Source organism: Petromyzon marinus, unplaced genomic scaffold (genome assembly GCF_048934315.1).
Source record: "Petromyzon marinus isolate PM22_M1 ecotype Great Lakes invasive population unplaced genomic scaffold, UKy_Petmar_22M1.pri1.0 PM_G_Scaffold_103, whole genome shotgun sequence".
In the NCBI taxonomy this organism is placed as follows: domain Eukaryota; kingdom Metazoa; phylum Chordata; class Hyperoartia; order Petromyzontiformes; family Petromyzontidae; genus Petromyzon; species Petromyzon marinus.
In genome coordinates, this window is record NW_027422655.1 from 1 (window position 1) to 71,884 (window position 71,884).

The following is a 71,884-nucleotide window of genomic DNA, read 5'->3' on the forward strand; positions in this document are numbered from 1 at the left end:
ACAAATGCGGCCGGGCGTGGTGTTTGGCCACCCACCCCATCGTGTGCTGGGCCGGCCTTCATAGGTGTTGGCTCCCAGCCATTGCCCCGAGTCTGTTAAGGCTATACGGGGGTCTTTGTGTGTATGAGATGCATGTGAGTGTGTGTGTATGAGATGCATGTGTGTATGTGATGTGTGTGTGTATGTGATGTGTGTGTGTGTATGAGATGTGTGTGTGTGTATGAGATGTGTGTGTATGAGATGTGTGTGTGTGTATGAGATGCGTGTGTGTGTGTATGAGATGTGTGTGTGTATGAGATGTGTGTGTGTATGAGATGCGTGTGTGTGTATATGAGATGCGTGTGTGTATGAGATGCGTGTGTGTGTGTATGAGATGCACTGCTGTATAATAATGTACTACTCACTACTGAGTACACAGACAGTCCCCACTGTGTTCACAGCTACCACCCCAACGCACGCATAAACTCAACTCAGTCATTAAAAATGTTAAGTTATGTTTAGCAAACAATAGTCATTGCAACGTTATACTTGAATCTAATAACAAGTTTAAGGCACTGCTGTATAATAATGTACTTGTCACTACTAACCACAGTCCCCACTGTGTTCACAGCTACCACCCCAACGCACACATAAACTCAACACACACACAGTGCGCTAACCACTGCACCACCGCTCCCCACACACACACAGTGCGCTAACCACTGCACCACCGCTCCCCACACACACACAGTGCGCTAACCACTGCACCACCGCTCCCCACGTCCACCACAACCTGGCACCCGATGATGTATCGATCGGCTCGGCTTACCGTGGCTGCTGCGCCAAGTCACCTGCAGAGAAAATCGATTTAAATTTCGATTAACTATACTCGCGCCGATTCCTAATGGGATAACATTAGGAATCGATTATAATAGAGTTACGGATGTATGAGTCGATTTCAATTGGGATAACATGGGAACCGATTTATTTGTGGCTTAGGCTAATAAAATCGATTTGCATTGGGATAACATGGGAATCAACAGTGGTCTAAAATGAACCTTCATTAATCGATTCCTCCTGTGTAGATGTGGGAATCGACCACGTTAGACGATCACGTGTGTGGGCGTGGTCTCTCAACGTCAATCAACCAGGTAGGGCGTTGACTGGTGGAGAGTTTGGGATCTGATTGATTGATTGATTGCTTCTGTGGACAGGTGTCTTTTATACAGGTAACGAGCTGAGATTAGGAGCACACTCTTAGAGGGAGTGCTCCTAATCTCAGCTCGTTACCTGTATAAAAGACACCTGGGAGCCAGAAATCTTTCTGATTGAGAGGGGGTCAAATACTTATTTCCCTCATTAAAATGCAAATCAATTTATAGCATTTTTGACATGCATTTTTCTGGATTTTGTTGTTGTTATTCTATCTCTCACTGTTCAAATAAACCTACCATTAAAATTATATTTCTTAAAATTATATTTCTTTGTCAGTGGGCAAACGTACAAAATCAGCAGGGGATCAAATACTTTTTTCCCTCACTGTAAACCCCAATGATCCGATCGAAATGAGGGATTTTGATTGGATCATTGGGGGGCCACGTGTCACTACCACCCCCCCCCCCCCAAACAGTCATGAGCAGCACCTCCCCACACGCCCTGCCACCGAGAAAAATGTTTCACGTACGAGAGTGAAACTGATATTTTCATTCTCAGCTGGAATTTAGCCAAATGCAATACGCTTGAGAAACCTGGTTTAAAATCACAAGCAAGTTGCCTGAATTTCAAACCCATGGTCTCAGCGGTACAGCTCGGTGCTCTTGGCAGGCTGAGCTAACCGGTCACTTCATCGCAAGCAACAGAAAGCATCAAGGTTGTCAATGCCGTGCGCGTCGTCCTAATGGGGAGCGGCAGTGTGGTGGCTTGCAACGCTGTGTTGCGAACCCAGTGAACAGAGTTCAATTCCTCCCCACTCACGACCAATAACGGTGTCGAATATTTAAACCGCTTTCCATGGGTCGGCATGGCTTTAAATGAGTACCTGGTGCAGTGTGATCGTGGTGGTGGTTGTGATGGTGGTGATGATCATGGTTGTGATGAAGGTGGTGGTGATGGTGTCTCTATGGGTCTCTGTGAGTCCCTGAGCCTCTATGGGTGTCTACGAGTCTCAGTCACTCTGGGTCTATATGGGTCTCTATGAGTCTCTACGGGTCTCTACGGGTCTCTGTGTGTCCCTGTGGGTCTCTGTGAGTCTCTGTGTGTCTGTTGGTCTCTGTGTGTCTCTGTGTGTCTCTGTGGGTGTCTCTGGGTCTCTGTGTGTCTCTGTCGGTCTCTGTGAGTCTCTGTGGGTCTCTGTGTGTCTCTGTCGGTCTCTGTGTGTCCCTGTGGGTCTCTGTGGGTCTCTGGTGGCCGGGCCTGCTGTTGGCCACCCACTGCTCGTGTGCTGTGCCAGCCTTCATAGACGCTGCTACTCGCCAACAGCAATTGCCTCAACAGTCTGTTATTTCAAGTTTCATTTCAAGTTTTCATGTATTAGGTATAGCCCTGTGACATGGGAATCAATAGTGGTCACCCACCTAAGTTCATTATAAACGTGGGAGCGTTATACGCATTAGTTCGCTATCACGACATACAGTACCCTGGCGTCTACAAACTAAGTTGCCTCTGTGGTAGTAGTTACATTGGAGAAACCAAACGCCATGTCTCGGACCGCATTCGTGAACACAAAGCAGACCTTAAACACGGTAGGACCAACACCTCGGCCATGGCAGATCACTGTTATAATTCAGTAGGCTCACATGACATTGACTTCTCCAAGACAGAGGTTCTTTGCAATCCATCTGGCTACCATGAGAGATTTGTTCATGAGGCTATCCACATATACAAACACAGAGACAATTTCAACCGAGAAGATGGACTTTGGCTTAGCAATCATTGGAAGGATTTGATAAACCATTTCAGGTCTTAATTGATTGTTCATGCTTACGGTGGCTTTCAGACAGCATAAATTAATTTTTGGTCTCCCCACTCCTCTTTTTAGAACATAGATGGACTCTTGAATTAAAGCTTTCGTGACTGCACTAATTCATATTCTTAGCTCTTTCGGTAAAGTCACGTTGAAGGGAAACAATAAAACAATAAAATATATATAAAGCACAATATATTTTATTATTTTATTGTTTCCCTTCAACGTGACTTTACCGAAAGAGCTAAGAATATGAATTACTGCAGTAACGAAAGCTTTAAATCAAAACATCAACAGGCTGATGTGCCACATCTCCTCCTTCAAGAAGTCTCACAGCCCTGCGATGTTGTGTCCACACAACCCAAACTACGGAGTGCCTGGTGGTAAACCGCTGTGCTGTAGCCTGCGCCCCTCCAGTGGAGGAGGAACAGTAAAACCTCGCTGATGCTCTCCTGAAGCACTCCTGTTGCGCAACAATCATTGAGACTAGTTGCACGTGCATCGATTGTAAAACCCCGTTCCGTTTCAGGAAGTGGGGACAGTTGGTGCCGTGTGCTCGTTTCACGTCGGGGTGCCACTAAAGGCGCAGGTCCCACTCCTGAGTGATCGGTTACGCGACTCTCTTTTGCACGCGACACAATCTCTTGTGGTTTATTTAATTATTTAAATCTTCCGTGACTGCAGCGATTCATATTCTTTGTTCTTTCGGTAAAGTCACCACGTAGAAGGGAAACAATAAAATAATAAAAAATCTAAAACAATAAAATTCTTACGACGTTTCGACCGCAACACAAGCAATCATCGTCAGGTGTGAAAACCACAGCAAGAACATTTAACTCGTAATCTCGTAGTCACTTACATGTTAATATCGCCTGATGATGTCACTTACATGTTAATATCGCCTGATGATGTCACTTCCCTTTTAATGTCGCCTGATGATGTCACTTCCTGCTTAATGTCACCTGATGATGTCACTTCCCTCTTAATGTCACCTGATGATGTCACTTCCCTCGCATTCAATGCAAACATGTCCAGGGCCCCGAGCCCCCCACCTCCGTCTGAAATGTCCAATGCGCCCATCGCAGAAAGCTGGTGCTACACACAGGTAACTTGTTCCCCTGTGGCCAATCACATTCAACGGGTCTCCATCTTGTGCCGGTCAAAGTATGCGCATGGCTAATGCATTTAACTTTTACACGGTTTTTGTTCGTCGCAAAGCCATCCAAAATGGTTTCATAATTATGTGTAAGTGCAATTATGGATTATCATTGTACAGGCTATTTTTGTACATCAGATTGCAAAGTTCATAGAATTGCACTAACAACATTATACTAGATAATTGTCTCTGATTTTGACTGGTCGTGTGTTTTTACAAAAGGGGCAGCAGTTTTTATCAAATAAAAAAAATAAAAAGGCCTTTTATTGCACACTCTAATCTATGACATGTTGAGACTTGTTGTGTCAACGCTGTGCAGTAATGAACATGCAAGGTAATCCCAGAACACTAATAAGACCCTTTCATTTACAGTAATGTTTCTTTCCTTATAGACAGTTTGTGTTTTTTGAGCACAATATTCAGATGTGTGGGTGAAATACTTGAGGGTTTGTCAATGGTCATGTATTTATGGTAATGAATGAGCTTTATAGCTGTTATGTGCTCGTGTATTTCAGGTTAAGGTCGTGAAGTTCTCTTATATGTGGACCATCAACAATTTCAGCTTCTGTCGTGAAGAAATGGGCCAAGTTCTCAAGAGTTCTACATTTTCAGCAGGCACCAATGATACATTGAAATGGTACAGTAAATTCTGGCTATTTTATGACATTAAAAAAAAATCACAATGCTCACGGAGGTGCTTTACTAGAACAATTTTGCATAGTGCATGTTTTAGTTCATACTATATTGTTTTAGTAATATAGTCTGCGCGTACATACACACCTAATATTAACGACCATGTCTTGTTCATATGTTCAATCAGGTGCCTACGCATAAACCCCGAGGGTTTTGACGGAGAGAGCAAAGATTACCTCTCGTTGTACTTGTTATTGGTCAGCTGTCCCAAGAGTGAAGTCTACGCCAAGTTCAAGATTTCTATTCTTAATGCCAAGGGAGAGGAAACCAAGGCTATGGGTGAAACTACTTGTATTTAAGTATCAATTCACGTCATATGTGTATTTGGTAACAGGATTATATCATAATCAGCCATTATTTATCGACTGCTGGAAACATTTTATAAACCTTACGAACACCATCCCTCATCCTTCACATGAGCTGATCTAATATCTCCTTGTCTACGTTTGACATCGTCTTGGGCATGTACTCTACTTTTCTTCCTATTCGACCACTAGTCTCATCCATCAACCATCCCATTTAGCGATGTGTCCTGTCCAAGCCCAATCTATATTTACAACAGTGAATATGATGTCTCTAATTTGCCGTTTTGATTTGACCAACGTGTTCCTCTTTCAGTTTCTCACTGTAATTCTCAACATACTTCTCTCCACGCTTTGTGTACTTTTTAGTTTTGTTCCATTTGTCAGTGTTTCTATTTGTAATCAGTGTTTCATAGTAGGTAATATGCACTAGATTGGAATCTTTCATCCTGTAGCACATTGCAACTTTTCATTATCAAATTCATTTTCCAAAAGTGCTCTTGATCCTGTTCCACGTTCAGAAGTTGCCATTATACATATTTTTTGTGTTTTCCATGATATTGACCCTCCAATAATAATTTTATTTTGCTTAGTGTACCTGGACATTGTCATTCACGGACATTTCTTTTCCTAGTTTTACAATCTTCACCATGTGTTATTCCATTGTAATTTATCAAGTGACGGCTTTATTTTTTCTGCTTGCACTCACTATTTATTACAACTTCATTATTTTTGTTTGTATTCTCATCCATTTTTTTTATTCATTTCTGGTGGTTTTACAAAGGTTGGCATTTTCATCCCATTTCACACTTCTCCTTTACCTTGCTTTAGTGGTTCATATTGTTTGTTTTATAATTGCCTTATTACTTTCAGGATACTCTTTAAATGCGCGATAACTATTTTAAGTGATGACATCCATACATTTACTGTGCTTTGCTAAGGCTATTAACATGTTTCTGAGAGTCTAAATCTATCTTTTTGTTTTAAACTTTCATGTTTTTTTCTTATTATTTGCTTTGGTGTTGTCTTTGGTAATGTTAACATGTAACTCACGTCACACAACCATGTTTACAAAGACAAGCATTATTAATACACAAACACATTCAACTAATCCATATGAACTATATCTTCATACACTTAAATCCAGGTCTGATTTTCATCTACCTTGAAGTTAAAAGCTAAACTGAACTATTTTTATTTTACCAGGCAAGGCCCACTGAGCTACAGTGTGGGAAAAAAGTATTTGATGCCCTGCTGATTTTGTACGTTTGCCCACTAACAAAGAAATGATCAGTCTATAATTTTAATGGTAGGTTTATTTCAACAGTGAGAGACAGAATAACAACAACAACATCCAGAAAAACGCATGTCAAAAATTGTATAAATTGATTGGCATTTTAATGAGGGAAATAAGTATTTGACTCCCTCTCAATCAGAAAGATTTCTGGCTCCCAGGTGTCGTTTATACAGGTAACGAGCTGAGATTAGGAGCACACTCTTAAAGGGAGTGCTCCTAATCTCAGCTTACCTGTATAACAGACACCTTTCCACAGAAGCAATCAATCAGATTCCAAACTCTCCACCATGGCCAAGACCAAAGAGCTCTCCAAGGATGTCAGGGACAAGATTGTAGACCTACACAAGGCTGGAATGGGCTACAAGACCATTGCCAAGCAGCTTGGTGAGAAGGTGACAACAGTTGGTGCGATTATTCGCAAATGGAAGAAACACAAAAGAACTGTCAATCTCCCTCGGTCTGGGGCCCCATGCAAGATCTCACCTCGTGGGGTTGCAATGATCATGAGAACGGTGAGGAATCAGCCCAGAACTACACGGGAGGATCTTGTCAATGATCTCAAGGCAGCTGGGACCATAGTCACCAAGAAAAAAATTGGTAACACTACGCCGTGAAGGACTGAAATCCTGCAGCGCCCACAAGGTCCCCCTGCTCAACAAAGTACATATACATGCCTGTCTGAAGCTTGCCAATGAACATCTGAGTGATTCAGAGGACAACTGGGTGAAAGTGTTGTGGTCAGATGAGACCAAAATGGACCTCTTTGGCATCAACTCAACTCGCCGTGTTTGGAGGAGGAGGAATGCTGCCTATGACCCCAAGAACACCATCCCCACTGTCAAACATGGAGGTGTAATCATTATGCTTTGGGGGTGTTTTTCTGCTAAGGGGACGGGACAACTTCACCGCATCAAAGGGAAAATGGACGGGGCCATGTACCGTCAAATCTTGGGTGAGAACCTCCTTCCCTCAGCCAGGGCATTGAAAATGGGTCCTGTATGGGTATTCCAGCATGACAATAACCCAAAACACACGGCCAAGGCAACAAAGGAGTGGCTCAAGAAAAAGCACATTAAGGTCCTGGAGTGGCCTAGCCAGTCTCCAGACCTTAATCCCATAGATAATATGTGGAGGGAGCTGAAGGTTCGAGTTGCCAAACGTCAGCCTCGAAACCTTAATGACTTGGAGAAGATCTGCAAAGAGGAGTGGGACAAAATCCCTCCTGAGATGTGTGCAAACCAGGTGGCCAACTACAAGAAACGTCTGGCCTCTGCCAACAAGGGTTTTGCCACCAAGTACTAGGTCATGTTTTGCAGAGGGGTCAAATACTTATTTCCCTCATTACAATGCAAATCAATTTAGAACATTTTTGACATGCGTTTTTCTGAATTTTGTTGTTTTTCTGTCTCTCACTGTTCAAATAAACCTACCATTAAAATGATAGACTGATCATTTCTTTGTCAGTGGGCAAACGTACAAAATCAGCAGGGAATCAAATACTTTTTTCCCTCACTGTACATAGCTCTTTTTCAGAAGTGCCCCGGCCACAAACGATAGCTTAACGAGATGGCTTATTGTGAGGAAATGTATAGCCAAATACTCTGGATTTTTATAAATATGGAGGGAAAAACCGGAAGACCTGGATAAAAATACATGCAACCACAAGGAGAACATGCAGATTCCAAATATACAGGCATCAGGGTTGAGATCGAACCCATGACCTATATACCAGGCGAGGTAGTTGACTGCCACCGTGGCGCAGGGCTTTAGAATACATTGCTGTCTTTACACTTTGAAAATAGAATTAAGTTTTTTTTTTTCCCATTACATGAAATTACCACCGTTTATTGTAAGAACTGGTGAGTATTGTTTGAAATCTATTTTTTTACAGAGAGCCCGCGAGCATACCGCTTTTTCCAAGGAAAAGACTGGGGATTTAAAAAATTCATTCGAAGAGATTTTTTGCTTGATGAATCTAATAGCTTGCTTCCAGATAACAAACTGACACTCTTTGGTGAAGTAAGTATGACATGCTGCAGCTAATGTGTAATTTTCTATTTTAGTCATTACAATTGCACAGTTGGAGTCAATATTCTACTTAATTGAAGATTGTAATAATTACTTTCCCTGTTCCATACAAGGAAATTGTTAACATGAGTTTTACAAGCACGTTTTTCCTCCACTGGTGCTAGAGTTAACATAGCACAACAATTAAATAATCAAGCGTATTTTTTTTTTGGTTTTCTCCCTCTGGATAGTGTTTATATTTAAACCTTGACATTTTTATAAACTAGAATGTCAGGTATTACATAAAGTGTTTTGTTTAAATGTCGCCACATGAATTCCTTTTCCTATTCTCGGACATCAGCCAGTTTGATGTAAATGTTACTTGTCCTTAGGGGGGTCCTTTTAATCAGCCAGATTTATATTTTTTACCTTTAAAATACTTTACAAAATACAAGCATTTTTGATAATGAAAGGAAGCACATCAAGAAGAGCTGTTCACTTCCTCTGTTGTTGTGCAAAACCCATAATTAGGGGCCTCACTACCTGTTTAAACTGTTTATACAGTGTAAAATAACTTGACAAAAATATAGAATGAAAATTGATTCATATGAAAAACATTTCACGGACCTCTATTTTGGCATTATTCACAACACTTGTTCTGATATAGGATGTCTGCAGATTTGTTTGCTTGATTGAACCAAAGCCTACATCTTCATGCAAAATGTGTAGTTAAGTGAGGATTTGTAAAAAAAAATCATCAAATGCCTTCTCAAAGCTGGTTGATGTCTATGCAGGTTAGTGTGGTGCAGGATTCCGTGAACATTTCTGGTCAATCCAGCATGAGTACATTCAAAGTACCAGATTGCCGGCTGGCAGTTGACTTCGGGGAGATCTGGGACAATTCCCGCTTCACTGACTGCCTGCTTCGTGTTGGTGGCCAGGAGTTTAAAGCCCACAAGGCCGTATTGGCAGGTCTGTGCCACAACAAGCAACACATGCGTCGTTTAGTGTACAATAGAACCATATAATTAATGATACTGTAATTAGTTTGGGGTAATCAACTACAGCCATTTCCTGTTTTACATTGAATTTTATTAACTAACACTGGCAAATGCTTACGTCAATTTGTAATGCTTTTTGTTAAAGGATACATCAGTAAATATGTGTAGTGAATTCAACTGAGTCACAGACGCACTTCTTCAACCGACACACGGGGTACTACCCCTTAACACATGAACAACCTATGGTGGTGGACCACCAGGCTATCTACACTAATTACACGGGAATTAGCTACGACGGACCGGACCCTGGCCGGGGTCCGGGTCCACGTGTTGGTGACTCTTGTAGGACGTATATTCTTCAGGATGAACAACAGCAGCCGGTCCCTCTCAGGGACCCGGCTTTTATCCTCTGTGGCGAGGGTGGCTCCGCCCTTGGCCACGGCCACCTTCTGGAATCCTCTAGCGGGTTCCCGGCCCTGACACGTGACCACCCCTAGCCCCCACCTGGGGGCCCTGTGTACACTTTACCGGTCACGTGTCCTTCGTGGTCAAGTGCCATGGCCCTTGGTAACCCCATTCCCATGGCCAGCACTCTCACACCCTATCCTGTAGGGGTCGGCACCGCACGCAGAGCGTGGTGCCACTCAGCACTGTCAGACAGCGCTCACCATGCCCCTCTCGGGCCGGTACTGCACCCACATCCACGTGGTGCCCGCGATGTTAATTCATCGCACGCCGTGCCTCTCTATAGCCGGCATTACACAGTGACATTCGCGATGTCACTACATATATAAATGTAATATTGTATTGTGTGAGAGATAAACATATTTAATTAGCCTGTTGCTAAAGTTTTTATTCCGTTTTTATTTACTTCACTATATCGTTGTTGTGCAGGAATTAATTTTTCACAATGCAGTTATGGTGTAGGTTTTGAGCCTCTAATTTGGACATTTATTTGCGTCCATGTTTGCCAAATCTGTAATGGATATGCCATATGAAATAAAATATGGATCTGGATTTTACCTCTTTTGTATCTAGATTAATTGATCTCTAGATATAACATCTAAATGTGTCTGTACCACATTCCGGTGTTTTTCCAATTCACTGTACAGTAAAACCTTGAATTGCGAGTAACTTGGTCTGCAAGTGTTCTGCAAGACGAGCAAATTTTTTTAATAAATATTAATTTGATAAACGAGTGAGGTTTTGCAATACGAGTAGTACGTATACGCTTTGTCTGCCTAGCGTCACGTGATCACAACTGATATACGAGTGCTTTGATATACGAGTGCTTTGGATTACAAACACGTTTCCGGAACAAATTATTCTCGCAATCCAAGGTTTTACTGTATTTGTTAACAGTTGCTTTACCTTTTTCAGGTCGGTCACTTGTTTTTAATGCTATGTTTGAACATGAAATGGAAGAGAGCAAAAAGGTATCTTTAAATGCAATCTTAATACAGCACATTAATACTGTGATCATACATTTCCAAGGTGCATTTGTCACAATGGATCGGTTGATAAGTATCTCTTGAGAGTGCTGTCAAATGTTGAACTATTACCCTAGTAACTCTTTTGGCGCATTGCCTATTTATTATCAAAAAGTATTCATTACGAGGGAATGTTAGATTGTATTTTATAGCTATTTTTTATTCAACATTTCACAGAAGGCCATTGCATGTGTGTCAAGAATGGATTTATTACGCGCAATAAATAGTCATCGGCAAGTTGAATACAACTTTAATGGAGCCACTTTACATGTGTTGTGTAGATATAACGGATGTTTATTTTATTTAATTGAATGCTATATTTTCGTCTCCCAATATATGCCGAAGTTAATTTGAATATATTGTGTTGCTACCTTGCAGAATCGAGTGGAGATTAATGATGTGGAGCCTGACGTGTTCAAGGAAATGATGAGTTTTGTCTATACGGGAAGGGCTCCAAACCTGGAGAAGATGGCTGATGAGCTGCTGGCCGCTGCTGACAAGGTTACACGCTTAAAATATTAACATGAGATCGCACCACCTTGTGATGTATCGGTATGCAGTTGTAGGTCGCAAGTGAAATTAAAACAGCATTTAGGTATTTTCTAAAGCCCGTGTCACAAATAATATGAATAGCAAATGTATTTGATGTAGATGTTCACATTAGTGCTTTCAGGTTTTGGAATTGATGTCCTGGGAGATGATTGAATTTTCAACAAAAAATATAAATTGTCATGCAATTTCACAATTGAATTGAATGTCAAACTGGTATTAGTCCATGCTAGAGGCTAGTACGTGTGCATTGAAGTGCATTCACATGCAGCATTTTTATCCTAAGTGCAACCATTTGGCTGTGTGTTCTTGTATTGAGGGGTTTTTGTTAATCACATTAACAATTGATACAATTAGTAATAAAATAAAGGGACGTGTTTTAATAGATTGTTTGATGTGGCATGGCTGTATAGAAATAAATTGGAACAAATATACTTTTATTAAGGAAACGGATATCCTGCTGTTCCTGAAGATCTGCCAGATAATCAGTTAAGAGTCATTACTCTCCCTTCTGGAACATCATATTCAATAGTTCCTAAAGCGATTGTAATGAAATAAGAATACAAATCGTATAAAGTCGCATGTTCAAGCTTTGTTCATTAAAGTTTAATATTCTGCTAGAGTTGAAATATGGTGGCTTGCAGTTGCATTGTTTATCAGCTTAACAACCAAACTCTTTAAGCTCTTGGAAAACAACATCTCACCTCCTTTGTAATTTGCATGACTTTGTAACCAATATAATAAAGTTTAGGACAAGGACCCCTAATTATAGTAGAGATCAATAAATACATGACTTAAAACATAAATATGCTGAAAGGTTGATGCCATGTTTTAAGAAAATTCTCAAACATTTGACTGCTGTATACTGCGTTTATAAAGTAGTTCATGGGGTGAGGGAATGTTATACAAGCGAAATAGGTAGAGAAAATAGTGTTCTTAATGCTGAAATTGCACTTTGTTTTTACTTTTCTCAAGTATGCATTAGAGAGGTTGAAGGTGATGTGCGAGGAGGCACTATGCACAAACTTGTCGGTGGAAAATGTTGCAGAGACTTTGATCTTGGCCGATTTGCACAGTGCAGAGCAGTTGAAGGCCCGGGCCATTGACTTCATAATAAACAGGCAAGTCTAGTGAGAGTGTGACTGTCACTGAGCTGCGTAACATTGATGATGCTTACATGGCAATTTGCATTACAGTCCCTTTTAATGGAGACTAACCGTTTGCCCCAATCCTTATAGACACTGCTTATTAGGAGCTCGCTTAACCCTGACTTGTACTTGCAGTCATGCGATGGACGTAATGGAGACGGCGGGCTGGAAGTCCATGGTTCTGTCTCGCCCTCACCTGGTTGTGGATGCTTTCCGTGCCTTGGCCACGGCCCAGTCTCCACAGCTGGGACCTCCATGCAAGCGTCTCAAACAGACTTAACGGTGGCAGGCAAAGAACATCTATGACCAGGAAAACTTGGGCTGCACGGTGCGGTTATTTACCTGTGGCCTCCATGCAAACAACCGTGAAGACTTTGCATCAGACTACCAACTTTCCTCTGCTTTGAAAATAATGTTAATTTAAGCAAATATGTTTACTTTCACAAAAAGGTGGCCAAATTAACTTTACCATGTAATATAGTGCTACATCTATACATCTACAACTCTATAAACAAGTACATATGTAGAAAAAGTGGAAAACTACAACCTAATAAACACCACGACATATCCCAATTGAGAGAGTGTAAAATAAAACGTTCGATGTGATTGTCCCTAGGTGGCAGGACAATTTGGTTCAATTGTTTAGTTAAGTAAAAACAGAATGGTCTAAAACCCTGCAATGTCTACCTTAACATGAAGGATGAGTATTCGTCCAGTGTCTGTGTACTCAAGGTTACAGATAGTGGTATAGAGAACAATCAGTTCTGAAAGATAAGAATGTGCCAAGCCATATAAGGCCTTAATTCAAGAGGTAAACTTTTCAGATTGATTTTTCATTGCACAGACAGCTTATGCATTGACTAGAACAGGAGTACTATGATTGCGCGAGTTTGAAGACTGACAAAGATAATATTGCAGTCGTGTATCCTGCGTATAACAAAGCATGGATGGAGTGCTCGGTGTAAGAAAAGAATACACAAGGACCATGGCTTATACCATAGCACCGGTGATAAATAAGAATTATCAAACAAGAACATGGAACAAAAGCTGAAAAGTATTTAGGAAAAAAGCGTGGAGCGGTGCATGCTGAGAGTTACTCTGGGATGGAAAGAGGAATGCAGATGTACTGACGTCGCAGACGTCGCTGTGTAATGCCGGCACTAGAGGGGCACGGTGTGCGATGTACTCACATCGTGGACACCACTTGTATGCGGGTGTCGTGCTGGCCCTAGAGGGGCTCTGTGAGCGCTGAGTCATAGCGCTGAGTGACACCACGCTCAGGTGTGCATTGCCGACCCCTACAGGATGGGGTGTGAGAGTGTCAGCCATGGAATCGGGTTACTTTAGGCCATGGCACTCGGGTTGACCCCGGAGAACACGTGACTGGTAAAGTCTACACAGGGTCCCCAAGTGGGGGGGCTAGGGGTGGTCACGTGTCGGGGCGAGATCCTGCTCGAGGATTCTAGAAGGTGGTCGTGGCCAAGGGTGGGGCCAGCCACGGCCACGGAGGATATAAGCTGGGTTCCCCAGAGTTGCTGTTGTCATCCTGAAGATCTACATTCGACGTCCGTGAAGAGTCACCAACACGTGGACTTGGACCCAAGCTGGGGTCCTGTCCGTTGTAGCTACTCCCAGTGTAGTTAGTGTAGTTAGCCTGGTGGTCACGTAGCTAGTTACGGTGTAATTAGTGTAGTTAGCCTGGTGGTTACGTAGCTAGTTACGGTGTAATTAGTGTAGTTAGCCTGGTGGTTACGTAGCTAGTTACGGTGTAATTAGTGTAGTTAGCCTGGTGGTGACATAGCTAGTTATGGTGTAATTAGTGTAGTTAGCCTGGGGGTTACGTAGCTGGTTACGGTGTAATTAGTGTAGTTAGCCTGGTGGTTACGTAGCTAGTTACGGTGTAATTCGTGTAGTTAGCCTGGTGGTTACGGAGCTAGTTACGGTGTAATTAGTGTAGTTAGCCTGGTGGTGACGTAGCTAGTTACGGTGTAATTAGTGTAGTTAGCCTGGTGGTGACGTAGCTAGTTAGGGTGTAATTAGTGTAGTTAGCCTGGTGGTTACGTAGCTAGTTACGGTGTAATTTGTGTAGTTAGCCTGTTGGTTACGGAGCTAGTTACGGTGTAATTAGTGTAGTTAGCCTGGTGGTGACGTAGCTAGTTACGGTGTAATTAGTGTAGTTAGCCTGGTGGTGACATAGCTAGTTATGGTGTAATTAGTGTAGTTAGCCTGGGGGTTACGTAGCTGGTTACGGTGTAATTAGTGTAGTTAGCCTGGTGGTTACGTAGCTGGTTACGGTGTAATTAGTGTAGTTAGCCTGGTGGTTACGGAGCTAGTTACGGTGTAATTCGTGTAGTTAGCCTGGTGGTTACGGAGCTAGTTACGGTGTAATTAGTGTAGTTAGCCTGGTGGTGACGTAGCTAGTTACGGTGTAATTAGTGTAGTTAGCCTGGTGGTGACGTAGCTAGTTAGGGTGTAATTAGTGTAGTTAGCCTGGTGGTTACGTAGCTAGTTACGGTGTAATTTGTGTAGTTAGCCTGTTGGTTACGGAGCTAGTTACGGTGTAATTAGTGTAGTTAGCCTGGTGGTGACGTAGCTAGTTATGGTGTAATTAGTGTAGTTAGCCTGGTGGTCACGTAGCTAGTTACGGTGTAATTAGTGTAGTTAGCCTGGCGGTCACGTAGCTAGTTACGGTGTAATTAGCGTAGTTAGCCTGGTGGTTACGTAGCTAGTTACGGTGTAGTTAGTGTAGTTAGCCTGGTGGTCACGTAGCTAGTTACGGTGTAATTAGTGTAGTTAGCCTGGTGGTTATGTAGCTAGTTATGGTGTAATTAGTGTCATTAGCCTGGTGGTCACGTAGCTAGTTACGGTGTAATTAGTGTAGTTAGCCTGGTGGTTACATAGCTAGTTACGGTGTAATTAGTGTAGTTAGCCTGGTGGTCACGTAGCTAGTTACGGTGTAATTATTGTAGTTAGCCTGGTGGTTCCGTAGCTAGGTACGGTGTAATTAGTGTAGTTAGCCTGGTGGTTATGTAGCTAATTACGGTGTAATTAGTGTAGTTAGCCTGGTGGACACGTAGCTAGTTATGGTGTAATTAGTGTCGTGATTCATAATAAAGGTTTTTGGGTTAGATCGCGTTATTTATAAATGTGTCGTAACCCTCCACCACCCGACACGGCCAATCAGCAAAAAAAGTGTCACGTTGACAAAAGACAAAAGAGTTCACTACATCAGCCCACCGCTGTGTTGAAGGGTGAATCAACAACATTTACAGTTTGAATACGACGTTTCGCTGGTAATTACATACAGCATCATCGGGCAATTCGCCAGAATGGTAAAGCCCTCACTTGCTCCCGGTCTTAAATAGAGCAGCAGCAGGGTGACGTCTTCATTTAACTCATTCAGGTGCAGTAATTATATAATCGATTGGTGATCAGTGACAGCGCCGTGACTACACGGGATGTCGCGCTTGGCCTGAGCAAAAGGCAGACGGCACAAAGAATGAAGACGCACAATGTGACACTGTGAACTTGCGAGACGATTTCGTTTTGCGCGTGCGATAATCACCGCCATTCTGCTGGGTAAAATGTGTAGTACTCTTTGGTTCTATTGGGTAAAGTCACGTAGGTGAAAATAACATAACAAAAACTCACTACGTTTCGGCCACAACACAAGCGGCCTTCATCAGGTGAAGGGACAAGACTGTCTGGAGGACAGCGCTGACTTTACCCAATAGAACCAAAGAGTATGGATCCTAGCAGTCACGAAAGCTTTAAATCTAGAATTAAAATGTGTAGTCCAATCGCTTGGCACTAAACATTTTATTTAAATGTGAAGACCTTTGTCGATCCACTGCTGGATAAATTCCTCCACCACGATGTTTCTGCCATGGGGGTTGTTTGACCATCATTCACCACATTGGTCAGTGTGGATTGGTGAAGGACAGGTAGGTGCCCAGAATTAGTTCAGATATCACTCGCTACTGATGTCATCCGTGATCAGTAATCAAACTTGAGTCGCTGCTGGGTTCATAGTGCATTGCGCTAACAATTGCACCGCTACTACACCTTAAACATTGAATGTCATCATTGACCACGATCAATCCACAGCTGGATGAAGACCTCCCGGTGCTATCCGTGTACCTGCTTGAGTCCCGAGTGGTTGGGGTCATCTGAGTGCAAGTGGTGTGTGGTTATCCACGTCGGGTGAGTTTCCTCACCAACCTGCATTGACCAGGGTATAATGACTAACGGTCACATATCTTCCCCACAATTTTAACGCATCTTGATACATTAACCTGAATCTGAAAATTTGAAATATTCATCATTACGAGGAAATAAAACAGGAAGGAGACAGACTTCTAAACATGGATTTCTCTGTTAGATGCAGTCATTTGATGCCACTATTTGTGATATCTCAGGGAACACGATGTGACAAATCAAGCATACCAGCTTATATGGAAGAATGTCTCGATTCCAGCTCTCAAATCAACAGATAGACACGATGCTTATATAAATAACCACATTGTACAGCTTACCGACCTACCAAGGAGTTGACCCGTTCTTTCGATGTCCTCTAGTACACAGGTAACTATAGGCTACAACAGGTGTTTCGTAAAGCCAGTAGATACACCTTTCTGCGGCCCACTTTTCACTTCCCACAAAATCAGCAGCCTGCAATACAATGCAGCGATACGGTCCAATTTACACTTCAATGGCGACTAATGGGAGATGCGAATGGACCGTGGAAGACTGGCCCACAAACTTCAGTTTGAGAATGCAGAGGACTGGATGGAAAAATGCCAAGGAAATCCCGATCGGATACCCCCCCCCCCCCCCAATCTCTCTACGAAGAGTTGACGGCGGGGATTTGAGAGGCGGCAGCAGCAGCAGCAGATGGTGGCCGTACGCTTGTGGCAACGAAGCCCCGAGTAGCCGTCCCTGCAGGTGCACACGCCAGGGAGCCGCGCAGCGCCCGCCGTTGACGCAGCCATCTCGGCACAGCGCTGTTCGGGGGGCATCGCCAGAGGCGCACGGGAGGAGGAGCCTTTAGCCGTCGGCAGAATCCTTGCATCGGGTAGAGCGGCCCCAGACATCGTCGTCGTCGTCGTTGTCGTCGGCCGCTAAATGATCGGAGTGGCGATGATGACGCATTGGCGAATGTTCGTGCGTGTGTATGTGGTCACAACGGTGACTTCCTGGGCCTCAATTATGTCGGCTCAGACTTAAATGAGTACCTGGTGTGCTGTGGATTACGTCAGCATTGGGGCGACAAAAGCGGCTTTGGGGCCGTCCATAAATGACGTCACGCGATTTTGGACGATTTTTGACCCCCCCTCGTCATTGTCACAAATGTCTGACCCCCCCCCAAAAAAAAAGATAAAACATGCTTCAAATCGCTTTAAACTATTGTCATTGTAGTGCGTATTTATTGTGCCGCTGCACTCTGATGTTGTAGGAGAAAACATTTATTAACAAGTCTATTTAATTAAGTGGAGCGTGTTGTCTATATTTATTTAAAGTTGCGCATTTTGATGTGACGTCACATTTCTCACCCCCCCCCCCCTCGTCACGCATCGTCACAAATGTCTGACCCCCCCCCCCCCCAGGTGCGTGACGTCATTTATGGACGACCCCTTTGGCGTGGTGTTGGCCACACCACCTACTCGATACAAGACGTACACAAGCTGAAGAATCAGACTGGCGAACGAGAGGCACAATTGAAATAAATACATCGTGACATGGTTGGCATAGATGAGGTGAGAAGGAAAGGAGAGCACCCCATACCTCTGAAGAGTGGCATAACCTTTCCTATCATAGGGGCACAGCTGACAGTAATTCTAGAGGAATGGGATTATATTATTGCTGTCTCTGAGAATCGCACATTGTGTTTGATCGCTCTCATCGGATAGGGCGACCTGAAAAACTGACGGTGTACTTTCTCACTCTCGCTTGTGTACAATTACGGGTTACCAGAGCACAGAATGCAAGCTCACATTCACTCGGGTAAGATGGGCTGCAAGCACAGTGGCCAGATGTTAACTACCTCGCCTGGTATACAGGAGGTCGTTGGTTCGATCTCGACTGATGCCTGCTGCTGTATATTTGGATGTTCTCCCCTTGATCGTGTGGCTTTTTCTCCGAGTCCTCCGGTTTTTCCCTCCCAATTCAGAAGCATGTGTTTGGAGTATTTGGCTGCTAGAAATTTTCACACGATAAGCCACTTCGTTGAGCTATCATTTGTGGCCAGGTCGCTTCTAAAAAAAAGAGCTTTACAGCTCAGTGGGCCCTGGTAAAATAAAAAAGTTTTAATTTAGTATGAGAGGGCAACATTCTCGTCGGTAATGGCATAAGACAGGAGGCGGCAGTGTATACGTGGTGCATCTGCGTTCGAGGCTTAGCCAATTTTCACAGCCTCAGATCAATCCACTGCTGGATGATGCCTTTCCCCATATTATATGGGTTACTTGACCATACTGCACCACACTGGTCAATGCGGTTTGTTTGAAGGGGTCCAGATATCGCTTTCAATTCATGTTATAGTCATTCCCTGTAATCGAACTTACAGTGAGGGAAAAAAGTATTTGATCCCCTGCTGATTTTGTACGTTTGCCCACTGACAAAGAAATGATCAGTCTATAATTTTCATGGTAGGTTTATTTGAACAGTGAGAGACAGAATAACAACAACAAAAATCCAGAAAAACGCATGTCAAAAATTTCATAAATTGATTTGCATTTTAATGAGGGAAATAAGTATTTGACCCCTCTGCAAAACATGACTTAGTACTTGGTGGCAAAACCCAGGAGTGTCCCACTTTTGTAGAGGAAACCTTTACAGCAAAATCATCAAACACCCACCACCCCCACCCCACTACCGTTCCCAAAGTCCGCCGAGTGGAAGGTCATGGCAACGCAAGAAAGTCGACTGATCTTTCACGAGGCCAGGACTCCCCACGCCCATGTCTGAGGGTTCTAAGGTCAACTGTAGTTTAGATAAAAAAAATATCTGAATGCAACTGCAACTCACAAAATAACAAAATTAACCCAGAATGCACCAAATCTCGTCAGATCTTTGAAGCTCAACCGGGGAAGAGCCTGGGTTGAGTGCTTAATTTGAAGACTGTCTGGGAAAAGCAGACGTTTTAGGCCTTGCGCTGCAAGTTGGCCAACAGATGTCGGTGTACGGTAACGCTTTTTATATTCTTGGTTCTTTCGGTAAAGTCACGTAGCAGGGAAACAATAAAATAATAAAAATATAAAACATCTATGCAGTTGTCGAGTGTTACCCCCCCCCCCCCACCACCTTTCGTATGCACAGGTAATCTCCGAGTTACTCCGGTTTCCTCTCACGAGCCAAACAAGCTACAAAGGAATTGGTCGAACATCTGAACGCTGGAACTTCATGAATACAAAATCTCAGAAACAGTCAGGATTTCCTGAGTAAATGAACGGGAAACAAATATTCTGACAGTACTATTTTATTATTATCACCCACGGATGCGCATGTGAACGCCGTTTTGTCAACAGCGCTGGATGCAGCAACAATACGTTCCTAACCTGAAGCCACGAAAAACCTCCCCTATGCATTAAGTGCCTGGCATGAGCAATTCACATTTTTCAGATTCCGTATTCAAAGATCGCACGTGTCCAAAACCAACGGCGCCACGTTCAAGTTGAAACCGGTTCCTTGCGAAGCCTCGGGAGGTACCGGTGGGGCGAGTGGGAGGACGTGTCTCACGGTGGGCCCCCCCCCACCCCAAACTCCCCCTTCTCTCTCCTCGCCGTCCGTCTTGATCTCCACCGCGGTTCTAGTTTCTGTACCGTGCCGCAACATCGGACCACAGCCTCTGCATGTCCTCCAGGCCCCTGGTCCAGAGCTCGCGTAGCTTCACCCAGCCGGTGCGTGCCGTTATCAGCAGGTAGTCGGCGTTCTGCGGGTATCGCAGGATCGTGTAGCGGGCCATGACCAGCGACTGGCAGAACCTGCGGGGAAAAGTAGACCATGTTGTTGTTGTCGCCGTTGCTGTCGTGACGGTTAATATCGTTTGTTATTCAAGAGGGTTTTTGCTGCCGACTTGTTGATCGGCTGGGATTTTAGCGTCCAGGAATCGCAGCCATAGTTGGATCAAGTCTCGTGGTCAGCAGCAGAAGTGCCAGCAGAAGGAAAGTCGCCGTCTTCATCTTCCTCGTCTCCAGCAGCAGCAGCAGCAGCGTGATCAGCAACATGATCGTAAACAACATTGCTATGAGTGTCTTTTCTATAATCATCATCACCATCAGCAGCATCCGTAGAAGTGCTGTTAGCAACATCATGGTAATCAGCATTATTATGTCTAAACTGTTACTGATCCCCCCCGTTCACCAATACACATTAACCAGCATGGTGAAGTATGGTCAACCACCGCGACGATCGACATGGCATTGGCAAGACCTTCATTCATCATTGGTCTGATGAAGAGCTTTAAATAAATAATAAAGCACGTGTGTTTTTTTTGCCGCACAATCATCGAGTTTATCGGATTCTCGCCAGACCTGGATTAATTCTCGTTACGCAACCGCCACAGGTTTTTGAAGCCAACGTTTCCCGATGCGGCCAACGGCGATCCGGGCAGACCCGACCCGACCTGCCCCGGCCCCCCTCCCCACCTCCGCTCTCACCTGCACGCCACCAGGAAGTAAACGGCCCTCCTCTCGTCCTCGGTGAGGGCCTGCACGCTCTCGTAGCCGGCCAGGACGTGACCCCCGGCTTCCATCGCCTCTCCGCTCTCCACCATCATGTACATGATGGCCATGGCCAGGTCGTACACGTGGTAGCCGAACATCATCGAGTTGAGGTCCACAATGCCGGAGACGCGGTGCCGCGGCGCTCCCTCCGCCGACTTGGGCCCCTGCTGCTGCTGCTGCTGCTGCTCGCTTCCCGCGGCCACCTCCTGCACCAGGATGTTGTCGTCATTGAAGTCACCGTGGATTATGCCTGCGGCGAGGGGGAAACGTCGAATTTGATTTCGTCCGTTGTCTTTTATTGTTGACCGTCCTCCCCTCGTCGCCGTCGTCATCGTTCGTGCCCGTGCCGTTTTTATTCCGGCCGCACGATTGGTGTTGCGTAAGCCGCGTGTGCGAGTCTAAGAACGGCCCCCGCAGAGTCTCAGTGAATCACCGACTTCTTCTCCTGCCTTCAAAGGCACAGAATTACAATAACCCACCAGCGTCGTACAACCCTGCACGGGGGCAAGATATGGAGCGGTGTGTAGTGGTATGCACACCGCATCACGAGCCCTTGATTCCCGGCCATGGAGAACATCACTGATATCTGAACCAGTCCTGGGATCCTACCTACCTCCTCACCGACCAGCATGGTGAAGGAGGCAAAACAACCCCCATGACCCTACACAGCCTGGGAATGCCTTCGTCCAGATAGTGCATTGACAAAGGGCTGTACATTATTATTATGAGGATATGTGTAACAAAAACTGTTGAACACAATTTAGCATCCATTGAAAAATGATTTGGTAGAAATTACAATTATGATTTATATACAGTAGCGTCTGAATGTAATAACCCTGTCATTTGATTTCACCTGTGATCAGTGTCTGTGCGAGTGTCCCCCATTACATGCATGCCTTGTAATGCATCTGTGTATGCTGGGTAAAAGTAATCACGTAAAGCACATTGCAAAGAAAATGCTTGCCACAAATGAATCACAATACCTTGCTGATCTCGTCAAGCAGCATAAACCATCACGCGAATTCGGGTGATCCTCGCAGCGGCTTTTGGCTAACCATCGAACAAACAAAGACGGTCACCGCATCGCGCGCTTTCAGATGCACTTCTGCGGCCGTCTGAAAAGCTCTTCTTTCCGATATTAGGAAGGCACTGGAGCTATGCACTTTTAAACCTAGATTGAACACTAATTTATTTTTGAACTGATTTTTTGTGTTTAGTTTGTTGTCCTTCCCCCGCACCTCCGATTAGCACGGTTGGCTATGTACGGTGCGAAAGAAGTTCAACGTACACACGTACGCGGCACCCGTCGTGGCTTCAAGGCCTCGTCGGTGGCCTGAAGCGCCCCTCGCCCCCTGAGGCATGGAGCTACGTCCCGGGTGAAGCTGCGAGGCGAGCGTACATCTGGTAAACTTGTGCAGGTTGGGTTGGATCTCCTCGCGGAACTTGGCGATGACCTCCCTGACCAGACCCTGGTTGGGGTCGCCGTCCAGAGTGAAGAGGTAGGGCTCGAGCAGGTGGGTGTTTGACAGGTTCCAGATGAAATCGTCTCGTTGCAGGGAGTGCAGGAACGGGTGCTCAAACTATGCAGATGTTTAAAAACGAAGGCGGTAAGATGACAAAAAATGCAATACGAGATTAACATCGCATTGGCCAGTTGAGTACACATGTAAGTTAAAGGCAGCAAAACGTCAAGCTAGCAAAGGATAGTCTTCGTTTCAAAAAAGATGTTCTCCTTGACTTATTATTTTCTCTTTGTTTTTTTTTTTCCGGTAAAGTCACGTAGGTAAAACTATAAAATAAAAGAATAAATGAAAAAACAACTACATTTTTAAAAATTCTATCATTTTATAGTTTTACCTACGTGACTTTACCGAAAAAACCAAAGAGTATGAATCCTTGCCCAAGTCCTGCGTGCGGCTGGCAAATGTTTGATTGGTATTTGTGAGTAACAGGACACTTGAATGGATCTGAGAAGTAGTTTTGTGAGATCACCTTCTGCGGGCCATTCTATAACCAGAGGTGATGCACAGAATGAGATGTTTTTTTCCATCTCATGACATGGCACCAATTAGCACAACTCATACAGCCCTTATCAAGGCACTGCCGTATTCAGTGTTGGTCATGTAGGGTGTTTGACCATACTTCGCCAAACTGGTCAGTGTAGGTTGGTGAAGGATAGAGGACAAGGGGGGGTGGGCAGGACTGGTTCAGATATCACTTGCCACGAATGTTAGGCGTGGCCGGAAATAAAACTCAGGTGGCCGGGTTCGTAGCGCAGTGTGCGCACAACTGCGCCACCGCTCCACCCCGACGCTTGGAATAAAATTTGGGGGGGGGGGAAACAAAAATACGTTGCTTGAAAACCAGCCATTCGATCACTTGGAAGGACTCTCACATTGCTAATTATGAACAGCTGCGTACGTTCTGAGCGAGTGGGCTCGTTACGTCACATTACACTTGCTTACCGAGAGAAAAGGCTCGCCGAGACTCAAGACTTTTTTTTTAAGATTGTCGCAGTAAGGGGTTGGGGAAACTATCGCTCCGCATTTCCCAATGAAGTAATTTGCGAGTTATTTCTTTTTTGCCTCTTTACTTTGGCGAATATTCTCATATTCTTGTTTCTTTCGGTAAAGTCACGTAGAAGGGAAACAATAAAATAATAAAAATATAAAACAATAGAATTTTCACGACGTTTCGACTGCAACACAAGCAATCATCATCAGGTGTGAAAACCACAACAAGAATTTTTTTTTTAATTTCCTTGTTGTGGTTTTCACACCTCATGACGATTGCTTGTGTTGCAGTCGAAACGTCGTGAGAATGTTATTGTTTTATATTTTTTATTATTTTATTGTTTCCCTTCTACGTGGTGACTTTACCGAAAGCAACAAGAATATGAATCCCTGCAGTCTCACGTCACCTGTCAAGAGGCGCTCGTGCGCTCGTACCTGCTGCAGGGCTTGGTGGATGCTCGCTGCCAGCTTGCCCACCTGGTAGTACAGGCTGCCATCTGCCAGCACCCTGGACAGCGGCACGCCGGGCAGGTACGTGAGCAGCCGCACGTTGAACTCCTTCTCTCCTTCGCCGCAGTCTGAGAATTCACAGCAGGAGTCGCCACCGAGGTCAAGAGGTCACCACGGTTAGTGAAATCTCACCGTCGCTTCCTTTTGCTGGAACATAAAAAGCTGTTTGGAAGCTGATATCGGAACCTCCAAGGTCTGGCCAAAGTGTCAACTCACCACTTTGCGCCCTGTGTTTACTACCCACGTGCTATACTACACAGGGTCTCTGATGAATTGCTCAACTGATAGCCAAGGCTACTATTCTTTTTTTAGGAAATTAAGCGACAATTTGCTGCTCAGCATTAAATGGTTAATAACAATAATGAACGTGCTAAGTCCCATATATAACGCACATAAAATTCGTGTAGTCTTTAAAACGCCAATCTCTCAAGCAACTTGAATCGAGTATTTCTGTTCCCCCCCCCCAACAATAGTAAATTGGAGTGATTTTTTCCTCATGACTTTCTTTCACGATACTATTAACGCAGAAATTAATAACAAGAACGCATTCCGAAATTCGCATTCCTATATGGCCTTGTTGTCTAAACCGCTGTAGCTAAATAAAGCATTTGAGAGGAATAATACCTCACCACACCCATGCGTAAGGCATCCGCCAAAGTTGCAACGTGGCACGCAACCCTAACGCCTTAGCGCACGCTGGCCGGAACCGGGGGCAATTCGCCCAGGTTCGGGCCAGAATGGATACGTCAGCACCACGAGTCTAGCTGAATTCCCTGGGTTCAGCTTGAGCAAATTACTTAGGAGCAGGGTGAATGGGGGCCCCATCTGCATCAGGAGGCGACTTTTATCGCTCGTTCCATCACGTAAATATAAGGGTCAGCGGCATTCCGTGATCTTCGCATTCCAAACACGGCGTTGGGCGGCGATGTCAGCTCACGCGATGAACCCCGAGCCTGGGTTTAAAGGAGCGCTGCTAGCCCAGGCATTATAATCAGAATATGTACTTTTACTGGAGGAATCCGATGAGCTATGAAGCACTTTGCTTTACAAATGTTTAGCAGCCCAGTGTTGTCCCAACTACAGCCCGTGGGCCAAGCCCGAACCACCAAAATTAATTCATTCTGGTCTACAGGACAACTATCCCGCCACGCCTTACAAGAACTAATTAAGTACATGTCTCAGTCAGCAATACTCACTTGAAATTACACACGACAACCGTCGCCCCCGCGCCCTCCCCCCAACTGAAAAGTTTGACAAGACCCTCCCGATACTCAGTGAGGCTCTGCTGTGAAAACAAGTGTAACGATGATAATTACAATAATAATATTAATAGAAGTGATGCGATGCAGGAGGCCGGAGTGGGTGTGGGGGAGAGATAAGCTCTGTATCGACATGTTTGCATTTCTCTAAATCTCTCCTCTTGCGGATAGATCTTTCTCCTATCTCTTCCATATAAATATCATATTTCTGATTAAATCTCTCTCTGAATGAGTTAAATGATGACATCACCCTGCTGCTCTATTTAAGACCGGGAGCAAGTGAGGGCTTAACCATTCTGGCGAATTGCCCGATGATGCTGGATGTAATTACCAGCGAAACGTCGTATTCAAATATTGTAAATGTTGTGGATTCACTCTTCATCACACCGGTGGGCTAAAGTAGTGAACTCTTTTATGTGTTGTCAACGTGACACATTTTTTACTGTTTGGCTGTGTCGGGTGGTGGAGGGTTATGACACATTTATAAATAACGTGATCTCACCCAAAAACCTTTATCATGAATAAATCTCTCTCATATCTCTACAATATATCACTTGTGACATATCTTTCCCGTCTATGCTTGTTCATGTAATACATGGTTTTGGTTTGACGTGTTCCCCTTGTCAGCAAATCCGGAACTCGATGCAAAGAGTTTGACGTTTGCTTCTCAGGGTCTCGTGGGAAGATAAGCAGAAACAAAAATTACGATTTAGGTTTCGTAAGTATGTTGAAATTCTTTCGCACCATACGTACGTAGCCAACCGTGCTCATCGGAGGTGTGGGGAGGTGGAACACACTGTGCAGTTGGCGAATGGCGGCGTCGGTGAACTGTACAAACATTATATCTACCAACCTGCAGGTCAGTAGATGAGAAAACAGCAAGTGTGCTTCTGATCTCTCACCACAGATGTTATCGTCTCGTCCGTGTGGCTTTGCTGTGAGCAGTCATTCCAGTTTCATCCCACACACCAAACATTGTTTTTTTTTATATATATATATATGAAGAATTTACAAAATATCACAATGTGGACCTTGGGCCAGTACCAACAAGCAGTGCGTTACATCCACCAACCTCACAAAAACTAAAAAGTACGATCCTTTTACATCACTTATCGTCAGTGGAGTGAGACCCAGTATTATACCACCGCCTCATGCTCGGATATTGATCGTTGTCTTTGCAAGTATAAACCAATGCTGTGTTCGTATGATTACTATCAGCCTATGACTAAATCACCTGGAATGTGCCCTATCATAAGATCTGAAAGCTAAGCAGGTTGAGCCTGGATTAGGGCTTCTATGGGTTACAATCGTGCATTAAACAGGCATCACAGGCTGCTGCGTGGTGCTATGTTGTGGGGGCCAGAGTTCAGTTGCAGCAAAATCAATTGTACTGCACTGTACATCTATTAAACTTGATTTGTCACTTTCGTGACTGCAGGAATGACTCTTTGGTTTTTTCGGTAAATTCACGTAGAAATAAGAAATAATAATAATAAAATTACATAATAGCATACGACGTTTCGATTGCAACGCAAGCAATCATCATCAGGCATAGAAGAGCTAAATTTAAGAGAGAGGAAACACAGAACCGCAGATATATATACAGACACCTAAGTAGAAGGGAGTTCATACAGAGACACAAAGAGAGACACAACGTACGGAGCACAGAGAGATAGGGTCTCTGTGCCGAGGCCTTAGCATGTAGGGGGAGACAAAGGGAGATGGAGATGCACATCAAGTAGAACAAGATTTAGTATTACGTACATCTCTTCTCCAATGTCTCTGCTCCCGGGACCCACGCGGGCGCAGCTCACCGATGTTCTCGAGCGACATGATCTTCCCGCTGACGTTGTCCACCACCTCCTGCATGGGGAAGCCCCTCTCCCGCAGGAAACTCATCATGGCCATCTGCACCTCGAGCAGCTGCGGCCGCTGGCTGTCCCGCGTGTTGGTGACCTTGAGCACGAACTGGCGACCGTCGCGCGCCAGCACACGGTAGTTCTGGTCGACGTAGCTCGCCAGCGGGCTCACCCCCGCCACGCTCACCCCGTAGAGGCGCTCCACCAGCTCCGCCGCGCGGGACTCGTTGAGGCACGGCTTCTCGTGCTCGCGGCCATCGTCCTGCAGCGCGGCTTGCATCGTCTTCAACGGACAAAACGAGGGCAATCAAAAAGCTTTTGGGTTTTGCAAGTGCACGTTGGCGTCCGCTCCATTCGTGCAGCGCAAGGCGCCTCCGATGAGCACGGTTGGCTACGTACGGTGCGAAACAAGCTCAGCGTACACACGAGGCTACACCCTGGAGGCGCTACGCTTCACGGACAGCCCACAGTAGTTGTCGCATTTACAGAATTGTGCCGACACACGTGGCATACTACTGATTTAAATTACATCTCCGAGATCTTTAGCATCCGACTGTGAAGCAGACAGTCCGCAATATTTACAGTTCATACACCCACAGCGTTAACCGGGGTGGTCGTGGGGCTCGTACCACAAACATCTGCAACGCGCTACCGCTCGGCCATGAAGTCAATCGATCGATCAGCGATCAATAAACAAGTCTCTTTGCTCGCATCACATTTAATAGCAACACATTTCACCGAACAGAAAAGCACCACTTAAACATGTCAGATATAAGATTCGTAATAACAGAGAATTATCCTTGTGTATTTCAGTGGAAATACAGCCAGTGCCTGATAAAGTAGCATTACTGTAACTGGAATTATAACAAGAACCGTGGGTTTATGCAGCATTGGGGAGCTGCAGCTATGGCCCACCGAGTAAACACCTTGTCCCGTAAGCACGAAATCACGTGTTCAAATTCCACTGGATGTGTAATTGTGTGAATAATAATCAGGGCTTAATCTGTCACTGAATATTTTCCGGGTCGCTGGTGCGGAGTGGAGTGGGCAGCACAGCCCCGGTAGCCACGGCGATAGCGAAAGGTACACACTGGACGTGGTGTGCCGGGTGTCAGCAGATTTTTCAGAGTCGCTGACACAGAGCAGCCCTGGCCGAAATTATCTCCATACATATGTAAAAGGCAAAGTTGTGATTATGTGTGTCTATTCAAAATGTTTAGCGTACTTCCCGACATGCAACAAACTTGAAATTTGCCATGTGGGTACTTTCCAGACTGTACACCACGCAAAAAATATTAAAATACACTTTTGTGTTTTTTTCTGGGGGGAGGAGGGGGGGAGCTCAATAATGCATTTTTTTTGCACGGCAAGTGAGCTGTGACGTCAAATCTGTCACGTGACCCACGCATGTGGAAGCTTAACGCATTGTAGTGTAGTGGTTAGCGCACTGCGCTACGAACCCGGCAACCCGAGTTCAATTCCCGCTCACGGCCACCACCGGTGACGATTATTTCAACCGCTCCTGGGCCTCCCCTAGATCGACTCAGCCTCAAACGAGTAATTGCTGTGGTGTGTGAACATCGCCACTGGGGACACAAAGGCGGCCGGGCGTGGTGCTGTCACCCACCCCTTCGTCTGTATATATAAAAGCAAAATTTGTGAATATGTGTGTCTGTTCGAAATGTTTAGCATACTTCCCGACATGCAACAAACTTGAAATTTGCCATGTGGGTAGCTTCCAGACTGTAAACAATGCAAAAAGTATAAAATATACTCTTTGGTTCTATTGGGTAAAGTCACGTAGGTGAAAATAAAATAACAAAAAATCACGACGTTTCGGCCACAACACAAGCGGCCTTCATCAGGTGAAGGGACGAGACTGTCTGGAGGACAGCGCTGGAGTGTGAGAAGCCACGCTCAGATCACGACCTTTAAGCTGTGTGAGAAGAAAAACACAAAGCGCCTTGACAAAGGAATTAGCATATAATTTAGCATTGAAATGGCTCATTGAAATAGCTAAGTTAAAGTATACACATCCGCAGAGGTACCCCTTGACAAAGGAATTAGCATAGAATTTAGCATTGAAATGGCTCATTGAAATAGCTAAGTTAAAGTATACACATCCACAGAGGCACCCCTTGACAAAGGAATTAGCATATAATTTAGCATTGAAATGGCTCATTGAAATAGCTAAGTTAAAGTATACACATCCGCAGAGGTACCCTTTGACAAAGGAATTAGCATAGAATACAATTTTATAAAACAATAAAATTGTATTGTTTTATAAAACTACAATTGTATTGTTTTATATTTTATTATTTTACTAGCGGTAAGTACCCGGCGTTGCCCGGGCGAAAAAGATAGACTCACACATCAACTTACACACAGACATCGACCCACACACGTAGAAACACATCGACTTACACGCGCACACACATACACATATAGACTCACACAGACAGACATCGACTTACACACACACACATATGAACTTACACACACATAGACATCCACTTTAGATACACCCACATGGAGTTACACACATACAGCGACTCACACACACATCGATTCACACACAGACAAAGGTGAACTCACACACATATTGACGTAAAAACACGTCATTACACACACACACATATCGAGTAAGACACACACACGGACGTATATATACACACACATGGACCCACGCACACACATTGACTTACACACACACACATAGACTCGCACACACATAAATAGACTGACACACACATTGCCCCACACACATATGGACTCTACTTTAGATACACACACATGGAGTTACACACACATATCAACTCACACACATGGACTTACACACACACACATGTATGGACTTACACACACACATGTGGACTAACATAGAGACATGGACTGACACACATACACATGGACGTACACACACACATCGACTGACACACATAGACACACAAACGCACATTGACTTACACACTGACATGGAGCCATGCACACACATTGACTAACACACACACAAACACATCGACTAACACACACACAGCGACTGACACGCACACATGGACTGACACGCACCCTTGGACTGACACACACACAAACACATCGACCTACACATACACACAGCGACTGATACACACACATGGACTGACACGCAACCTTGGACTGACACACACACACAAACACATCGACCTACACACACACACAGCGACTGATGCACACACATGGACTGACACGCACCCTTGGACTGACACACACACACACATCGACCTACACACACACACATCGACTGATACACACACATGGACTGACACGCACCCTTGGACTGACACACACACACACACATCGACCTACACACACACACATCGGGGGTTGTCCGTTAGAAAAAGACAGACACACGCATGGTCCTACACGCACACACGTATGGACTCAAACACACACATCAAATCACAAACAAAGATCCCCCATATAGCCTTAACAGACTGTAGGGGCAAGTGCTGTTAGCGAGCACCTATGAAGGCCGGAACGGTACACCAGGGGGTGAGTGGCCAGCACCACGCCCGACCGCCTTTGTCTCCCTAGTGCCGATGTTTACACACCGCACCAGGTACTCATTTAGAGGCTGAGTCGACCTAGGGGAGGCCCGGGACCGGTTCAGATAATCGTCACTGGTGTTGGCTGGGAGCGGGAATCGAACCCAGGTCGCCAGGTTCATAGCGCAGTGCGCTAACCGCTACACTATCGCTCCCCACATCAAATCACACACACACATCGACGTGCACAGCAATCCCCGATGATGGCACAGCTATGAGCATCGCAGTACTACGTATCAGCAAATAGTGTGACGTGAGCAATCGAAATAGTAGAAATGCATAGAAGAAATCAGCTGAAATAAGTGTACATGAATGAGCATCAGTATGCACAGGTAAGTTGAGAAGCAGGCTACAGTCTAGATTATAGAGTGGCAGTACGTCGACTCAATGACATAAGCATAGCTACAGTCGACATAAAAAGCTGGCAATATGGGCAGCAGCTGAAAAAGCAGGATACAGTCGACATGAAAGGCTGGCAGTACACTGAGTGAGGTAAAGAAGCAGGCAACAGATTATAGACTGGCATACACTCATAATGGGCAAAAGCTAAATTAGCAGTGTGTATAATAGCGGCGGTGCACTGGCGTGAATTAATCAGCAGGCAACAAGCCACATCACAGACTGGCAGTGCACGGTCTCAGCGTCATAAAAACACAGCTCAAAAAGGAAACATGTAGCAACCTAAGAATTTAAAAAGTATTTTTCTGCACACAAAGAAAGTGATTGTAATATCTGCCACCTTCTTTGTTTCATAATAGTAAACAATGAACCCGAGTTATTATCTGCACACAAACATTATTATTATTGTAATATCAGACAACTTATTTGTTTGGGAATAGTAAACAATGAACCCGAGTTATTATCTGCGCACGAACATTATCATTGTAATATTTGGCAACTTATTTGTTTGATAATAGTGTAGGGAGGGGCGTGTATGGGCTATGTGTAGCGACGGTCTGTGTACAACTTACCTGTAAGGGCTGACATAGTCCAGTAGGGGCAGTCGCAATATCCCTTGCCCCGTAGCAGGAGGGGGCTGTTGGGTGTCCTGGGATCCGCCGGGGTCCCTCCTGGGGGGAGGCGGCTGCCGGGTGTTCTGTTAAACACGTGAAATAAAATGTCCGGTGTGAGCTCCACTGAACGCACAACACTTGGCGCGGTCCACCGCCCCCTTCCCCCCCCCAAGCAATTGGCGTGAGTTGGTACGGTCAATGTCGCGCAGTAAATAAATTCATATAGCGAAATCCCACGAAATCGCTGTGACTAATTTAAAGGTGACGGACATGAAAAAGGAAGAGCCTATTCCCACCGTGGGGCTTAGGGCGTGCTGGCTGGCACATTTTTTTCGATGTCAACCCCACGGTTCGAGAGGCAAATCCCTCGCAAGCGCACGCGCGCGGAGACGTTTATAGATAAGATATTTACATACAAAAATTATGCCTTTTATTTCATAATACGAACGCCCGCTGGCAGAAGGTCAAGGGACAGACCCAGGTGCCACGGGTCGACTGACTGAGATGACTGGCTGATGCACCACCTGTGCCCCCTCCTGTGCCAACCTGCTGTGCTTTAGCCACCCGGCGTTCCGCTCGTTGTTGTGAGCGTCGCTCCTCCGCCCTCCGTTGTTGTTGGAGGGTGACTGCCTCCAACTGCCCAGTAGCAGCGTCCTTCACGAGCCTCCTCCACAGAGGCCGATCTTGACACCGCTGGTACCAGTCATCGGCAAGTCCACTCAGCTCCACGTCCTCCTGTACCACATCACTCCATCTCTTCTCTAGCCCGTGCCGCGCACAGACAAAGATACCCCGTATAGCCTTAACAGACTGTAGGGGCAAGTGCTGTTAGCGAGCGCCTTTAAAGGCCAGCACGGCACACGAGGGGGTGGGTGGCCAGCACCATGCCCGGCCGCCTTTGTCTCCCTAGCGGCGATGTTTACACATCGCTCCAGGTACTCATTTGAGGCTGAGTCGACCTACACACACACAGACACATATCCTTGTGCGTGGTCTCACCTGGTCGTCGTCCTCACGGTCAGTGAGCAGCGTGAGGAGTGAGCGCAGCGTCCCAGCCGCCCTCACCACCCCCACCGCCCACTTCTCGGGTTACTCGCAACCACCACCAACACCACCAGCACCACCACCAACACCACGGCCACCACCCCCACCAACGCCACCACCACCACCACCGCCACCACCGCAACCACCACCACCAACACCACCACCACCAACACCACCCCCACCAACACCACCACCACCAACACCACGGCCACCACCCCCACCAACGCCATCACCACCACCACCACCGCCACCACCGCAACCACCACCACCAACACCACCACCACCAACACCACCCCCACCACCAACAAACAACAACAACAACCGCCATTCGCCACTAAGTGGCGGTGACGTCACCACGACGCTTGTGCCAGGCTATGTGCACCCTGAGGCCACGTGAAGTGTCGAACGCCCGCTGGCAGGAGGTCACGGGGCAGACCCAGGTGCCACGGGTCGACTGACTGAGATGACTGGCTGATGCACCACCTGTGCCCCCTACTGTGCCAACCTGCTGTGCTTTAGCCACCCGGCGCTCCGCTCGCTGTTGTGAGCGTCGCTCCTCCGCCCTCCGTTGTTGTTGGAGGGCGACTGCCTCCAACTGCCCAGTAGCATCCTTCACGAGCCTCCTCCACAGAGGCCGATCTTGACACCGCTGGTACCAGTCATCGGCAAGTCCACTCAGCTCCACGTCCTCCTGTACCACATCACTCCATCTCTTCTCTAGCCCGTGCCGCGCCCGCTTAGCCCCCTCAATCCGGCCAAACAACAACACCACCACCACCAACACCACCGCCACCACCACCACCACCGCCACCACCACCAACACCACCCCCACCACCACCAACACTACGGCCACCACCCCCACCAACGCCACCACCACCAACACCACCACTACCCCCACCACCACCAACCACCACCACCAACACCACCACCTCCACCACCACCGACAACACCACCACCACCAACACCACCACCACCCCCACCAACACCACCAACACCACCCCCACCACCACCAACACCACAGCCAGCGGCTGTGGTCTGAGAGCGCCCAGGAAGCCGAGCCACCAGCGGCACAGCGGGGAGCCAAGCGGCAGTGCGGCAGCAGCAGGAGCAGCAGCAGGGACAGCAGCAGCAGGGACAGCAGGGACAGCAGCAGCAGGGACAGCAGGGGCAGTAGGGACAGCAGCAGGGACAGCAGCAGGGACAGCAGCAGCAGGGACAGCAGCAGGGACAGCAGAGGCAGCAACAGCAGCAGGGGCAGCAGCAGCAGCAGGGACAGCAGCAGGGGCAGCAGGGACAGCAGCAGGGGCAGCATCAGGGACAGGGCGCGGAGCGTGAGACAGGAAGGCCGTGTTGGCCATGGTGGTGACAAAGTCCCTCGTCCTGGGGGGGAGGGAGGGGGAGTGGGGGAGTGGTGAGTGTACTAGTGGTGAGTAGTGGTGAGTGTACTAGTGGTGAGTGGTGAGTGTACTAGTGGTGAGTGTACTAGTGGTGAGTAGTGGTGAGTAGTGGTGAGTGGTGAGCAGTGGTGAGTGTACCAGTGGTGAGTGTACTAGTGGTGACTGGTGGTGAGTGGTGAGTAGTGGTGAGTGTACTAGTGGTGAGTGGTGAGTAGTGGTGAGTGTACTAGTGGTGAGTAGTGGTGAGTGTACTAGTGGTGAGTGGTGAGTGTACTAGTGGTGAGTAGTGGTGAGTGTACTAGTGGTGAGTAGTGGTGAGTGTACTAGGGGTGAGTAGTGGTGAGTGGTGAGTAGTGGTGAGTGTACTAGTGGTGAGTGTACTAGTGGTGAGTAGTGGTGAGTGTACTAGTGGTGAGTGTACTAGTGGTGAGTGGTGAGTGTACTAGTGGTGAGTAGTGGTGAGTGTACTAGTGGTGAGTGTACTAGTGGTGAGTGGTGAGTAGTGGTGAGTAGTGGTGAGTGTACTAGTGGTGAGTAGTGGTGAGTGTTGAGTGTAAACTCACCAGGCAATGCTGAACCCCCCGGACCCGGATCCAACTCCACACGACGAACCGGTTCCAAACACAAGTCGACAAGGAATTGATTCAGACCCTAAGTCGATTCCTCATGCAATTCAATGAGCAATCGATTTCTAACACAACTCTACAATCCGATTCCCCGTGCAAGTCAATGGGAGTCGATTCTTAATGCGATTAAAAAGGAGTCGACTCCTCACGAAACAATGTTGAGAATTTGTACGGTGGAGTCACGGAGGAAAAATAAAATAAAACAAAAGAAAACAATTAAATCACGACGTTTAGGAGGCAACACAAGTCTCCTTCTTCAGGTGGTGTCAAGTGGACAGCTCAGTGACACAGAATTAGTAAAGTTGGACTACATGTTTATTTCTCGAAAGCATTTTGGCTGTAGACCAGTGTAACAAGTCAAAAATTTAACTGGAGGCTTTATTTCTTCCAGCACAAGACGCATGATATGGTAGCTGCAGTAAGCCACCCACCGCCGACACACACACACCCACGTGTATTTGTGGATGCACTAAGTCCGACACACACACCTGTACTTGTGGATGCACTAAGTCCGACACACACACCTGTACTTGTGAATGCACTAAGTCCGACACACACACACACACCTGTACTTGTGGATGCACTAAGTCCGACACACACACACCTGTACTTGTGGATGCACTAAGCCGACACACACACACCTGTACTTGTGGATGCAATATGCCAACACACACACACCCACCTGTACTTGTGGATGCACTAAGTCCGACACACACACACACACCTGTACTTGTGGATGCGTTAAGTCCGACACACACACACCGACCCGTCTGTACTGGTGGATGAACTAAGTCCGACACACACACACACCGACCCACCTGTACTTGTGGATGCACTAAGTCCGACACACACACACCTGTACTTGTGGATGCACTAAGTCCGACACACACACACCTGTACTTGTGGATGGACTAAGTCCGACACACACACCTGTACTTGTGGATGCACTAAGTCCGACACACACACACACACACCGACCCACTGTACTGGTGGATGCACTAAGTCCGACACACACACCGACCCACTGTACTGGTGGATGCACTAAGTCCGACACACACACACACCTGTACTTGTGGGTGCACTAAGTCCGACACACACACACACCTGTACTTGTGGATGCACTAAGTCCGACACACACACACACCTGTACTTGTGGATGCACTAAGTCCGACACACACACACACCGATCCACCTGTACTTGTGGATACACTAAGTCTGACACACACACACACACCTGTACTTGTGGATGCACTAAGTCCGACACACACACCTGTACTTGTGGATGCACTAAGTCCGACACACTCACACACCGACCCACCTGTACTTGTGGATGCACTAAGTCCGACACACATCCACCTGTACTTGTGGATGCGTTAAGTCCGACACACACACACACACACCGACCCACCTGTACTGGTGGATGTCCTCGAAGGACTTGGAGTTGTTGATGGCGAAGACGCAGAGGAAGCGCTGGCGGTCGGAGACTGAAATGGTGGCGGCTGAGGAGCTTGTTCACTAGCTCGCTCCTTGTTTAAAAAATGTTGCTTTGAAGGTCTCGCTCTCAAAATAACGCTCCCAAATAATCAACAGATATTGGTAGTGTGCTGCTATCGACCGCCTAGTGGGAAGGATGTTGAAGCTGCGTCTGCACTGAGAGAGCTTTTTGGGCGCCTCCCTAAAGGTGAAATAGTTTTAGTGGGTGATCTAAATTGGAATTGGCTAAACCCGCCGGCCGTGGCCACACATTTTGCAGATGAATTTAATCTGTTTCAATTAATAAATGTCCCCACAAGACCCAACCTAAAATATTCGGGACAGTCAACTCTGCTTGACGTCCTATTGACATATGCCCCTCACAATTTCACACTGACTGGTGTTCTGGGTAATAACCTTAGTGATCACTCCTTCATTTTTGGAGTGAGATCATCAGCCAGACCCAAAGCCCCCCTAAATTGGTTGAGAAGCACTCTATGAGACACTTCAGCACTCAGGCATTTGCTAATGATGTGCTTCACTCGGATATTGACAAGGTCTGTGATATCCCCAACCTGATTACGGCTTGGGAGACTTTCAGGTACACGTTTCTCCAAATTCTTAACAAACATGCTCCGTTGGTTAGATTTAAAACTAAATGCAACCGCCCACCATGGTTTGATCATTTGATTACAAAGCTAATGAAAACTAGGGACAAGGCTTGGGCATGTGCTGAGAAAAGTAATTTGGTCAATGACTGGCTAGAATACAGGATTTTAAGGAATAGATACGTCAAAAAAATACGGCATGCAAAAAATGCCTACTTTTCCTCCACTCTCCTGGAATCACATGGAAATGCCAGGATTTTCTTGAAAACAAATATATCGAAAAGGCATCCAAAACAGACAATCTGCCCGTTGAGCTTAACCGAAATGGGGAATATTTTTCAGATCCCAAAAAAATAGTTGACAATTTTAACCTTCATTTTTCTGAAGCTGGTAATCTTTTTTTATAATGTATTGGGAGTCACCTCTGCTCATGCAAATTCCTACACCCCTGTCCAAACATTAAACGAATTTAGTTTCCAGACAATCCACGAAAGTAATGTTCTGAAACAACTGTCTTACCTCAAAGGGTCTTCCTCTTCCGGAGCAGATAGTATTCCCGTCTTTGCTCTACTAACTGTTGGTCACCTAATATACAAACATATAGCCCATATTTTCAACCTGTCCATCAAAGAAGCATCAGTTCCTCTAGAATGGAAACATTCCTATGTCCGTCCACTTCACAAAGGGGGCCCTAAAGATGATCCAAATAACTACTGACCTATCTCAATTTTGTCCCCGTTGATGAAAATTTTTGAAAAATTATTGACCTACCAAATTAGCAGTTTCCTGTCCACCAACTATCTACTACATCTGCAACAATCTGGGTTCGGAAAAAAATACAGCACCACATCTGCTGCATTAGACTCTCTGAATCACATTTACAGTAGCCTTGATAATAAGCAGTACTGTACCTGTCTTTTTCTAGACCTGTCCAAAGCTTTTGATACAGTAGACCACAACACCCTGCTTAGTAAATTAAGTTGCCTCGGTTTTTCCGAAAACACAGTAAAATGGTTACAAAATTACCTCTTTTCTCGCACCCAAACTGTATTCACAGATGGTTGGAGGTCAAACAGTGTTAAGATAACAAAAGGGGTTCCACAGGGTTCCATCCTCGGCCCCCTTTTCTTCTCTCTTTATGTCAATGACTTGGGCACTGACCTGGATCATTCCAGGGTAAATCTTTTTGCAGATGACACAATAGTGATTACTGCTGGCCGCTCTCCGGATGACGTGATTGCTAAGCTACAGGGTGATTTCAACAAACTACAACATCAGCTAGTTGCTCTTAAACTAGTCCTGAATACCTACAAAACCAAGGTGCTATGCTTCTCACCAGGACTGAAGCAGGAAGTCATGTTTCCCCAATTACATTCCTTAAATAATTATAAAATAGAGCAAGTCAAGATCTATAAGTATCTTGGGGTCATCCTGGATTCAAAACTGAATTTTGAAGATCACATTGATTATATTGGTAAAAAGACAAAAATAAAAATTGGTTTTCTGTATCGACACAAGCACTGCTTCCCCCCAATGTTCCGTTTGGAATTGATAAAAGCTACCATACTGCCTCTACTTGACTACTGTGACATCGTGTATAAATCAGCCCCAAGTACTGTACTGAAGAAGTTTGATTCCATCTATCACTCGGCCTTAAAATTTACATTGACCTGCACATATAGGACTCACCACTGTGATCTCTACATTGGGTCAAACTTAACGTCTCTTAATGTTCGACGGCTTGTGCACCAGATCTTATTTATTCACGATGTACTTACAAAAAAATCCACAGACTACCTGCTGGATCTCCACTCTATTTCAAATAACAAATTTGACCTCAGGTCTTCGCTCATTTACCAGCTTCACATTCCCTATTGCCGTAGGAAGGGCCTTTGCTATTGATGCCCCCAGCGTCTGGAATGCTATTGCCAATAAACTGCAACTTGAATCGCTACCAATGAGATCTTCTCTCAAAACTGCTCTCGAGGAGTTGTACACCCCTAGCTGCCACTGCTATTCATTGGCGTAACATAAAATAAAATGTTTCGCTCCGGATGACGCTGCAAAGTATTATCTGTATTTTGATTTAGCGTGCTGATCTTAAAGGTACATTGAGTAATTTGATACTCAGACCGATGCATCTGTTGTTGTGGAGTAACTCATGCAGCCAACTATGGCTCTAGGAGTTGGTGTTACATGTTATTTATGTAGTTAATTGTAAAAATTCGGTCACAGTCCCTGTGATCACTGTTACGCTGCAATTATGGCTTTATTTTTTGGTGATTTGGAAAACGTTTTTAGGTTTGGACATGTTTGTTTTGTTGTAGTACGGAGTTAAACTGATGGCCTTAATCTAAGTTTTTGTGGTTGTTGTTTGACTTGCATCCCACTGGGATTTTTTGCACACAGCGTTGGTGTACGGCTACTTTTTTCAGGAATATTTTGCTGTTTTTTTCATGGATTTTCTGTTTGCACAGTCACATAGTCACTTTAAGATGTTTTTCTTGTTCGTGTTTTTGTTTTTTTTGTTTGTTGTGGTTGCACCCGATTCAAGAGCCGAATCGCTCACAGGGCTAAAATAAACTGAAAACTGAACTGGGCCTTCAAACCGTCACGGAGAGACGTGGGTGGAGGAGGGGCGGGGTTTGAAGGGGGCGTGGTGGAAGGAGGCGGGGCGGGGTGGAAGAGGGCGGGGCGGTGCAAGGGGGCGGGGTGTAAGGGGGCGGGGTGGGGGTGTAAGGGGCGGGGTGGACGGGGGGCAGGGTGGGTGGGGTGGGGAATTGCCCCTCGGTTTAAAAAAACGCCGCGTATTTCTATTGGTCGAGAGGCATGCACGTGACCCACTTTATATTTCATGCAGTTCACATTCCTGGTTCTTTCGGTAAAGTCACGTAGATAGAAAATAAAAATTAAATAAAAAATGACTAAAATGAAACACAAAGCAAAAAACCCACGACGTTGAGCGGAAGAGAAACAAATCCCCCTCCCCCCACAATCCCGCCCACTTGGCGCTACCCAGAGTGCATTGCAGTGCCAGTGGCGTGTCCGTGAACACGTGGGGGCCACGCGGTGGGTTGTTGCCATCATCATCATCACCACCATCATCATCAACACCATCATCATCAACACCATCATCATCAACACCATCATCATCATCAACACCACCATCATCATCAACACCATCATCATCATAAACACCACCATCATTAACACCATCAACAACACCACCATCATCATCACCATCATCATCAACACCACCACCATCATCAACATCACCATCATCAACACCACCATCATCATCATCATCAACACCACCATCATCAACACCATCATCAACAACACCACCAACACCACCACCATCATCAACACCACCACCATCAACACCACCAACACCACCACCATCATCATCGTCGTCGTCTCACGATCCGGGCCAAGTTCCCCCCTCCCCCCCCTCCTCCTGCCCGGCCCCACCAAGGCGGCCCCACCAGCCCCTCTCGTCGCCCGTAGCCAGAGCCGGCGACCATGGCCACTTGGGCGGCCTGCATGGGCGTCAGGATGAGCTTGCTCTCCATGGCGGGCATCCGCTACGAGGGCATCCTCTGTGACATCAACACGGACGACTCCACCGTCGTCTTGGCGAAAGGTTACGCACTGGGGGGTGGGTGGTTCACGGGATGACTGTGGACACCCCGAAGCTGCGGGTTAAGGGTTTAATGAAGCCGCTTGAGTCGTCCTAACAGGCGACTCGCTCGGGCAGCAGCAGCAGCAGCAGCAGGAGGAGGCCTTGGGGCTGGGGAAAGTTTGCCAGGAGGAGGTGAACGTGTCGGCGACGTTGTCGCCTTCTGGACAGATTGGTGTGGGTGTCGTGGGGTCAATGTGTGGGGGGGTATTAAGGAGGGGTTTGACCCTTTTCAGGGCAATCAAACAGGAGGTGTTAAGATGCTCAAACGACAAGATAGTCTTTGTTTTTTTTCGGTAACGTCACGTAGGTTAAAAAAAATGAAAACAACTAAATTAAATCATGATTGTATTGGATTGCTGTATGTACTTTTGTGTTTTCAATTAACCTGGATTTGTAAGAGAGTCCTTAATCTCAGTGGGAATTGCCCAGAAATGTTTAAAATGACAGCCATTGATGCGTCACGTGGGGGTCAGACATTTGTGACGATGTGTGACGAGGGGCGGTGGGGAGTTGAGAAATGTGACGTCACATGAAAATTCGCAACTTTAAATATAGAGAACACGTTCTACTTATCTTCTTGGTTCTTTCGGTAAAGTCACATAGAATGGAAATAAAATAATAAAAATAAAGCAATAACATTTTATTGTTAAGAAAATTGTATAATGTTTTATTATTATTTTTTTTAATAAAATAAAATGTTATTTTATTATGTTTTATTTTTATTATTTTATTTCCATTCTACGTGACTTTACCGAAAGAGCCAATAAGATGAATCCCTGCAGTCACGAAAGCTTTAAATCGAAACGTTCTACTTAATCAAATAGACTTGTTAATAAATGTTTTCACCTTCAACATCGGAGTGCAGCGCCACATTAAATACGCACTACAATGATAATAGTTTAAAGAGATTTGAAGCGTGTTTTATATATTTTTTTTGGGGGGGGGGGGGTGGCAAAAATCGTCCAAAATCGCGCGACGTCATTTATGGCCGGCGCCTCTAGCTGTGCTGGGGCAAAGTTCTTCAACTCGTCACCCGCTTAATCACGAATGTTCTGAGGTTGTTCTTGCTGATTCTGGTTCGCAGTGGTTTCAAGTATTTTTCAACGAAGGCTATTGGGTGCACAGCCGTTTCAATACGGGCACACATTGTTTCGTCCGTCTGTTTGCGTTTCTCCCTTGCGACGGGACCTCGTTGTCTAAACGTTGATATTTATAAGGGCAGGGGGTGACCAATAAGGGTTTGAATCGATCTGTAACAATCTAGGGGCACTGATAAGGGGTTGACAGCTATGCCAACACGAACGCGCGATTAACCCCGTTGACCTGAACAAGTTCGTGGTTTCGGTGCGTGCGCGTGTTCAAGTTTCATTTATTAGGTATAGTCCTGTGAGCCATGCGAGCATCTTAAGTCGGGGTGCAACCGCAACAAACAAAATTTGAACACAGAACATCTTAAAGCGACGACGCGTAACAGAAACATTCTGGAATAAACCAGCAAATAATTCCACACAAAAACAACGTATTAAAACGCTGCGCGCAAAAATCAAGTGTTGAAGCCGGGTCGGTAGTCACAGGGCAATGAGATGCGGCTGGTCATAGACGGCGCGTGACCCCGGCCAAAAAGCCCGGCAGGGTGCCGCTTAAGGGGCCGTCCATAAATGACGTCACGCGATTCTGAACGATTTTTTTGACCCCCCCCCCGCCCTCAAATATGACGTCACAAAGCTCTGCCCCCTCCCCCCCGCCAAAATAAAACACACTTCAAATCGCTTTAAACTATTGTTGTCATTGTAGTGCGTATTTAATGTGCCGCTGCACTCTGATCTTGTAGGAGAAAACATTAAAAAGTCTAATTAAGTGGAACGTGTTGTCTATATTTAAAGTTGCGCATTTTGATGTGACGTCACATTTATCAAACTCCCCCCCCCCAGTCGTCACACGTCGTCACAAATGTCTGACCCCCCCCCCCCAGGTGCGTGACGTCATTTCTGGACGGCCCCAAAACACTCCAGCGCTGTCCTACCAGACAGTCTCGACCCCTTCACCTGATGAAGGCCGCTTGTGTTGTGGCCGAAACGTCGTGAGAATATTATTGTGTTATTTTATTTTATCAATTTATTATTTTATTCTCATTCTACGTGGTGACTTTACCGAAAGAACCAAAGAAGAGGCCCCAAAACAGTTAATTTGGAAATGTTCCAGATTCATTTTTGCCTTCGTTCACAGATCTGGGCCAACGGCACCTGTCTGGATTAAATTGGCACAATGGAGAACTTCTTTGCGACGGTGATGATAGGGATTTGTGATGTTGATACCCATAAACATTCAATACCTGCAGGCATATGGCTTATGGATGACAGGCTATTGGTTGGTTTTAATACAGCTAAGACATAATAAAATAAAATACATATAAAATAAATTTCATTTATATTTTATTTAAATAAAAATACAATAAATTTCATTTTTATTTTATGTTTTATTTTTATTATTTCCGTTCTACGTGACTTTACCGAAAGAAACAAGAATATTTAATACAGCTTCTGGCAGGAAATAAATGAATCTCAATTTTTGGCTTGCAGAGTTGAGAAATGTGTGCAGCTCGGAACCCCGCGAGCTAGATTTGATTCCTGGCTACAGACAACGTCGTCGGTGGTGGCCTTGTATCCCAACTCATTCTGGTTTTCGTGTAGGTAGACTGCCTTCAAGTGAAGTTACCTGGTGCGGTGTGTTAGTAAAAAAGATGATTAAATCAGCACTGGGGAGGATGAAGGTAGCTGAACCAGCTAGAAACTATTTTAAACAATTGTTTAGGTTGCGGGTAAGGCCCACTTACTATACTGCTCTTTCAGAAGCGACCTCCCCACAAATGGTAGGTAACGCAACGAAGTGGCTTATCGAAGGACCTGGAGGGGGGGGGGGGGGAAATCCACTCGACCCATGGGAAGAGAAAACCTCGCTGACTCCAAATCTACAGCAGGTGTTGTCAGGGTTGGGATGAAACGCATGACCTTCGATATATACCAGGCGAGGTAGTTAACTTCTCACCACAGTGGCGCCCAAAACCCACAACCACGCACCTGCTCCGACCTGCATAGGTGCTCTCGACCGTAACAACGCTTGACCAAACGGGTACGTGGAGGTCTGTACCAGCGGCGGGCGTCTTTGTGTGCGCGCAGTGCGCTTGCGCGGGACGGAGGGGCGCCCCGCCGACCGTCCCATCGCCCCTCGTGAGGAGGTCTTCGAATACATCGTCTTTCGCGTCAGCGAGATCAAGGACTTGACCCCGTGCGAGTACATGCTGTCCGCTCTGCACCACGACGTGGCCATGGTGCAGGTGAGAGGTGCAGCCGCTCTTTACCATTAAACTATTTATTGTACCATGTGAGGCCCACCGAGCTACTTGACTCTCTTTTCAGAAGCGACCTGGCCACAAATGATTTGCTCAACGAAGCGGCTTATCGCGTGGACATTTCCAGCAGCCAAATACTCCAAATGCACGTCGGTTCTAAAACGTGGAGGTAGAAAATGGATGACCCAGAGAAATCCACGTGACCACGGGGGAGGACGTTGAAAACTCCAAAAATATGCAGGCGTCGGGGGTCTGGATCAAACCCCACGACCTATTGTACTCCAGGCGAGGTAGTTAACATCTTGCCACTGCAGCAGTGCCATGGTTTAGGGGAGCGGTGGCACAGTGGTTGATGCGCTGCACTACAAACCCGCCTACGACCCACCGGGGTTTGATTCCCACTTACGGCCAACGCCAGGTGACGATTATCTGAAACGGTCCCGGGCTTTTCCTGAGGTCTATCCAATGAGCACCTGGTGCGATGTATAAACATCGCCACTGGGGAGAAGGCGGTCGGGCGTGGGTCTGGCTTCCCCACCTCCTCCGTGTGCTTTGCCGGCCTCGTAGTTGCTCGCACTGCACTTGCCCCGAACGTCCGTTAAGCCTTTAAGGGACATCTTTGGCAACATGTTGACAAAATGTGGAAAAAAAAGTCAACGCTGATCGGCCGCATTTCGGGCAAATTTTCCCTTCACGGCACTGGAATCGAGGAAGCCAGAGATCGTGGAGAATACGAGGTTGGAGACTGCACTTCACACTTGGGGGGCTTGATGAAAGTTGCATTTGAGAGTTCCAATAGTTAGCTAACAGTGGTAGCTGTGGAGGGTTTTTACAGGTTGAGGAGGAGGAGATGGAAGAGGCTACCAAGATCCGAGCCCGGGTGCCAGCGTGCCAGTGGCTGAATTGCGCAACCCTTGGCACCTGATTGGCTCTCGGGTGATGACATCGCAATTATCCCTCCTCCTAAGACCGAAACGGGAGAATCTCTCATGGTAGCCTGATGGCTTACAGAGGTTCTCTGTAAGCCATCTGGCTACCATGAGAGATTCGTTTATGAGGCTATCCACATATACAAACACAGAGACAATTTCAACCGAGAGGAAGGAATTCTGGCTTAGCAATCATTGGAAGGATTTGATAAACCATTCCGGGTCTTAATTGATTGTTCACGCTTACGGTGGCTTTCAGACCGCATCCATCATTTTCGTCTCCCCCCTCTTTTCCGAACATAGATGGACTTGTCCATCTGAATAACTGCCAAATCGCTCTCCGTGGTGCTAACGTTAAAAAAAACCCGCCACTTTTAAAAAAAAAATGTCTTGCTGTGGTTTTTACACCTGATGATGATTGCTTGTCTTGCAGTCGAAACGTCGTGAGAATTTTAAAGTTTTATATTTTTATTATTTTATTGTTTCCCTTCTATGTGGTGGTGACTTTACCGAAAGAACCAAGAAGGTGCATAAGAAGTTTGACATGCGTACGTCGTCCGTCGTGATTTGTTCTAATCGCTGCCTAACCCACCCTCACCCCCCGTCCAGTCCTCGCCGGGCACCCCGGGGGGGGCCGCCGCTCGCTGCCACACGTGCGGTATCGGAGCGGCGGCGAGCTGCCACTCCGCGCCGGGCACGCCGACCGGACCCCCCCGCGGTGCCACGGGCGGCCACCCGGGCCACGCGCGGCACGACGCCTGGGCCACAGCGGTCGGGCACCGTCCCTTCGTGCAGCCTGCGTACGGAGGAGCTGCGGGTACGGGAGGGGGGGGGTGCGGTGTGCGGTAAACATCGGCACTGCAGGGCTGCACCTTTGCCCTCTTAATGCCACGTGGTTTCCGTTGCCCAGTGGCCTTGCCTCGGGTCATTTTCGCCTTTTGCTCGTTTAGAGGCAACTGCGTGATTTCAATGCGATCTTAATTGAACGCAGTTGAGTTGCAGCTATCTTCATGGAATTATTTCCGTAAGCGCATGCTACTGTTGCTGCCCTCTGCTGCTGCTGCCCTCTGTACTGCTGCCCTCTGTTGCTACTGCTGCCCTCTGCTTCTGCTGCCCTCTGCTACTGCTGCTGCCCTCTGTGCTGCTGCTGCCGCCGGTGCCCGCGGGTTGCATTGAGCTTCGCGTGCGAGCCGAAGGGCGATGCGAAGTGGCGCTTCTACGGAGAGGAACAGCAGCAGCAGGAGCACAGCGCCCTCGACTGGCAGGTGCGGTGGTGGCGGCCTGGGGTCGTGTTAGTGGTGGCTATGGTGGTGGTTGTGGTGGTGGTTGTAGTGGTTGTGATGGTGGTGTTTGTGGTTGTGGTAGTGGTGGTTGTGGTGGTGCTTGTAGTGGTGGTGGTTGTGGTGGCTATGGTGGTGGTTGTGGTAGTGGTGGTTGTAGTGGTTGTGGTGGCTATGGTGGTGGTTGTTGTGGCTGTGGTGGTGGCTGTGGTTGTGGTGGTTGTAGTGGTGGTGGTTGTGGAGGCTATGGTGGTGGTTGTGGTGGTTGTGGTGGTGGTGGCTGTGGTGGTGGTGGTTGTGGCTCTGGTGGTGGCTGTGGTGGTGGTTGTGGTGGCTGTGGTGGTGGCTGTGGTGGTGGTTGTGGTGGCTGTGGTGGTGGTGGTTGTGGCTCTGGTTGTGGTGGTGGTAGCTGTGGTGGTGGTGGCTGTGTTGGTGGCTGTGGTGGTGGCTGTGGTGGTGGTTGTGGTGGTGGCTGTGGTGGTGGTTGTGGTGGTGGCTGTGGTGGTGGCTGTGGTAGTGGTGGTGGCTGTGGTGGTGGTTGTGGTGGTGGCTGTGGTGGTGGCTGTGGTGGTGGTGGCTCTGGTTGTGGTGGTTGTGGTGGTGGTGGCTGTGGTGGTGGTGGTTGCGGCTCTGGTTGTGGTGGTGGCTGTGTAATTGGTTGACAATATTTTGTATTTCTCTCAATTTCAATAGATTTTATAATTAGTATTGGCCAGTATTAAGACTAAAATAACACCAAAGAAATATGTTGATGTTTGTGTAAAACGAATTATTATTGACCACGACTATTTAGATCATCTGTTGAAATTGAGAGAAATAAAAAAAACTATTTCACCGTTCTGACAGCTGCAGGCTCAGTGCTGCTGGGAGCGTATTGTTTAGTAATACATTTAACGCATGCTTATATCCAGGTTATCCAGGTTAACTCGTCCGTCTTCAGGCCAAAGCCGGGGTCTGCTTCTGATAAGATCGACCGCGTGACGCTGTGCGGGCAACGGGGAGCGCTGCAGAACACGTCGATGATGCGCGTGCGCGACACCAAGATATTCTTGGTGTCGGCGTACCACGACCAGCGCGAGGCCGGTCAGAGCACACGCATCATCGGCATCGCCAACCGGTATGAGCCGGACGTGCTCTCCTGCCACTTCTGCTGCCGAGGGCACTCGGAGATCCTGACGGTCACCGCCAGCGCCTACGTCCACTCGGATCACTTTGACTTCCCGTACGGCACGGCCGACTTCCTGTGCACGGAGCCGCTGGACTGCGAGCCGGGACACGTGTCCGTCCAGCGCATGCGCACAATACCGGACGAGGAGGAGGCCGAGTGGGTCTTCATGCCCGTGCGAAATCGGCTCTACATGCCCCCCACCTTCACACAGGAATTCAGCGTCTGCATCTCCACGCTCTTCGGGAACTACGGCAACGTCCTGCAGTTCGTGCAGGCGATCGAAATGTACCGCATCTTGGGTGCGGGCCGCGTGACGGTATACAACACAAGCTGCAGCTCTGAGCTGAACAAAGTGCTCCTCTACTACATCAAGACCGGCCTCGTCGAGGTCGTTCAGTGGCCCATCACGGACTACGTGCGGGTGTCCAGAGGGTGGCACTACCCCGAGCACCCAGGCGAGCTGCACTACTATGGCCAGATAGCGGCGCTGAACGACTGCGTGTCTCGGCACATGTACAGCACGCGCTACCTGGTCCTCACGGACATCGACGAAGTGATCATCCCTTTGAAGCACACAAAATGGAAGGACCTCATGCGGTACTTGAACGACAAGTACGGCGCCGACATTTACACATTCGAAAACCACGTGTTTCCCTACACGGTATCGGAAGAGTTTGGGTCGAAGTTCCAGGCGTGGAACGCCATCCCGGGCGTCAACATCATGCGCCACATTAGACGGGAGCCAAACCTGCCGGAGGTCTTCAACCCGACCAAGATGATCCTGAACCCACGCGCGGTGCTGCAGACGTCGGTGCACAGTACGCTCAACGCGCTGGGCATCTCGCAGACGGTGCCCGGATACATCGCGATCATGCACCACTACCGATCGCCCAAGCAGCCCGACCTGCCGCTCGACTCGCTGGTCGTGGACCTCACGCTGTGGAGATACAATGCCACTCTGATCAGAAATGTCAACAAGGTCCTCAACAGGGTCTTCTGGAATGAGTAGGCACAACGGGCGGCGGTGGCGGCGGTGGCGTTGATTGTCATCTTGCGTTTTTTGCGGTCTTGCAATTTGAGTTAAACACCGGTGTTTGTGAGTTTTCCGTTTGCGAATGTGGTCAATGTATGGGACATATTTATTTGCTAATCTTATGATTGCGTTTACAGTTAAAATTTGTTATCTTCATGTTTTTCTGCATTTGAATCCACCAGGGCACAATAGGGGTTGTATTGGTATGTCTTATGGAAGCTAGGGAAGTTAACATTGGTTTATTTTAAACCAATCCTAATTATTTCTATTGCTTTTGGGAGTACCACTCGAAATGTTTTCAGGTTAAAACATTTAAAATGTGGCACAAATTGATTTAAATAAATGTTCAGTGTGCATGTTCTACCAGTCTCTAATGAGCTTATTGTTTTCATGACTCGTGTCCACGGAGGATAGTCAAATCCCAGAGGATGGTGGCAGGATTTTAAAAAGTAAATCCTGTGGTGATAAAAAAAATGTACATACGATATTAAACTTTTAATTTGAGTGATAATTTGAATGACAGGTGTGTTTTGGGCCAAATGAGCTAGTAAAGACTCACATTAAACATAATAGATTCAGTAGGAATATATGTATACATCCAAATGTATATAGTTGTGTATTTGAATATGTATCAACACCAGCTGTTGATACATACAACTCATTTTAAATTATAAAGCCATGTTAATGTATTCCTAAACAATACATGGAGTTGACATTTCTGAATTGTTGCATTAGATAGTTTCGCGATGGATTATTCAGCAGAAATCATCATTATCACGTATTATCAATCTTGCAAACCAGTTTTAAACATATACAGCAAAATGCTATTACCATTCTTTATCTACATATATAATATCACAGATCTGTCCTGTCATTCTGTGACTGTGATTAACGCCCCCGGATTGGTTTAAGTGCGTCACGTGATCCCGAGCAAGCAGCCAACCAGAGGTGCGCCCCCCCCCCCAAACATGTACGCCCCCGGATTGGTTTAAGTGTGTCACGTGACCGCGAGCAACCATCCAAGCAGAGATGAGCCCCTCCCAAACATGTACGCCCCCCGATGCTGCCCTGAGGCAGAGCCGTGCTCGGGCCGCTGCTGCCCTGAGGGAGATGGGTGAGGAGACAGGTAACAGGAGAAGGGTGAGTGAGAGTGAGGAGAAGGGTGAGAGTGAGTGAGGAGAAGGGTGATTGAGAATGGTGAGAGTGAGGAGAAGGGTGAGTGAGAGTGAGAAGGGTGAGTGAGAGTGAGAAGGGTGACAGTGAGAATGGTGAGAGTGAGGAGAAGGGTGAGTGACAGGAGAAAAGTGACAGGAGAAGGGTGAGTGAGCGTGAGAAGGGTGAGTGACAGGAGGATGGTGAGGAGAAGAGTGAGTGAGAGTGGAGAATATATGTAATTTGTACGTGTTTATCTTAGGGATGATTCTTTGGTAGAATACGTCAATACAAAACTTCCATAAATCGTTAACAAGTTTATATGCTTAACCCAGATATCATGGCACTTATGTATTTGTAATGAGAGTGCGCCACCTACAGGACGACCGGGGGGTTATTGCAGACACGTGCTATGTTGTCTCACATCCAATCAGTAAGGGGGATCCCATCTGGGTGAAAGGTAAATGGGTAGAGCTAGCGGGAAGCCTCGAGAGCCCTCTAAAATGTTCCGAGAGGGGCGTGGCTAGAGGCGGAGCTTAGCACCGCCGAGAGGGATATAAGCAGAAGCAGCAGAGGACTCTGGGTCGTCGGTGTGAAGAGCCTGGGTCCGAACGTCGTCACCACCTGCGCTACCACCCATCGGCCACGTGGCGGGCTCCACCAGCTGAGCCTCCCCTCTCTCCGACACGCCGTCAGCCAGCGGCGAGGCGGAGAAGGAGTGAGTGCCACGGCGGCGGGAGGCAAAGCGTGCGCCGCCGTCCCGGGAGCAAGAGAGAAGCCAGCCGCGCAGGGAGACACGTGCTGTACTGCAACTTGAGAATAAATACAACTGAAGTTTAACCCATGTCGGAGACGCTGATTACATATTGATAAGTGGATGTTAATAAAACATGCAACTAGTCGTAGTCAAAACCTTCTGTATTGTCATGTAACAATGTATCCGTTCACAAAAGTTAACATTTAAAATCGTGACGTTTAACAATATTCACATGCAGCGGTTGGCAATTTTACGTTTCAACTTTCCAGGCACTCGGGTTTGTTAATTCAGAGAGTGAAACAGCAAGGGACATTCTCGTCTCTTTGTCCTGTGTTTGCCCTCGGGTGCAGTGAGTTTATGGTGTTTTGCCATGGGTCCTCCCTTGCTCTCTCAGAAATTCCCTGAGTCACTCCTTGGAAGAGTTATTCCTTTATGGCCTTTCATTAACGTTTCACCTTTTGCTACATGAGTTAGGTTTATTCCTGAGAAGCGAAATATTCGACGGCTTTAAGGCCCTCCTCAGCTCTGGTTATTCTCATCATGCCCATCTGATCAATGTCTCTTGTATTATGTTTACCCGTTTCTCATTATAGTGCTGTTTTGGCTTCGTCATCTGGTTTTCCCAAGCTTCAGCATGCAGGGAACGTATATTTGTGTCCAAGGAGCCATGATATAAAAAATAGACAATATTACACTAACAGTTTTTTGGAAGAGGCATATATACAACAGGTGTGGGAGCATGGCGCTGAGGTTTAGCAAACTGTAAGTCCCAGGCTTCTATGGTCTGGCCTTCCCATAAACAAAACACGAGGAATGGTAATGGTGGTTGCTTACGCCTCCACCGACTATTAACACCAGTGGAGGGATGGAGGCAAGGCCGGTGAGTCAGATGCCTTCTATGACCTGTCACAAGTACTAGCTAAAGTCGCCCCTTGGGATGGAGTCATCCTGTCGGGTGACTTTAATGCCTGAGTGGGTCATGACACTGGCACCTGGGCCAGAGTGATTGGAAGGCATCGGCCAGAACAGCTCAATAACAATGGTAGGAGGCTGCTAGACTTCTATGCAGCACATTGGGCTTACCAACACGCTGTTCCGGCATCGGCGCATCCACACAGCATCATGGATGCACACTGGGTCCAAGCAGGGACATCTGCTGGACTATATAGTAACAGAACACCGAATGCAAGCCCATGTCCTTGACACCAGGACCTACCGTTGAGGTGATCTGCCCGTTGACCATATGCTTGACATCTGTAAGATTTTCCACTCCGGTGGTGGGTGTCCATCTAGGACACCATTCAAAGCCACATTGGCCTGGTCTCAGCTAGCTGATGAGCGTTGCAAGTTAGAATGTCATCATCTCTTGCAGGAGAATACAAGTTAGGAAGCATTAAAGTCAGAACACAGATCAGAACATTTAATTAAATGACTGCGTGTTGTCTTGGTGTGGTCTGGGACTGTTTTGTTGGTGTTTTACTGCCTTGCCCTAGCTTGCGTTCGGTATTGATACATCGGCAGGCATGTATGTACTCATTTAATTTGTACTTAGATACTATATTTATAGTCGTACATTTTTAGTTACTTGCATTACTTTTTTCTATTTTGTACTCCTAACAAAATTGTATTGCTTGTTGTAACTTGATCCGCCCCTGCTGGACATTTGTGAAAAAGACCAGAAACCTTCACATTACAGGCATTGCAGAGTCCAATTCCAGTTGTTTCCAGACACTCACACCGCCACACGCAAGCCCGCACTTTGTTGAAGGAACTGGTTCCCAGAGAGTTGGCTGCAACAATCCAATGCAACCAATTTAACGGGGTTCAGGAGTTACATGAGGTGCATCCGAAAACGCTACATATTGACAGAAATAATTGAATCACGCTCTATTGGGGGCAGAGTGGTGCACCAGAATGTGTCTGGGATCGATTCCAGACTCGTGTGCTTTTTTGGGTGGGGTTGGCATGTACTCCCCTTGTTCTGCATGAGGGTGAGTGAGCGTGTGAGTGAGTGGAGTTGGAATGTACTCCCCTTGTTCTGCATGAGGGTGAGTGAGCATGAGTGAGTGGAGTAGGAATGTACTCCCCTTGTTCTGCATGAGGGTGAGTGAGCATGTGAGTGGAGTTGGAATGTACTCCCCTTGTTCTGCATGAGGGTGAGTGAGCGTGTGAGTGAGTGGAGTTGGAATGTACTCCCCTTGTTCTGCATGAGGGTGAGTGAGCGTGTGAGTGAGTGGAGTTGGAATGTACTCCCCTTGTTCTGCATGAGGGTGAGTGAGCGTGTGAGTGGAGTTGGAATGTACTCCCCTTGTTCTGCATGAGGGTGAGTGAGCGTGTGAGTGAGTGGAGTTGGAATGTACTCCCCTTGTTCTGCATGAGGGTGAGTGAGCGTGTGAGTGGAGTTGGAATGTACTCCCCTTGTTCTGCATGAGGGTGAGTGAGCGTGTGAGTGAGTGGAGTTGGAATGTACTCCCCTTGTTCTGCATGAGGGTGAGTGAGCGTGTGAGTGGAGTTGGAATGTACTCCCCTTGTTCTACATGAGGGTGAGTGAGCATGTGAGTGAGTGGATTTGAAATGTACCGTGGCGAGGCCCTAATCCGCTGTGTACCAATGCTAATGATAACGAAAACGGGATGGCTGCGGCAGGACTCTGGGTGCACGCCTCGCCGCTAAGGCTGTTTTTACTATGCACACGCTGTGTAAGTGCGCGCGAGTGCCAGCAAGTGGGCCCCACGATGAAACCCTGCAGCCCCGCGCACACCCTCTCATGCACACCGTCTCCCCACAAAAATCACAGACTCCACGCCGAGGCTCTACCCACACACACAGAAATGAACTAAAGTTTATTAACGGCACAAAAACCCGCTACCTGGAGGGGGAATATTTCGTGAGGAGAGCCTAGCCTAACTCTGCCTATGACCCCAGTTACACAAACGTCCTACCATGTACCTCGTAGCTGTTCTCACGGCTTCGCACAGACGCTATGAGAGTCAGAGGGAGAAGGACGAGCGAAACCCTTGCCTATCGCTGCCTCATAGCAGCACTCGCTGGCATCACATGGACGCTGCGAGCAGCTCGAGGAGGCAGGACGGCAGGCAGTGGGTCTGGATTGCCCGGAGGTTGAAGACAACTGCCCCAATCGTCCCGGGGCTCCCACCTTCATTCTCTAAACTTAAAAGGCCCAGGGTGGAATTGTACCGCGCGGCCAATCGCGCGCTTAACCTGCGCTGTCTAAATGGAGGGCCACGGGGTCTGCTGCCGCTCACCCATTGTCCTCCCGTGCTCATTAATTCTAACCCACTGGTCTGCTCTTCTGGCCAATTACTCCACACTCCGCCTATCCCAAGGTCGTGAGTAACTCATCGCGGTTGGTCCAGTGAACCTTTCTCTTCTGCGCCCATAAAATCTTCAGCCAATTTAGGGGCACCGCAGTGTAACCTGTCCTGTGGGGGGTCGGCCAATCTCCTGGCACCGGGAAACCGTGGGACTCTCCCTCTAGGCGCCCTTTAGATTAAAACCCGATGTGCCAGGAAACCCCCCGTCAGGACACTACTAGGGGGGTGCGCTGTGTGCGGGTTGCGCGCTTAGTCGGGGGCCGGGAGGGGATTGTGGTGTTTGCGGAGTTGCTCCGTGGTCGTGGCACCACAACTGAGATGACTGGCCAATGCACCACCTGGGACCCCACACAGTTTGTACACACACAGTGTGTACACACACACAGTTGTACACACACACAGTTTGTACACACACACACAGTGTACACACACACAGTTTGTACACACACACACAGTGTACACACACAGTTTGTACACACACACACAGTGTACACACACACAGTTTGCACACACACACAGTGTGTACACACACACAGTTGTACACACACACAGAGTGTACACACACAGTTTGTACACACACACACAGTGTACACACAGTTTGTACACACACACAGTGTACACACAGTTTGTACACACACACAGTGTACACACACACAGTTTGTACACACATAGTGTGTACACACACAGTTTGTACACACACACAGTGTACACACACACAGTTTGTACACACACACAGAGTGTACACACAGTTTGTACACACACACAGTGTACACACACAGTTTGTACACACACACAGTGTACACACACACATACAGTTTGTACACACACACAGTGTACACACACACAGTTTGTACACACACACATACAGTGTACACACACAGTTTGTACACACACACAGTTTGTGCACACACACAGTTTGTACATACAGTGTACACACACACAGTGTACACACACACAGTTTGTACACAGTTTGAACACAGTTTGTACACATACACAGTTTGTACACACAGTGTACACACACACAGTTTGTACACAGTGTACACACACACACAGTTTGAACACAGTGTACACACACAGTTTGTACACACACAGTGTATACACACACACAGTTTGTACACACACAGTTTGTACACACACACAGTGTACACACATACAGTTTGTACACATACAGTGTACACACACAGTTTGTACACACACACAGTGTACACACACAGTTTGTACACACACAGTGTACACACATACAGTTTGTACACACACAGTGCACACACACACAGTTTGTACACACACACAGTTTGTACACACACACAGTTTGTACACACACACAGTTTGTACACACACACAGTTTGTACACACACAGTGTACACACACATTGTACACACACACACAGTGTACACACACACACAGTTTGTACACACAGTTTGTACACACACACACACAGTTTGTACACACACACAGTGTACACACACAGTGTATACACAGTTTGTACACCCATAAACAGTGTACACACACACAGTGCACACATACACAGTTTCTACACACACTGTACACACGACACACACAGTTTGTACACACACAGTTTGTACACATACACAGTGTACACACACAGTTTGTACACACACACAGTGTACACACAATAATATCCACGTTTTTGTTGAGCTTACGCACCCAAGGGGTCTCTGTTGAAGAGAGGGAGCAATGGAAAATTAATCTAAATCAACTTAAACTCGAACTCCGCTCTGTGACGTCACCACTCAGCAATATCTCATCGGCGTGAAATGCCAGGCGGCGGTGTCCTTCGCTAGTGACTTCATGTCACCGAGGTATTCGGTGCGCTCTTGAGCGTGACGTCACCTCCGCTTGGTCACTGCAGAAATCTGTTCCGGTACAATCCTTATTTAGGTAAAGCTACGCCCAGTGACTGGCGGAACATTAACATCCTCGACAAATGGACCAAACTAATTAACATAATTTATTCATATTCTTAGTTTTTTCGGTAAAGTCACGTTGAAGAGAAACAACAAAATAACAAAATATATAAAACAATAAAAAATTCTCACGACGTTTCGACCATAACTCAAACGGTCATCATCAGGTGTGTCGGTTTGCATAAATGTATTTTTAAAACGGTACATTTATTTATTTATTTAAAAAACGTTGGCGTCACGCGCAGCGATTTGGCAGTTTGCCCAGGACTAGTCCATCTATTTTTTTTTAAAAGAGGAGGGGGGAGACGAAATTTTTTATAATGTATGCTGTCTGAAAGCCACTGTAAGCGTGAACAATCAATCAAGAACTGAAATGATTTATCAAATCTTTCCAATGATTGCTAAGATAGAATCCATCTTCTCGGTTGAAATTGTCTCTGTGCTTGTATATGTGGATAGCCTCATGAACGAATCTCTCATGGAAGCCAGATGGCTTACAAAGAACCTCCGTCTTGGAAAAGTCAATGGCATGTGAGCCTACTGAATTAGAACAATGATCTGCTACGGCCGAGGTGTTAGTCCTACCGTGTTTAAGGTCTGCTTTATGTTCACGAATGCGGTCCGAGACATGGCGTTTGGTTTCTCCAATGTAACTACTACCACAGAGGCAACTTAGTTTGTAGACACCAGGGTATTGTATGTCCGGAATCACATCTTTTACAGACGGAACCAGATCACGGATTTTATGTAATGTGTTGAAACGGACCTGGATCTTGTGTTTATTCAAGATTTTGGAGATCTTTTTTGTGATCCCAGCAATGTAGGGTAAAGTGATGGTTTTGAAAGGCTCCTCAAGAGGGTTCTTCTTCATGGTTTGAGTGATAGCTTTGCAGATTGTATAGTCGGAGTAACCATTAGCCCTAAGAGCTTGGTGTACGTGCTTGAGTTCACTGCTTATGTGTTCCTGGTCGGATATGCATTGGGCTCTATGATACAGAGTCTTGATGAGAGAATTCTTCTGTGATGGATGGTGGTGGGAATCCGGTTTCAGATAAGCATCCGTATGGGTAGCTTTCCTGTAGACAGAGTGGCTCATTGAACCATCAGGTCTCTTTTTAATTAGGACATCCAAAAAAGGTATCTTGCCATCTATTTCGACTTCCATGGTAAATCTGATGGCTGGGTGTATGGAATTGATGTGGTCGAAGAATTGGTCTAGAGCAGGCCGGCCATGTGGCCAGATGACAAAAGTGTCATCCATGTACCTCTTCCATAAGGTTGGGCGCAGAGTGGCAGTCTGGATGGCGTCAGTCTCAAATTTCTCCATGAAAATGTTAGCTATAACTGGAGAAAGGGGGGAGCCCATTGGGGTGCCCTCAGTTTGTTTGTAGAAAGTTCCATTCCAAGTGAAGTATGTATTGGTTAAACAGTGTCTCACCAGGGGGGGTACCTCAGTGTTTAGTCCTTGATGAACCAAGTCTTCAATGATTGCAATGGTGTCAGGTACAGGAACCTTGGTGAATAAGGAAACTACATCAAAACTGACAAGCAGGTCGTCTGGGGACAGGGAAATACCCTTGATTGTTGATACCAGGTGAGTAGAATTTTGTACCGCAGAGGTGGTCTTTCCAGTGAAAGGACGCAGGATTTCAGACAAAAAACGAGCTAGTTTGTAGGTGGGGGAGCTGATAGTAGAGACTATGGGACGAAGAGGTGTATCAACTTTATGTATTTTTGGTAAGCCGTATAATCTTGGTGGCCTGGCAGCAGAAGGTTTCAACGAAAACTGTTTAGATTGATCAATTAATGCGGTTGAATCAGAAATTATTTTGTTGGTTTGTGTGACGAGGCTGTTGGTGGGATCTCTTTTTATTTTTGTATAACTACCATCGTCGAGTAATTCTTTAATTTTGTTGTTGTATTCTATTTTATCCATGATGACAGTAGCATTGCCTTTGTCAGCTGAGAGAACTACAATATCATTCCTCTTTTTTAATTTATATAATTCAAAACGCTCATCTTTGCTGAGGTTGCTAGCTGGCATCTTAGCGTTTTTGAGGGTTGTAGCGATTTCAGATCTTGCTACGTCTGCAGCGATGTGACCCAGAGAGCAATACGCACAGAACTAGATCAGTTAGACAAGACACTCTACAAATCACACTTATCATTGACGGCAATAATGTCCACATCGGATTGGGAACATGTAGACAATATGACTGCCTCTTCAGCTGCTACTATGTCGACCAAATGTAAGGAAAACCTGATTTCCAAATTTAACCTCCTCTTCAACAAAAGACCGGACCCACACACCAAAAAGTTAGACGTTAATAAAGTCGTAATTAATCGCAGTAACAGTTCTATTTCCGATGGTCTGAAATCCGTTTTAGCTAAAGGTCTAAACTTTGCAGTCACACCTAAACACATACCAGTTAATGATATAATTGCCCAAGTAGACGTTGCTCTCAGGGGCCTGGGTCACATCGCTGCAGACGTAGCAAGATCTGAAATCGCTGCAACCCTCAAAAACGCTAAGATGCCAGCTAGCAACCTCAGCAAAGATGAGCGTTTTGAATTATATAAATTAAAAAAGAGGAATGATATTGTAGTTCTCTCACCGTTAACACCGCGGTGCACGCACAGACACTAGTGACACTCGCTCGTGTCTCACCGTTAACACTGCGGTGCACGCACAGACACTAGTGACACTCGCTCGTGTCTCACCGTTAACACTGCGGTGCATGCACAGACACTAGTGACACTCGCTCGTGTCTCACCGTTAACACTGCGGTGCAGACACAGACACTAGTGACACTCGCTCGTGTCTCACCGTTAACACTGCGGTGCAGACACAGACACTAGTGACACTCGTGTGTCTCACCGTTAACACCGCGGTGCACACACAGACACTAGTGACACTCGCGCGTGTCTCACCATTAACACCGCGGTGCACGCACAGACACTAGTGACACTCGTGCATGTCTCACCGTTAACACTGTGGTGCAGACACAGACACTAGTGACACTCGTGCGTGTCTCACCGTTAACACCGCGGTGCACACACAGACACTAGTGACACTCACGTGTGTCTCACCGTTAACACCGCGGTGCACACAGACACTAGTGACACTCGTGTGTGTCTCACCGTTAACACCGTTGGTGCATGCACAGACACTAGTGACACTCGTGTGTGTCTCACCGTTAACACCGTGGTGCACGCACAGACACGCGCCGGCGCGGGCCACCGTTGGTATTTTAATATGCGCGTGCGACACACCCACACTGAATTTTGATTTAAAGCTTTCGTGACTGCAGTAATTCATATTCTTAGTTCTTTCGGTAAAGTCACGTGACTTTACCGAAAGAACTAAGATTATACACCCACACTGATTTATAGTCACCCACACACCGTCGTACGCCGATCGCTGTCCCACCGCTCTTCACACGCACACATGCACCACGCGTCACAACGTCAGTCTGTGCTAAGATTTATTTCCGAATAGGGACACCCGTTTATGGCCCCCTCCAGCCAGCACCCTTCGGACAGCGCCTAACCTCCTGTCACCTGGCCGTCGCAGAGTGCGTCTATCCCCCAAGCTCGAGCTGACTGAATTGGCCCCCCTCCCCGTACCCACTCACCTCTTCGGCTGCCCCATGGGGGCTGGGGAAGATGCTCACCTTGGGGACTTTTTCTGTCCGACCGTTTCCAGCTCCACCCTGCATTGGTCGAACAGACGCTGAGGACGGCTGGTCTCCTCCGCCGCTCCAGAAGGACTCTGATTCAATCCGCCCCTCCGGCCCCCTTATGTCTCCAAAGCCCCCCTTAACCCCTGGGTCACATGACGTCATCCTGCGCATCCAATCGAATCCTCTTTACGGACGTTTTGAGCGCTCTGGCCGTTGAGAGGGTGGGGGGGTCGCGTCATTCCCCCCCTTCCCATTGTCTCTGTGCCTGCGTTCCTCGCCGTTGACTCATCGATAATCCCCTTGCTCCCTCCAACTTGAGTCAACTCTTATCTGCCTAGGGGCTTTTCCCTCCCACCCCACTGTTTACCCTGCCACTGGGTGCTGGCCTTGAGGTCCCCCCCCCCCGTGTTGTGTATGCTTCATCAACACCCTTTGCTATGTCAGCTGAATTTAGCTTTTATAAATATTCCTTTTGTAGCCAGACAGCTGAAATTGTGTGCTCGGAGTTTTGGGTGAACATTCATTTTGAAGATACGAGGGCTTCCAGGCATGTTTATAACCATTTGCCCTCTCATTGAGTGCCACAACAGCCCGTGTGATGAATTTTTGAATTTTTTTCACGATATCATGAATATATGAATAATAAACACGTGTAAGTCGCGTGTGACTGTATATTTGCATTCCTCTGTGCCTCGATACTGACGTGTAGATGGTGTGGATATTCTTTTTTTCTGTCTGCACCTGATGCTGGTCTGATGGAGCAAAGGCAGTCAGCACAGCAGCTTGGTACAACAAGCCAACAATGCAACCAGCGTGCATACAGCACGGATCGGACTGTAAATTTTACACAGCACCAGATAACTCGCACAGGAGAGAAACCCTTCAAGTGCAGTGTGTGTGGGAAGGCATTTTCATGCTCATCTGCTCTTGTAACACACCAGAGAACACACACAGGAGAGAAACCCTTCAAGTGCAGTGTGTGTGTGAAGGCATTTTCAGATTCGTCTAATCTTAAAACACACCAGAGAACACACACGGGAGAGAAACCCTTCAAGTGCAGTGTGTGTGGGAAGGCATTTTCACGGTCATCTGCTCTTAAAACACACCAGAGAACACACACGGGAGAGAAACCCCTCAAGTGCACTGTGTGTGGGAAGGCATTTTCACGGTCATCTGCTCTTAAAATACACCAGAGAACACACACGGGAGAGAAACCCTTCAAGTGCACTGTGTGTGGGAAGGCATTTTCAGATTCATCTGATCTTATAAAACACCAGCGAACACACACAGGAGAGAAGCCCTTCAAGTGCACTCTGTGTGAGAAGGCATTTGCACAGTCAGCAGTTCTTCAAAGACACCAGAGAACACACACAGGAGAGAAACCCTTCAAGTGCAGTGTATGTGGGAAGGCATTTTCACGGTCATCTGCTCTTAAAACACACCAGAGAAGTCACACAGGCATCAGAAAATCCACAAGGAGCGGAGTCGGAGTCTGAAATCATCTTGTGAAAGTCAAAGTGCTGTAATGAGCCCATCCCTCATGAAACAAAAACCAGAATAAAATCCCAGCTTGGACACTTTTAAAGGTATCGAGGTGAAATATGAAGGGGTGAAGGTGAAATGTGGTGAAGTGATGGGGAAGAGCGAAAAAGTGACGTAAAATGTGAAGATGAAGATTCACCGCCAAAATGGGACCTTCACATCGATGGAGGCAACGTAAAGCAGGAGGAGAATTCTGACCGTGAGAGCGAGGCAACTCCCAGCAGTTTGTGGAAGTGGAGGTGTGGGTGGACTTCTTCGACAATATGAAGTCAAATGGAGACCAGTTAGTCGATGTGTAAGCTTGAGACAATGAAGCTCCAATAGATTCACCTTTGTCAACCTGCAGAGTAAGAGCGGCCAGTATTTGTGGACCTGTGGGTTGGCTAGATCTCTAACCCGGAGAGAGAGTCAATAAGCTCCCAAGCATTCACGATGTTATAATATTTGCATTTATACGGTGCTTGCTTAATTGCCTCAGCAATTCGGAGTTTTGTATCATATCGCATCTCAAACACTCGAAGAGCATCCCCAAGTAGCAGCTGCCCCTGTGTGGCACAATGTGGTGGCCCTGCACCAGCCTGCATGTGGACAAGAGCCTGTCAGTAGGGGGCGATGATTGATGTGTCATCTCAGTTGTGTAGTTTGTAGGTAATGTTTTGAATTTGCAAAATTTTGACTCAGACGCCAGCATGCAATGGCCTACTCGTTTTGAATGACACAATAGTATGTTTTACATACACTGTGAAGCAGATGGTGTATTTTTTTTTAAATAGCTTCTTGTTAATATGATATATCGTGATGCAGTATATTTCGCTGCAGTAATTCAATGTTAATATTCCCGTCAATAATTTAGAATGAATACTTGTCTGGTTTTGTGCATACTTGTAACATTTGATCTGTAAGGGTCAAACATTGAATAAGTGATGTTAGGACAAAGTGTGTGTGTGTTTTGGAAGTAACCTGTACAGAGAACTCAGGTGAGACCCGTTGTTCTTGTGATACAGGTCAAAGGGCACTTTTGTGTTTCACGAAGTATCTGCCTCTGGAGCAACTCATTGTCTTTGAAATAGGGAGCACGCTCGGATCATTCATCAGTTACAAGGCATACCACTTGAAAGTTACACGTATAGGAGGAGGTACATTCTCTACAACACGAATTGTAGTTTTGTCTTATGTGTTGACGTAGATTTTGTCTAACTGGGACTAGAAGTGCTCCTTGCTGATTGACGTCTGGATGTTCGTTACCTATCGGTTGAAGCAAACCCCACTGCTGTTGTTGAGACGCTGTCACAACATTTGCACACGAAGGACACATTCACGCAAGTACCCCATGCTCCGTTTTGAAGTTTTAAAATGAAACATCTTTGAATTGTGTTGTGTTTTGAATTAGATGATTTTATTTCTTCATTAAAAGTTAATTTTACATCTGGAAGACTTAGTTGAAAAGGACATTTCGTGTGAATTTTCTCTCGTCGTTAAGTAGACAATGGCCTTGCCGGGGGTTCGGTTCGATGCGGACTTTCACCTGGTAGGGGATTGCGGGATCGAGATAAGGCGACACGGAGCTGCTGGCCGTCTGCAGATCGATTCCAACGTAATGGAGCGTCTGTCCCTGCGCCTCTGTCGTTCGCATGCAGGGGGCGCGTGTAGGTTTACAGCGCCCCCTGCATGAAAACGACAAAGTGCAGCATTCATCACAAAGTTGTGCGTTTGTATTTTAAATGTTATTCTTTTATAAGGTGATGTTAATATCGAAAACTGACACATAGCTGGCATGCCATAAATAGGAAATTAACTCTGCTTATTCGTATCAATGTATTCATATATGTTGATGAACTGTTTTCAAGCAGATTTTGTGTCTCTAACAGCGACTACAGGGACCACGTGATTGTTTAAAAATGTCTTTGATTATAACTATAATTGCCTACAATTCGTCATGTGTAGCTTATTTAGACTATAATTTATTCACTACTCAAAATGTATTTACTTGAAAACATGGAGCTGATATTTATTCTTGGTTCTTTCGGTAAAGTCACGTAGAAGGGAAACAATAACAAAAATATAAAACAATTAAATTCTCACGACGTTTCGACTGCAACACAAGCAATCATCATCAGGTGTCACACAGGCACACACACAGAGACACAGGCACACACAGATACAGGCACACAGTGTGTACACACACTGTACACACACACACTGTACACACACACTGTACACAGTCTGTACACACAGTGTACACACGTACAGTGTGAACACAGAAACAGTGTGTACGTACACACACAGTGTGTACACACACACAGTCTGTACACACAGTGTACACACAGAAACAGTGTGTACACACACACACACGGTGTATACACAATAATGTCCACGTTGTTGCTGAGTTCACGCACCCAAGGGGTCTCTGTTGAAGAGATGGAGCAATGGAAAATGAATCTAAATCAACTTAAACTCCATCCACGCTCTGTGACGTCACCACTCAGCATGACCTCGTCGGTGTGAAACGCCAGGGGGAGGTGTGCCTCGTTAGTGACGTCATGTCACCAAGGTATTCACCCCACCCCCGTCCACCGCGCCCTTGAGCGTGACGTCACCTCTGCCTGGTCACTGCCGATATCTGTTCCGGTACAATCCTTATTTGGGCAAAGCTACGCCAAGTGACTGGCGGCTCATTAACATAATTTGTCCGTTAAAGCCGTCGCGAGTTTATTGGGACGGGTTCAGCACACACAACCCCATCCCTCGACATATGGCCCGGGCTCATTAACATAATTTTATTCATAGAAATATGTTTTACCCTTTTAACTGGCACAAAAAACTGACACCTTTATTCAAGGCATCATGTTTGCCAGTTAAAAGGGTAAAACCTATTTCTATATCTTGTTTCTGGCAAAAGAGGTCTCATAATATAATTTTATTCAGTTACGGAGCCGCTCGTGGGAGGGGAGTGTCTTGTACCCGGACGTGACGTCATGTCACCTGCTGCTGCCGCGTGACGTCTTGAGGTAACAGGAAGCGATCGCTTCGCTCTTGCACTGAAATCCGAGGTGAGAAATTATTATCGTGTTGGTGTTCGTGGTTGTTGTGGTGGTGGTGGTTGTTGTTGTTGTTTACCAAGGTAGAGCCTCTCTCTCGTAGGGATGTCAGTTGAGTAGCAGCGAGCATGGGAATCGATGTCCAGGTTGGAACTTTACAATGCGGGGCCTAGCCACGCGGGGCCTTGCCTCCTGCCCTCGCCTGATTGCATTTACTTTAATTATCTCTCTTAAGTTTAATTTGTCTTCACCCGGCTCGCCACTTTGTAACTTTGTTTTATTGTCAATATTCACGCAGTTTTTATTTTCTTTTGTTAGCAGGCCAAGCCCGCTTGAGCTGCTATACCGCTCTTGTTATCAGAAGCGACCTGCCCACAACAACACAAGGTGAGGCTTTGTCAACGTGTGTGAATGTTTTGACTTAAAACTTTGGTGACTGCAGGAATTAATATTCTTGGTTCTTTCGGTAAAGTCACGTACATAGAATATAAAATAACAGATAATAAATTTAATGAAAACTAAATTTTTTTAAAATGAAGCAAAAAACCCACGACGTTTCGATCGCAACACAAGTGGTCTTTATCTTATTAAATTTAATCTGTTATTTTTATTTTCTATCTACGTGACTTTACTGAAAGAACCAACAATACGTGCGTCCATGTCTATCGGTCAAAGACGCTAAGCGCGTGCCGCTGTTGACTCTGAATGTGTGGAGGGGAACACCTTCACCACGGGGAGAGAGAGACAGAGACACGGATAGCCTTGGCTATGTTGATTGATCCTTGATTCATTACTTGGTGGAGTGAGGAAGAATTAATGCTGAGCAGATGAAGGTGGCCAGGCATGGTGCTGGTCATACCGCCACCTGTTTACTCATGGCAGTGTGTGACAGTGTCACGTTTGTTTGCAGTAAAGTCTATTAACTCTGTTGAACACGGAAGTTATATCAAGACAATAGTTTATTTTTGTTTTCCTCTGGAATGCTTTGTAAGAATGGAAACAGGAGGTGAACACAGCACACACATGCAGCTGAATTCGGAACTGTTCATCCCAGCATTCAAGGACATCTGAGCCTGGATTCACACCTCTAAGTTGCGATTGAACATTAAGTCATGCATTTCTGCAAAACACAAATAGTATTGTTTTCAACACCCTTTGCTATGTCAGCTGAATTTAGCTTTCATAAATATTCCTTTTGTAGTCAGACAGCCAAATTTGTGTGCTTAGAGTTTTGGGTTAACATTCATCTTGGAAGATATGAAGGCTTCCAGGCATATTAATGACATCTGCCCTCTCATTGTGTGCCCTAACAGCCCGTGGAGAGAAACCCTTCAGGTGCACTCTGTGCGTGAAGGCGTTTGCACGTTCATCAAATCTGATGAATTTGAGAAACTTTTCACTACATCATGAATATATTAATAAGTATAGACGTGTAAGTCACGTGTGCATTCCTCTGTGCCTGACGTGTAGATGGTGTGGATATTCTTTTTTTATGTCTGCAGCTGACGCTTCCTCTGCAGAATTGGTCTGATGGAGCAAAGGCACTCAGCGCAGCTCGGTACGACAAGTCAACAATGCGACCAGCGTGCATACAGCACGGACCGGACTGGAAATCTGACACGGCACCAGAGGAGTCACACAGGAGAGAAACCCTTCAAATGTACTGTGTGTAACAAGGCATTTGCATGGCCATCAGTTCTTCAGACCCACCAGAGAACACACACGGGAGAGAAACCCTTCAGGTGCAGTGTGTGTGGCAAGGCGTTTGCACAGTCATGTAATCTTGTAAAACACCAAAGAACACACACGGGAGAGAAACCCTTCAAGTGCAGTGTTTGTGGGAAGGCATTTGCACAGTCATCTGATCTTGTAAAACACCAGAGAACACACACAGGAGAGAAACCCTTCAAGTGTGCTCTGTGCGGGAAGCCATTTGCAGATTCATCAACTCTTCGAAGACACCAGAGAACAAAAAGGCATCACAAGGAGCGGAGTCGGAGTCTGAAATCAGCTTGTGAAAGTCAAAGTGCCGCAATGAGCCCATCCCTCATGAAACAAGAACCAGACGAAAATCCCAGCTTGGACACTTTTAAAGGTATCAAGGTCAAATATTAAGAGGTGATGGTGAAATGTGAAGAAGTGATAAGCGAAGAAGTGAAGGTAAAATGTGAAGATGAAGATTCATCTCCAGAATGGGACCTTTACATTGATGAAGGCAACGTGAAGCAGGAGGAGAATTCTGACTGAGGCAGAGTGAGGCAACTCCCAGCAGTTTGTGGAAATGGAGGTGTGGGTGGACTTGCTCCTAGACAATACAAAGTCAAGTGGAGACCCGGTAGATGTGTAAGCCAGAGACGATGTCGCTACAATAGATGCACCTTTGTCACAGGCCTTTAATGACAGTAATGTGAAGTTGAGCACTTTGTGGGCCCGTGGGTTGGGTAGATCTCTAACCAGGAGCAAGAGCCAATAAGCTCCCAAGCATTCACTATGTTATAACAATTGCTTTTACATGGTGCTTGCTTAATTGCCTCAGCAACTCGGAGTTTTGTGTCGTACCTCTTCTGAAACACTCGAAGAGCATCCCCAAGTAGCAGCTGCCCCTGTGTGGCACAAGGTGGTGGCCCTGCACCGGCCTGCATGTGGACTAGAGCCTGTCAGTAGGGGGCGATGATTGATGTGTCATCTCAGTTGTGTAGTTTGTAGGTAATGTTTAGAATTTGCTACAATTTCACTCAGACGCCAGCATGCAATGGCCTACTCGTTTTGAATGACAATAGTATGTTTAACATACACTTTGAAGCAGACTGTGCAACTTTTTTTGAAAGCTTCTTGTTAATACGATGTAACGTGATGCAGTATATTTCACTGCAGTAATGGTTAATATGCCTGTCAATAAATTTAGAATGTATACTTGTCTGGTTTTGTGCATACTTGTAACATTTGATCTGTAAGGGTCAAACATTGAATAAGTGATGTTAGGACAAAGTGTGTGTGTGTGTTTGAAAGTAACCTGTACAGAGAACTCAGGTGAGACCCGTTGTTCTTGTGATACAGATCAAAGGGTGTTTTTGTGTTCCACGAAGCATCTGCCTCTGGAGCAACTCATTGTCTTTGAAATAGGTAGCACACTCGGATCATTCATGAGTTACAAGGCATACCACTTGAAAGTTACACGTATAGGAGGAGGTACATTCTCTACAACACGAATTGTAGTTTTGTCTTACGTGTTGACGTAGATTTTGTCTAACTAGGGCTAGAAATGCACCTTGCTGATTGACGTCTGGATGTTCGTTACCTATCGGTTGAAGCAAACCCCACTGCTGTTGTTGAGACGCTGTGCACCAATAAGGGTTCAACACATTGACGGCCTTCAGGCCAGGAAAGTCACAACATTTGCACACGAAGGATGCATTCACGCAAGTACCCCATGCTCCGTTTTGAAGTTGTAAAATGAAACAGCTTTGATTCGTGTTGTGTTTTGAATTAGATGATTTTATTTCGTCATTAAAAGCTTGTATCAATTTACATCTGGAAGACTTCATTGAAAAGGACATTTCGTGTGAATTTTCTCTCGTCATTAAGTAGATGGCCTTGCCGGGGGTTCGGACACAAACAGTGTACACATAGTGTACACACACACAGTGTACACACACAATGTACACACAGTGTACACATGCACACAGTGTACACACACACAGTGTATACACACATAGCGTACACACACACAGTGTATACACAGTGTACACACAGTGTACACGCACACTGTACATGCACAGTGTATACACTGTACACATACACAGGGTATACACTGTACACACACACAGTGTACACACATACAGTGTATACACAGTGTACACACACAGTGTATATATACACACACAGTGACACAGACAGTGACACATAGTGTACACACACAGTGTACACACACACACAGTGACACAACAACAACCGCCATTCGCCACTAAGTGGCGGTGACGTCACCACGACGCTTGTGCCAGGCACAGTGACACATACACAGTGACACACAGTGTTTACATACACACACAGTGTGTACACAATAGTTTCAGTTTATATATATTTGGTATACCCCTGTGAGCCATTCGGCTCTTGAATCAAGTGCAACCACAACAAACACAAACAAGAACAAGAAACACATCTTAAAGTGACTACTTTGTGTGCCTGCAAACAGAAAATCCATTAAAAAAACAGCAAAATGTTCCTGAAAAAAGCACCGTACACCAACGCTGTGTGCTAAAAATCCCAGTGGGATGCAATGTCCACGTTGTTGTTGTTGCTGAGTTCAAGGGAGGGAGCAATGGAAAATGAATCTAAATCAACTTAAACTCCAACCCCGCTCTGTGACGTCACTACTCAGCCTCACCTCATCGGCGTGAAACGCCAGGGGGAGGTGTCCCTCGCTAGTGACGTCATGTCACCAAGGTATTTACCCCACCCCATCTACCGCGCCCTTGAGCGTGACGTCACCTCTGCCTGGGTCAACTTGCGTTATCTGTTCAAGTACAATCCTTATTTCGGCAAAGCTACGCCCGGTGACTGGCGGCTCATTAACATAATATATTCGTGTCGACTGTCGCGAGTTTATTGCGACGGGTTCAGCACCCACGCCCCATCCCTCCACGTATGGGCCGGGTTCATTAACATAATTTATTTTAAATTAAGACCCGCTCGTTGCGGGAGGGGAGTGTTCTTGTACCACGCAAGTGACGTCATCTCCTGCTGCCGCGTGACGTCACGAGGTAACAGGAATCTGCCGCTCCGCGCGTGAACTGAAATCCGAGGTGAGAAATTCTCATGGTGGTAGTGGTGGTGGTCGTTGTGGTGGTGGTGGTTGTTGTTGTTTACCAAGGTAGAGCCTCGCTCTCTCTCGTAGGGATGTCAGTTGAGTAGCAGCGAGCATGGGAATCGATGTCCAGGTTGGAACTTTACAACGTGGGGCCTAGCCACGCGGGGCCTTGCCTCCTGCCCTCGCCTGATTGCATTTACTTTAATTATCTCGCTTAGTTGAGCAATCTTTGTAAGAAAGTAATCTACCAGGCTATGCGTTTATTGTGTGTTGACCGACTCTCTGTGTTGCATTGCATTACATTTCCAAGTTTTACTCAGTTTGTTTGATTAAATGTGCTTTTGATTTAAAGCTTTCTTGACTGCAGGGATTTATATTCTTTGTTCTTTCGGTAAAGTCACCACCACGTAGAAGGGAAACAATAAAATAATAAAAATATCAAACAATAAAATTCTCACGACGTTTCGACTGCAAGACGAGCAATCATCAGGTGTGAAAACCACAGCAAGAAAATTTTCTTGCTGTGGTTTCTTGCTGTGGTTTTCACACCTGATGATGATTGCTTGTGTTGCAGTCGAAACGTCGTGAGAATTTTATTGTTTTATATTTTAATTATTTTATTGTTTCCCCTTCTACGTGGTGACTTTACCGAAAGAACCAAGAATATAAGTGTGCTTTCTCTCTCTCTGCGTGTACTCGTGTTATTATTTCCTGCAGTCACCAAAGTTCCAAATCTCTCATTGACACAAGGCCGTAATTATAATATATTATAATAATTATAATATATATTGGTGGGGGACATATCCCCCCACAATAATTAAACATGCTCAAAATGTCTCCCCCAATTTATTGCTATAAAAATATTTTTTTAAATAATAATTGCTATGCTATGTTAATAAAAACAACTTGCTAAACCTTGGCCACAAAATGTGGACTTGTCTTCATATAACAATGCGTAGATTTGTGTTTGTATGATTGCGTTGTACTTTATGAATCCCTAATCTCTGCCATTACATACTATGAAACAAGAAAAGTTAAAAAGTAAAAACAGAGCAATGTAATACAATACAATATTATACATTATTGTATCAAATAATACAAACATTCCATCCCATGTGTTAGTGAAATTTTTCAATATTTTAGGAAATGTCAGGAAATTAGTTTTCAAATTTAGATTTTTTTCCTGGGGGGGGGACCCCAGAGCCCCTGGTAGATTTGGTCCCCCACAATGTTGACTCCATGGCTACGGCCTTGCATTGACTCGCAGATTTCTCTACACCCCCTCCCCTCTCTCTCTGCCCCTCTCTCTCTCTCTCTATTTAAGGCCTCGACACAGAGGCGTTGTTTCTCTGTGTGCCTACAGTGAGGGAAAAAAAGTATTTGATCCCCTGCTGATTTTGTACGTTTGCCCACTGACAAGGAAATGATCAGTCTATAATTTTAATGGTAGGTTTATTTGAACAGTGAGAGACAGAATAACAACAAGAAAATCCAGAGAAACGCATGTCGAAAATGTTATAAATTGATTTGCATTTTAATGAGGGAAATAAGTATTTGACCCCCTCTCAATCGGAAAGATTTCTGGCTCCCAGGTGTCTTTTATACAGGTAACGAGCTGAGATTAGGAGCATACTCTTAAAGGGAGTGCTCCTAATCTCAGCTTGTTACCTGTATAAAAGACACCTGTCCACAGAAGCAATCAATCAATCAGATCCCAAACTCTCCACCATGGCCAAGACCAAAGAGCTCTCCAAGGATGTCAGGTACAAGATTGTAGAGCTACACAAGGCTGGAATGGGCTACAAGACCATTGCCAAGCAGCTTGGTGAGAAGGTGACAACAGTTGGTGCGATTATTCGCAAATGGAAGAAACGCAGAAAAACTGTCAATCTCCTTTGGCTTGGGGCTCCATGCAAGATCTCACCTCGTGGAGTTGCAATGATCATGAGAACGGTGAGGAATCAGCCCAGAACTACACGGGAGGATCTTGTCAATGATCTCAAGGCAGCTGGGACCATAGTCACCAAGAAAACAATTGATAACACTTCACCGTGAAGGACTGAAGTCCTGCAGCGCATGCAAGGTTCCCCTGCTCAAGAAAGCACATACATGCCCGTCTGAAGTTTTCCAATGAACATCTGAATGATTCAGAGGACAACTGGGTGAAAGTGTTTTGGTCGGATTAGACCAAAATGGAGCTCTTTAGCATCGACTCAACTCGCCGTGTTTGGAGGAGGAGGAATGCTGCCTATGACCCCAAGAACACCATCCCCACCGTCAAACATGGCGGTGGAAACATGCTTTGGGGTGTTTTTCTGCTAAGGGGACAGGACAACTTCACCGCATCAAAGGGACGATAGACGGGGCCATGCACCGTCAAATTTTGGGTGAGAACCTCCTTCCCTCAGCCAGGGCATTTAAAATGGATGGTGGATGGGTATTCCAGCATGACAATGACCCAAAACACACGGCCAAGGCAACAGGAGTGGCTCAAGAAGAAGCACATTAAGGTCCTGGGGTGGCCTAGCCAGTCTCCAGACCTTAATCCCATAGGAAATCTGGAGGGAGCTGAAGGTTCGAGTTGACAAACGTCAGCCTCGAAACCTTAATGACTTGGAGAAGATCTGCAAAGAGGAGTGGGACAAAATCCCTCCTGAGATGTGTGCAAACATGGTGGCCAACTACAAGAAACGTCTGACCTCTGTGATTGCCAACAAGGGTTTTGCCACCAAGTACTAAGTCATGTTTTGCAGAGGGGTCAAATACTTTTTTCCCTCATTAAAATGCAAATAAATTTATAACATTTTTGACATGCGTTTATCTGGATTTTGTTGTTGTTATTCTGTCTCTCACTGTTCAAATAAACCTTCCATTAAAATTATAGACTGATCATTTCTTTGTCAGTGGGCAAACGTACAAAATCAGCAGGGGATCAAATACTTTTTTCCCTCACTGTATGTGTGTATCTCTCTCTGTGTGTCTCTGTGTTATCTCTCTCTGTCTATGTGTCT

General features: G+C 46.2%; 3 protein-coding genes across 9 annotated transcripts; 2 read left to right on the top strand and 1 right to left on the bottom strand.

Moving 5' to 3' along the window:
• Positions 1-3,933: 3,933 nt before the first annotated feature.
• LOC142908824 (speckle-type POZ protein-like) lies at positions 3,934-12,711 on the top strand. 2 transcript variants are annotated; one of them, XM_076059454.1, is made up of 8 exons: positions 3,934-4,046; positions 4,613-4,734; positions 4,918-5,069; positions 8,281-8,408; positions 9,191-9,368; positions 10,778-10,833; positions 11,266-11,388; positions 12,412-12,711. In XM_076059454.1, exons 1-8 carry the CDS (start codon positions 3,969-3,971, stop codon positions 12,565-12,567), a joined length of 993 nt encoding a protein of 330 aa, XP_075915569.1. In that variant the 5' UTR covers positions 3,934-3,968; the 3' UTR covers positions 12,568-12,711. The 2 variants fall into 2 exon arrangements, with proteins under 2 accessions (XP_075915569.1, XP_075915570.1); XM_076059455.1 differs by lacking the exon at positions 3,934-4,046 and adding an exon at positions 4,099-4,186 and having other exon boundaries at positions 12,412-12,710.
• Positions 12,712-19,220: 6,509 nt separating this feature from the next.
• LOC142908825 (hydroxylysine kinase-like) lies at positions 19,221-33,217 on the bottom strand. Of its 4 annotated transcripts, XM_076059457.1 has the most exons (8): positions 33,045-33,216; positions 32,592-32,738; positions 32,004-32,128; positions 27,404-27,731; positions 24,256-24,398; positions 22,707-22,887; positions 21,242-21,557; positions 19,221-20,566 (listed from the first exon to the last, which is right to left on the bottom strand). In XM_076059457.1, the coding sequence occupies exons 4-8, from the start codon at positions 27,726-27,728 to the stop codon at positions 20,392-20,394; spliced, it is 1,140 nt and encodes a 379-aa protein (XP_075915572.1). In that variant the 5' UTR covers positions 27,729-27,731; positions 32,004-32,128; positions 32,592-32,738; positions 33,045-33,216; the 3' UTR covers positions 19,221-20,391. The 4 variants fall into 4 exon arrangements, with proteins under 4 accessions (XP_075915572.1, XP_075915573.1, XP_075915574.1 ...); XM_076059458.1 differs by having other exon boundaries at positions 22,707-22,853; positions 32,592-33,217; XM_076059459.1 differs by having other exon boundaries at positions 24,298-24,398; positions 32,592-33,216.
• Positions 33,218-40,204: 6,987 nt separating this feature from the next.
• On the top strand, positions 40,205-48,995 carry LOC116938177 (beta-1,4-galactosyltransferase galt-1-like). Of its 3 annotated transcripts, XM_076059461.1 has the most exons (5): positions 40,205-40,836; positions 44,052-44,209; positions 45,763-45,970; positions 46,331-46,418; positions 47,345-48,995. In XM_076059461.1, the coding sequence occupies exon 5, from the start codon at positions 47,453-47,455 to the stop codon at positions 48,608-48,610; it is 1,158 nt and encodes a 385-aa protein (XP_075915576.1). In that variant the 5' UTR covers positions 40,205-40,836; positions 44,052-44,209; positions 45,763-45,970; positions 46,331-46,418; positions 47,345-47,452; the 3' UTR covers positions 48,611-48,995. The 3 variants fall into 3 exon arrangements, with proteins under 3 accessions (XP_075915576.1, XP_075915577.1, XP_075915575.1); XM_076059462.1 differs by lacking the exon at positions 46,331-46,418 and having other exon boundaries at positions 40,205-40,851; XM_076059460.1 differs by lacking the exon at positions 46,331-46,418 and having other exon boundaries at positions 40,206-40,836.
• Positions 48,996-71,884: the final 22,889 nt, after the last annotated feature.

What these genes read in the sequence shown, in the direction of transcription:
- LOC142908824 (XM_076059454.1), top strand. Translation starts at nt 3,969, where the DNA reads ATGTCCAGGGCCCCGAGCCCCCCACCTCCGTCTGAAATGTCCAATGCG. An exon ending in AGAGGAAACCAAGGCTATGG is followed by an intron (nt 5,070 to 8,280) that starts GTGAAACTACTT and finishes ATTTTTTTACAG; the next exon opens with AGAGCCCGCGAGCATACCGC. An exon ending in AACTGACACTCTTTGGTGAA is followed by an intron (nt 8,409 to 9,190) that starts GTAAGTATGACA and finishes ATGTCTATGCAG; the next exon opens with GTTAGTGTGGTGCAGGATTC.
- LOC116938177 (XM_076059462.1), top strand. Translation starts at nt 47,453, where the DNA reads ATGATGCGCGTGCGCGACACCAAGATATTCTTGGTGTCGGCGTACCAC.
- LOC142908825 (XM_076059457.1), bottom strand. Translation starts at nt 27,728, where the DNA reads ATGCAAGCCGCGCTGCAGGACGATGGCCGCGAGCACGAGAAGCCGTGC. An exon ending in TCCACCAAGCCCTGCAGCAG is followed by an intron (nt 22,888 to 24,255) that starts GTACGAGCGCAC and finishes ACATCTGCATAG; the next exon opens with TTTGAGCACCCGTTCCTGCA. An exon ending in TACTTCCTGGTGGCGTGCAG is followed by an intron (nt 20,567 to 21,241) that starts GTGAGAGCGGAG and finishes TTTTCCCCGCAG; the next exon opens with GTTCTGCCAGTCGCTGGTCA.